At 38.2% G+C, this 72,089-nt stretch overlaps 1 protein-coding gene across 1 annotated transcript; it reads right to left on the bottom strand.

Annotated features, from left to right (window-relative positions):
• Positions 1-7,177: 7,177 nt before the first annotated feature.
• Positions 7,178-53,898, bottom strand: Dsg2 (desmoglein 2). Its single transcript, XM_076836831.2, has 15 exons — positions 53,828-53,898; positions 38,823-38,858; positions 35,073-35,207; positions 31,719-31,880; positions 31,442-31,586; positions 30,341-30,507; positions 28,404-28,541; positions 28,103-28,288; positions 23,433-23,698; positions 20,558-20,700; positions 20,034-20,261; positions 15,228-15,455; positions 13,415-13,536; positions 11,489-11,827; positions 7,178-9,901 (listed from the first exon to the last, which is right to left on the bottom strand). The coding sequence occupies exons 1-15, from the start codon at positions 53,870-53,872 to the stop codon at positions 8,879-8,881; spliced, it is 3,363 nt and encodes a 1,120-aa protein (XP_076692946.2). The 5' UTR covers positions 53,873-53,898; the 3' UTR covers positions 7,178-8,878.
• Positions 53,899-72,089: the final 18,191 nt, after the last annotated feature.

Consider the following 72,089-nt stretch of genomic DNA (forward strand, 5'->3'; position numbering starts at 1 on the left):
ATGATTTGCAGTGTGATGCTGTGACGCATAGAGTATCCCCTCAAAACCTATAAAATCTCACTGAACAAAGGACCAGGACTCACTCCCTGGGACCGCTTCGTCAGGAACGGTTGTGAGTCCAGGCTCCAGCTTGCAATAAAGACTCTTGTGTGATTGCATCGGATTCGGCTCCTGGAGGTCTAGTGGGGTCCCATGAATCTGGCATAACACCTGCAGGAGATCAAAATATCCCACCACAAGTGTATTCCTTTAGCATATTTCAAGTTGGTTTTTCTAAGAAAAAGGAATGTCTTTGAAAATCTCTCCTTCGTAAACAGAGAATGCAGGGAAGCTTTTTAATCAAATCCCTACCCCTCATTCTGCCTGGAAAAGATCTTTCCATAAAAAAGACATTGAGGGTCTGATACCTGACCCAGACAGAGAAGACCACAGGGCTTCATGTAGATGGCGAGTCTTCATCTACATCACAAGATGACCCTTGCTTGCCCTGCACCACCTCCCACATTCTACAGCCTGCCCATCTACCTCCCCTGGCCACAAGCCTAAGCCCATCCTTTCCTTAATTTTCATATGAAGTTCAACCGTCGTGTCCCTTCTTGAGCCTTATGCTTGTGTATGGTTTTTGTGCTTATGCACAGTAATAAATTTGTATGTTTTCCCTGTTAATCTGTGTTCACTTCATAGATTAAAATTATTGACTTCTCAGGAAGAAGAGAGTAAATTAAAAAACCTCTCTAAATCCCCAAAGAATCTTTTCACAATTGTAGAAATGTTCTATATTTGTGCCACCAATTGCTAGCCTCTGGCCACACAGAGCCTAGCCATGGAGTATAAGGCTAAGTTCAAATCAAAAATTGAAAAAAAACTGCATTATCTCTGGAATCTCCCTTTATCTCTGTGTATTTTTTTTTTTTTTGTCTTAAAAGCTACTTTGCTTCACATTAAAATAACCACACAGCTTTCTTCTCTTTAGTGTTTCCATTGTTTATCTTTTTGATCCTTTTCGGCCTCACCTGCTATCTCTTGGTAAGCAGAGTGCCTTTTTTTGTAAACAGTACATGGGTAGGTCTTGCCTTCTTATTCACTTTGACAAATTGCTTTTGCAAAAAGCACAGGTCTTCCCTTCCCCTCCCAGCTCTCTTGAAGTATTTACTTTAGAAAACTTGCAACGGTTAGATCCTCTTTTGTCTTTTGGAGATATCCATCTTTAAAAATCAAAAACACCTTCCAGCTTTGTAACTGGGACTGCCTTTGTGAAAGACCTGGACCACCTCAGGAAAATAGCACCCTTATCTCCCCTTCTCCAAGGGTGCCTGGCTCCAAGTTGCTACTAGCTACCTGTCATAGAGACCAAAGAAGTTTTATTATTTCTTTGAATAAAGCAATTAGCAAACATAATGGCCACCTCAATTACTGAATTTAAGATGAACTATGTATAACAAATGGTGCTGTCAAATCCTCTTACTTGAGGACAAATTGCCTTTTATCTTGTGTGTGCTCTGCTTGGCTATTCTCAGGGTAAGGCTTCTCCCCTGTCTTTACAATTTCTTCATGTACTGCTGCTGATGAGCAGCACATCTGCCTTAATGCTTACCTAATAATGCAACTTTTTTTCTTATTTTTCTCTTCTACCTTTATGAAAGATTTTCTAGGTTGGCAGGACATTTTGTTTTTATATTTTCCTCGACAAAAGCAGACAATTAAACAATAAACCCAAGGAGGAATGAAAAGGTCAGTAGCCGAGGTCAGTGACACAAAAGAAGGCAAAAGAAGGCCTAACCCTAATCCTAACCTTAACCCTAACCCTAACCCTAAGTTGCAAAGCAGATGAGACCAAGAGAAAACAAATACCAAGATGGAAGGTTTAAACTTACCCTTATGAGTAATTGGTGTAAACCCTTCTGCTAAAAGTCAGAGATACCAAAATGATTAAGAAGGCAAGATCTACCTAGGGCTGTTTACAAGTATTGCACTTGGAGCATAAAGATAGAGCAAGAGGAACACAGAAGGATCAAAAAGATAAAGCATGAAAACACTAAGCAGAGAAAGATGGTGGAGTTATTTTAATTTTAGACAAAGTAGCTTTCCATACACCAAGGTAACCAGAGATAAAAGTGACAAAAAGGGTCAGTTCATCAGGAATGCACAATAATTCTAAATGTGTTTGTACCTAAGAGCAACACACTCTTCATGTTTCAAAGCACAGAACTATCAAGCTAGAGTTAAAGGGGAAATGAGCAAAACCCACAATAGATGGGAGAATTTAACTCTTCTTTCAGCAATTAACAAAGGAGAAAAAAATATCAGTAATCACATAGAAGATTCGAACTACATTAAAATAGTAAAACGAACAGGTTTTGATGTGTTAAAGGAGTAAGATTTGCCAGGTGTGGTGGCGCATGCCTGTAATCCCAGCAGTTTGAGAGGCTGAGGCAGGAGGATTGCAAGTTCAAAGCCAGCTTCAGCAATTTAGGGAGGCCTTAGGCAACTTAGCAAGACCCTATCTTAAAACAAAAAATAAAAAGGGTTGTAGATATGACTCAGTGGTTAAGCATCCCCTGGGTTTAATACCTGGTACCCCACCCGCCCCAAAAAGAAGGAAAATTTAATTACTTGGAAATGGTTACCTGCAGCACCTCATTTCCAGATGTTAGGCCATCTCATTGAATACATTTTGATGTAGTGGGGATTGGGATGTGATCTGCAGAGATCATCAAAAAGTTCCCCTCCTGATCCCTGAGGGTGGGGACACAGATCACAGAAATATAACAGGACAGTCTTCATGATTCAAGATGTCTTGATATACTCATGAACTCTTCATTAATGTATTCCTTATAGAATTGGCTGTGTAGGAGCCCAGAATGTGCTAACCCCAAATATACCTTTTTACCATAATGATAATTTGGGGTTGATTATTTTGAGAAAGAGAAGCTCTGAAGATAGAATATACATTTCCATTTTGTAGAGAAGATATACCTGTATAAAGGCAACGTTCCATGATAAGGGTGTCTCCTGTGCACCAGGAAGAAAAGGGTGACTCTAAATTCCAAGAGCTCTTGTCAACGAAGAGATGCTGACTTAAATGTATATATCCACATTTACCCTTTTTACTATATTTTTCTAACAGCCGTCTCATAATTTGGCTCCCTCATCCATAAACTCCAACAACTCTCTCTCTCTCTCTCTCTCTCTCTCTCTCTCTCTCTCTCTCTCTCAGCCCAAGAGGTTATATTGTTAAATTAAATTTGGCAGGGATGAGGGTGGGAAACGTGTGCTTCCCTTTCTTGAGCTTCTCCATAAAGAACTGCAACCCTGTTTAGTAGGTAAAGGGAAAACCCAAGTTCGAAGTGTACATCTGTAACAAATGGCTGAGTCTTAGCCAATCACAGCAGCCACGTTTCAATGGATTGCAGGTCACCACCTGATTAGACCCTTGCTTAAAGAAGGCAAATGCTCAGCTGTAACTAATCAAGCTGCTCCCTAGCTCAATTCCATTTCCTGTCTGTAAATAATACCTGTTATATCCACAATTTAGCAATTGTGAATTGTGCTGCTATAAACATTGATGTGGCTGTGTTCCTGTAGTATGCTATTTTAAAGTCCTTTAGGTACAGACTGAGGAGTGGTTCCATTCCCAATTTTCCAAGAAATCTCCATACTACTTTCCATATTGGCTGCACCAATTTGCAGTCCCACCAGCAGTGTATGAGTATACCTTTTTCCCCACATGTCCTTCAATAGATGAATGGTTTAAAAAAAAATGTGGCATATATACACAATGGACTATTACTCAGCAATAAAAGAGAATAAAATCATGACATTTGCAAGTAAATGGATGGAGTTAGAGAAGATAATGCTAAGTGAAGTTAGCCAATCCCCCTCAAAAAACTAAATGCTGAATATTTTCTTTGATATAAGGAAGCTGATTCATAGTGGGATAGGGAGAGGGAGCATAGGATAAATAGACGAACTCTAGATAGAGCAGAGGGGTAGGAGGGGAAGGGAGGGGGCATGGGGTAATTAATGATGGTTGAATGTGATGATCATTATTATCCAAAGTATATGAATGAAGACATGAATTGGTGTGAGTATACTATGTATACATCCAGAGATATAAAAAAATAAGCTCTATGTATGTAATAAGAATTGTAATGCATTCCACTGTTATATATAAAAAAATAATTAAAAAAAATAATTCCTATTGTAGACTGGCTTCTCTGGATTTCTGAATTGTTCTTTGCTCAATCAAATTGTTTATTTATAATTTTGCTCTGAAAAACATCAACCCAAGTTTTAATAACTCTGAGTTGCTCATCTGTTTCTCCTGAGTTATTATACATGTTATCAGACTTTATTTTTCTCTTTAATCTGTGTTTTGTTAGAGTCCTAGCTGAGAACCTAGAAGGTTAGAAGAGTACACACATTTATATATTAAATATATTTATTTATATATTTCTAAGTAATTAAATTTTCTTTCTTTTTGGGAGATAGGGTACCAGTATTAAATATTTAACCCAGAGGTGCTTAACCACTGAGCCACATCCACAACCATGTACACACACACACAAATTCTTACAGCAGTCACTGATATTTTCCCTTATAAACTATGTAAGCAACCAAGTCAGCCTTTCAAGCATTGTAGATGCATTTTATCTCTGGTTAGATATGTGAGCCTTCTCTGGACAGACACAATGGTTCATTTGGAGTTACTTTCTGGGCAGATTGACCTTTAATTCTTTAGGAACAAGGCTGTCAGACTTGGTCAAATAAAAATACAATTGTGGTACCTGGTGAAACTTGAGTTTCCAGTAAACAACATGTGGTCCCGACTTAGGATGTTTTCACTTTATCATGGTCTGAAAGTTATATGCATTTGTTAGAAACTGTACTGTGATGTTCAATGGGCTGGTGGTATTAAAGGCATTTTTGACTTATGATATTTTCAAGTAATGATGGGACAGAACTCTATCATAGGTCAAGGAGCATCTGTACTTTTTCTTTTCAATTTGTAATGATTTATTGTCTTACAACATATCAGTCTTTCATTGATAGAAATGAAAAATCTAAACAGGGTCCTGATAAGTAATTTGAAAAGTACTAAAATTGACAATGCAAAAACAAATACTACTAATGAAAACAAATACAAACGGGGAAAAAACAGAGGCAATTTAACTGCCAGAAATATAGGATAAACTGAAAAGAGTGAAGAAGATTGGTAAGAGAGCACATGAGGGCCACGCCTGTAATCCCAGTGGCTCAGAAGGCTGAGGCAGGAGGATTGAACGTTTGAAGCCAGTCTCAGCAATTTAGCATGACCCTGTCTCAAAAAAAAAAAAAAAAAAAAAAAGAGTGCCCCTGGGTTCAATCCCCAGTATCCTACCCCCGCCCCCCCCAAAAAAAGTCAGTTAACATGCAAGAATGTTTTAATATTCATCAGGGAAATAGATTAAAACTATAGGTAGGACACAAGCCTGTAGATGAGTAATGTTACAGCTTCACAATACTGAGTGTCGCAAGGCCACCATCCAGAGAGGACATGGGACACAGCCCCCTAGAGAGCTCGTGGGCAGCATCAATGGAAAGGAAGCACCCAGGAATACCCATTCCACTCCTTGACTGGGAACCCAGACAGCTCCCACACTCCCTCAAATGACAGGTGGGGACAACAATTAGTTAGGATGAGGACCCATGGGACTTGTGGGATGTGGCAGGCGCAGAATCCACATATATTCAGTGATCTCCTGGACCTGATTTGTCATTGTCCTCAAAATCACCTTCCTCCAGGCAGGCAGATGTCCAGGGCTGGGGGCAGGGCAGTGGGGAGGTGTTCTGCCCCTCAGAGGTCAAGGCACTGGGGCCCTGAGGCTGGGTTGAGGCTGTTTACAGTGGTCCCTTCACCTTCTGAATGTAACCCTAAGTGCTCTAATGTTTATTTTTTTTAAAAAAGGGTTTTTTTTTTTTTTTTCTCTCTTCTCCCCTCTCCCCCTCCCTAACAAGATCTGGGAGACAGTGTTATCTTTTCTTCCCTAGTTAATTGCCCTTTTCTTCCCCACTACAGGAAGGAGATGCCTCCTGAGGATCTAGGAAGTGAATATCTCCCAGATTAACAAGGGAATCCTAACAAGTCCTCAGGGCGCCCTAGTACCCCCCACCAGAGCACACCCGGAATATAACCCTTCAAGGGTTCACAGCCTTTGGGACAGGAGTCTCCTGTGTTTCTCCTTTGCTAGCAAAGCAATAAACCCTCTTTTTTTTTTTTTTTTTTCTCAATACCATGTCCTCATTATTAAATTGGCATTGGGGACAGGGACCACGCTTTCGGTTACAAGGCTGCAGGGGACGTCCTCCTGGGTGCTGCATGGAGGGTACCCACAGGCCTAGACCTGACTGGAGAAGCCGGGTTTGTCCTCTGGGAAGAAATCCTGAGGACTGGCATTTAAGCTGCCCATTGCCTCTGGTCTGTGCCCAGAGCAGGTACTGGCACAGTCATTCATGCTCCAGGAGTTTGTGGATGTAGAAGGAGTGGCTGATCTGGGTCAGGCTGACTCCATTTGGCTGGTATGAGCCCCAGCTGGGACACTGCTCGCGGTTAGGGTAGGAGGCCTGGCGCTTCACAAACCACATCCAGTAAACCATTAGGTTCTTCCATCCTAGCTCCTGCTCTGTTCAGGTGCATCTGAACTTTTTTTTTTTTAACCACTGGACAAACATACAGCAAAAAATTACTCACTATGAATCTGAACTTAAAACTAAATTGCGCCTCCTTGTGTTCTACTCTTTTACCCAGCGGCTGAGGAGGCTGAGGCAGAAGGATCACGAGTTTGAAGCCAGCCTCAGCAAATTATCGAGGCCCTAAGCAATTTAACTAGACTCTGACTCTAAATAAAATACAAAATAGGGCTGGGGATGTGGCTCAGTGGAAGGAAGAAAGAAAGAAATGATGCTCTTCTAAAGAGGCTTATTGCATTGGTTGCAAGTGGATCTAATTAAATAATAAAGACTAAGAAACACCTGTCTTTAGGGTGTGCTCTCCTCTAAAACCCCTATTTTATAAGCATAAAGAAGATGTGGAGAAAAGTCCCTTTAAAGTAATCTTTTTATTTAAATATTTTATGATAATACACATACAAATATAATCTACCAAGGAACAAATGCAAAAACTAATGCAAAGTACCTTTTTTAGGAACAAAGAAAACCGTTTAGAACATGTGATTATGTTATATATACTACACACACGACAGGTTTGCTTTCCACACCTGCCCCAGGAGGCCTAAGATCAAGTTTTGTTTGTTCTAGGGACATAGGTCATATCTATATTTTCACATGGCAAGGATACTCCTGCTGTATGTTTGGCAAAATACAACTAAGACTACAATAAAAACAAAACAAAACAGAAAAATTACCAACTGGAGAGAAAACAATTCTAGATCATGGAAGAAGAGTGGACTTCATCTTAGCAACAGCTTATGATCTCTAAAATATATGCCCTTACTATATACATTTAGTGGAACACATTGTATATTCCTTTCATAATACAATTCAAGTAAAGAATATTTTTAAAAATGTCTATAAAACATTTCAATTCTGGGGTTGGGGGCATAACTTGACAGTATAGTGTTTGCCTAACATGTGAGGCTTTCAATTTGACCCCCAGTACTGTCAAAAGAAAGTTTCATTTTCCTAGCAAAATATCTTAAATGTCCAGAAATTAGTCTAGAAAAGTTAAGAAAACTACTTTGTTACTGGAAATAGATATACAAATTATTACTGACATATAAATGTATTTTGAAACATTTCTAGGAGCAATACAATACAATTTAGGAGCCAAACAACCCAAATCAGGCCAGTTTTTATTATTATTTTCAAATGTAATATTTACTACTCATGTACTAAGTCATGATCAGTCAATAACTTTGGGACATAAATTGAACCATAATTTGAAATTATAATTATAGGATCCTAGGGTCTTTTGATGTCTTGGGCAACTGAATATAAAAGAGAATGGTTTGTAAAATTCAATTTAGTTCCACAAATATTTATTTGGCATCCATGCTAGGCACTGAGGATATAAGGCCATGAACCAGGCACCATTCCTACCATAGTAGCTGGTGAGTTTAGCTGCACTATATTGTGACTAGTAAGAAGATAATATATCCTGAGGTGTTTTTTTTTTTTCAAAGCATTTAATTACTATAGTAAGAAAAATTGTCTTATATTTATAAATTTTGTCCTAGATTTTAAGCTGAATCTGAAGCATTCAAAAATGTCATGACTGCTGAGAGACAAGAAGACACAATGCCATTTTTAAGACCATGATACACATGTGCAGGGTGTCATGTACACAAACTATGTGTGTTCTTCCCATGTCAGTATTCTAGAATTTCAACAGTTGTACACAATTTAAAGGGTTCCAGTCTTAAAGAAAACCAACAATAAAATTGGTAGCCCAGACTGTTGATGTATCTTTGGAAAAATGAGCTGCTAATAATCTGTAAGGTGCAGTTATGTATAGACCACAGAATGGGCAACGTTCCATCTTATGATGGTAGACAGAGACCCAGACAGTTTCTTGGGTTGCTCTGCTGGACGGCTGATGAACCGGATACTTCATGTTAATTTGGTAAATTCTCAGAAGCCACACTTCCTCTGTTTTGTTTTACAAATATTGTTTGTATAGCTCACTAAAAGGCACTTCAGAAACAGCATCATCACTATGTCCTCAGTAAATCACAGGGCAACTCTGAAATATAACCCATGGAAGCAGAGAACAACTTGAAGCTCAATGCATACATGTCTCTGCATGTCTGAAAGGGACAAGGAAACCATAGAGCCAATTCCTGATGGCTAAGCTCTGGGTCAGTCTGTGGCTGGTGGCAGCTTAAGAGTACGAATGTTGTACAGTGCTACGCTTGGTGACCCTGGTGGAAGAGGTGGTGATGGTAGAATTAGAATGACCAGATTCCTCTAAACCAAAATTCGACAGAGGGTCAGAGACCCCCGCACCAGAAACCACCATATTTCTGGCCTTCACAGAGGTTTCCATGGGAATTTGGTGACTGGATTGCAGAGTAGAAGCAGGTGTTAGCACTCTTTCAGTCACTGTCACGTTCTGTCCTACTGCCACATTGGGCACAACCAGAGTGGACTGCACCCCTGAGCTGGGGGTAAGGACTCTCTCTCTCTCCCTCACCATAACATACTGTGCATCTTGCAGATGCTGGGTACCCTCTAGAGGATTAGGGACACCTCCGTTGGGCTGAATTACTCTTTCAGTTACCATGACACTACCTTCATTAGCATAATGCTGATCCACCAAGGTGGAAGCTGGAGCATATACCCTCTCGGTCACAATGAGGTTCTGGGGCTGTCTAGGACCCAGGATCACAGTGTTTGGTGGTATAGAGGAGCCCGTGGCATAGGATGTTTCTGTCATTATGATATTACCAGAAGGCAAGGGCTCGGCAAGAGGTGGTGCTACCTTTTGACCCTGTCTGGAAGATACAGATCTTTCGGTGACTATTTCCTGAGTTACTTTTTCTGCATTTGCTTCATGCAGAGATTTTGGAACTTGGAAGCTGCTGCCAGAGGAGTAGGAAGTCTCTGAGTTCACCACAGTTTGGTCATAGAGTGACCGTGGAGCTGTATTCATACTTGTGTCTTTAACAGGTTTTTGCCTCTGCTCTATTTCCATATCCATATCTATCTTTTGACCCAAGCAAACTTCAGCAAGTGTCTTGAATTTAAGTCCCAAGTCATCTAAGAAGCGGTCATCTAGCTCTCCTTCAATAAAACTGCAGCAGCCGATGGAGCCATGTAGAGATTCCGTTTCTTCCTGAGAATAAACCAGAAGGCAGTCCTTGGCCATGTGAACGTCATCTTCCTCAGTGTAGGAAGCCACTTTCTAAAATGGATATAATAATAGAGACAAGTCATCAGCGATGACTATTATTTCTGCTCATAAATGCAAAATCTTAAGTCTGATTATAAAGGAAATATCAGAGAAACACAAACATCAGAGTACACAGTTTCAACTTTATACTAACTGCTCCTTTTTTTTTAAAAAAAAATTTCCTTTGTTTACCCATGGGTTATTTGGAAATATGTGACTTACAAATATCTGGGTATATTTTATACATTACTTTGTTATTATCTTTGGTTTGTGAGTGCCAAATTACTCTGCCTGATTGCAATTCTATTAAATCTATTAAAACTTATTCTATATCACATAACAGAACTTATTTTATATAAAAAAATTATTTTAAATCTATGTCAAAAGGGATGTGTATTCTACTTTTGTATCATTGAGTGTTCTACTGATGCCAAGTAGCTCCAGCCAAAATTTGGCAGAGGGCCAGAGACCCCTGCTCCAGAAGCCATGCTATTTCTGGAGCCAGTTGATGATGTTGTTAGGTTTTCTATATCCCAGGGTCTCATGCATACTAGGCCAATGCTTTTTCACAAAGCTACATCCTCAGCCCTTCCTTGCTGATTTTGTGGACTTGTTCTTTCAATCCCTGATGGGTTAAGTTGAACTCTCCAGTTATAATTATGGACTTGTGTGTTTCTCTTTTGGTTTCACTGCATTTCGAATTTTTGTTATTAGGTACTGACCTATTTTAGAGGCATTAGGCCTCCAGATGAACCGATCCATTTTCCATTATGGAATAAATATCCCCAATAGTTCCTAGTAATAAAATATGTTCTGAAATACACTTTGTTTCAAACACTTTTATCTTCTAATTCCTAATTCTAGGCATGAGCTTCTCTTGGTTTTTGGTGGTTCTGGGGATTGAACCCAGGGCTTTGCACATGCTAGGAAAGATGTACCAACTGAGCTACATCTCCAGCCCCATGAGCTTCTTTAATGCATTAGATCATCTTTGCTATAACTTTCCTCATCATTTTTTAATGAATTCTCCTAACAGTACAGCAGGTAAAATCTCAGCAGACTTAACAGCTTGTGTTTTTTAGGTAAGGTATTCTCTGGTCCTCCCTCCTGGATTCAGGCCTAGGGTTGTGCTTTCTGACCCACTAACATTTGGTATGACTGTGTGATTTGCTCTGACCAATGAAATGCAAGTGTAAAGAAAGCTGAAGGCTTTATGTTGTCATAACCTGCTTCTGCCATTACTCTTTTCCCTTCACAACGGCTTCTCAGATACAATCTGCTATTTTGCATGCAAATTGAAATGAAGCCAACATGGAGCAGAGCAGAGCTGAGCTGACCGGCCAAGATATGAACATAAGTGAGAAAAAAGTCTTTGGGAGAACTTAGAAAATGTGGGGTCATTTGTTATCACAGCATAGTTGAGCTAATACTGACTAATTCAATGAGTATCATTCCTCTTTTTCTCATTGCCTATGAACATGACCTAAAAACAACCAAACAGAAAAACCCCCAAATCCCATTTAGATTCTTGGCAATGAGTACCCTAAAACCATATTCCTTTCTTAATTATTTTTCCTATACATAAAAACCCATCCTTACCTCAGTGAAATAATTTCTTAAGAACTCCTCATTCACTGCCACAGCACCTGCTCGAGCTCCAGCCATGTTTCCGGAAGCCCCTGTGGCTCTTGTGGTCCTCATGGTTTCAGCACCACCCACCATGCCTCCTGTTGTCCCCATAATCTGGGTTGCCCCACTAGAAAGGAGGCTTCTATGTTCTTCCCATCTTCCATCCATCGCCGACAAATTATGCTGCGCTTTGGTAAAGGAAGCAGAGCTACTTCCTTTCATGGTGGCTTCCTTGGCCATTGTACCTCCTATTCCATTTCTTACTGCTGGATTCTCCGCATGATCCACTGCCAGCAGGGTTGGCACCACCTGTGAGCAAATACCGATGAGGACTGAGTCAGAAGGATGCAGAGTCCATATGGTAGACAGAAGTGTCTGGGCTAAGTGGGCATAAGGAGGGATAAACTATTTCCTCAGAAGCTAATCAGGAAAAATATTTTGGGCTAAATAACTTCTACTTGAGTCTTTTTTTTTTTTTTTTTTTGAGATAAGCATTATCATCCTCATTTTATTCTATTTTTTTAAATCTGAGTCTTATAGATATCTCCATTCTACCTTCTTATATTTCAAAAGTGATTACAATCAAAGGAGGAACAAAACCCAAACTTTCCTGTATGGTCTCATCTCACTCATCGACTGGCACCGATGACATTTCAATTTTCCTCTAGGGTTTGATGACTTCTGCTGTAGTTATAGAACACTTAATTTTATTTTTAGTTGGATGGATAAGGACTGTTTCCAAGCTTTGCTGCTACTAGGCATAGCCACCTGAGATCTGGTTGATGTGAGTCAAGCAGAAATGGTGTAGGCAACTTCTGGGAAAAGCACTTACAGAGCGATTCTTCACTCTTCTCCCACATGCTAGTTAGGATGTGAGGACAGTAGCTAGTGTCTGGAACACAGGAAAGTGTGGGAATGGAACTCATCCATGGAGGGATGAGTTCCAACAAAGAAGGCACCTAGGGCTACATGCTGTGGGATTATCAAGTTGATCCTGACCTGCCCACAACTATGTCTAAGGAACCATTATTTGAATTCACTAAACAATGACATTGATGTTGAATCATATCCTTTTGGAAATGGAGCTCATGGCAGATGCATAGAGACCCAGGGTGAAGATGCAATAGAGAGATCAAAGAGATGGCTACTAAATAATTAGGAAAGGGGACTTCACAGCATTTTACAACTGTCACAGGGGTTGGAGGTTTATCTCTGTGTCAGCTGTATGGAGGGGGATGGAAGCAGAGCAGTTCTTGGTTGAGAAAGACTAACCATTTAATATTGGGACCCCTGCTCCACATTCTCTGGGTCACTGCCTGAAACATGGTCTACATTCTTATTAGCAGAGGATACATGACAGTGCAGTAAACCACCTCAACTTTGCCCTGGCAACCAACCCCAAGTATGTTGTCCTTTGAACTCTTTGTTTGATAAAGCCAAGTGTGTAAAATCTTTAGTGAAAACCAAACCACTCTTGTACTCTCACACCACAACGGCCAACACAAACTTCTGTGACCTCAAAAGATGTGGAGATTTCTCTCTCCTAGCAAACAAGCAAGCAATTCTGCAGCAGGCACCAGATGGGTGGCCTCTACGTCAATATAATTCTGACACAATCTACCTGGAGATAGTGTCAGATTTCACAGGTTGAGGGCAGTTCCCAAGACGACCCAGACTTCACTGCCGCTTTCATATGTCTAGATGCTATCACTTAGGAGATGCCAAGATTTTTAGGAGTTGTATGCCAGGGAATGGGGATGAACACCAAACATATATTTTACAACATCCCAACCACATTACTCTCATGACCAAAAATGTTAGAAACATTCCCCATCACCCAAGGCCCCTTTAAAATCAGAAAAGATGACAAGGAGTATCAGTATCTGATGAACTGACCTTGTCTTCAGGTGGCGCCCCTTCATTATTCCAAGGGTGCAGCATCTCTATAGTCCCAGGTATGGGCGTAAAGCCTTTGGCGCCCTCTCCACAATGGCACATCAGCAGCAGAAGTGGCACAACTGTGCAGAAGCAAAATAGAGTAGAGATCTTAAATTGCAGATGTGATTTCTAAGCTTAAATGGTACAATTTTGGAATTTGCATCTCACTTCTAAAAGTTCAGTCTTCACTTATTCATAGCCCTATTTTTCTCTCCTTCACCCTGATTCAATCTCCCCAATCTTGTTTTGGGTAAGTAACATTAAAGCTTGAGGCAGAAGGAGAGGGTCACATACTCCAAGCCTGTTCATTACAAAGAGACTTGCCGTGGTTACTAGGGGAAATATTGAGACTGGATGAGACAGTACCCAAAGTTGCAAAACCAATTTAAAGATGAAAAAAATTTAAACCATTGTCCAAAATTTTTTTTTAAGTAAATTTACTGTCCAAAATAGCATGTATTAAAAAACAGCTTAGGAGTGAAAAAATTTTAGTAGAAAAATATTAAAACACTAAAACTGCTATAATACTTAACAAAGTTTTTTTGCACAGACTTGATTGTCTGAGGTCTCAGTTAACCTCCAAATTACCTCCAAAGTACTGTTTTCTAAAATGATTCTACATTAAAATGTGTATATATATGTATACACACACATTTTATCTAGCATTCACTATAATACTTTTTTTTTTTTGGTGTGGTGCTAGGGATTGAACCCAGGGCTTTGTGAATGCTAGGCTATATCCCCAGTGCCCTTATGTTTTATTCTGCCTCTATGAGGAAACAAAGACCAGCTGGGATTGGCTCTCTGGTCAACGCAGTACAGAATTAACCACATCTGCAAGCAGTGTGGGTTAATTGGTCAATGGGTTTCATTTGATTTTACTGTCATTCCCATTTGGCAGTTTGACGAACTGAATACTTCCTAGATTCCTTCTCATCTAAAATAACTGACAGCATGGTAACTATAGACTATAGCTACTATGTTTAATATAGAGATGAAAATCAACCAGCAGTGATTCAACAGTTTCAGTACATTTGATAAATATTGAGTATCTGTCATGTGTCAAGTGCCACATTAGGCTCCAGAGAATCTGAGATGAGAGACAGTGCAAGGAATCCCTACATACAGCATGCAGTCCCAGCTCCAGGACCTACTCACGCACTTGGTAAACTGAGACAAGTCACTTATCCTTATGTGTCTGTATTTGTAATTACCCACAACATGGAGATAATGGAATAAAGGTACACTGTAAACTGTTGAGCTGTGCATTCAACTGGACATCTACTAATGGCTTTCTCAGGCTCCTCCTCTCCTTCTGAGATAGCCTTGGAACTGGTGGTCTGCCTGAGTTCAGAGGTCAAATGGAGTGGGACTCCATGACCTTAATTGGCAGTCCTTTATTCTTTCATGAAAGGAAACTCAAGGGCTTTGGAGGGTAGACAGAGCGGGCAGGTGTGGTTGAGAACAGCCTATCATTGTTGGGTTGTAGTTAAATGCTTGCAAGTCTGGCTACCATTGGTACTGGTGAAGAAGCAAGCTAAGCAGAGGGGATCACGGGAGGCAGAGCTCTGGCAAGTTAAGTCTGAAAAGAGTCCTGCAATAAGTTTTGGTGAATTTATCAATCACCAGTGGTCGTTTCCCTATTTACCCTCAGAAGTGTTCTAGGGTGGTTGAGGAACACCTGTAGAGACATCAATGACTACTACAGTAACAAACCACTAGTGGGCACTCAAATTACTAACAGAGCTAGGGAATGGCTTTTAAGGCTTACGTAGCAAGAGTAGAAGGGCCAAAATCATGAGCGCCACTGCTGCGGGTCCCAGGCCCACGTAGGAGTCATGCTGGGCTTCCACGCAGCCGCTGCCATGCAGACATTCACAAACGGTGAGCTTAAGGATCTGCTTCTCAGGACAACTCAAGCCTTGACTGTCTGAAATCAGGAACTGAATCTCACTCCTCCCCAGCTTCTGTTCGCTTTGTTGCAGCAGCACACTGGTACCTTCAAGGGTAAGAATAGGGAGAAACAGAAGCAGGTGATTACCAAGGAAAGGGAGAAATTAAATCATCGAAAGAATGTTCTTTATTTAGCTCCACTTAGAAACCTTATTTTTCCTTAACTTCTCATGGAATTCATTCTGTGAGCTCCTTAAAATCTGTTTAAGGACCTCCAAAACAGTTTAATAGCAAAGATTTGGACACTTTATTTTTGTGATGATTAATTTTAATAAATGTATGTGGCGTATCAAATATGAGGAATACAGTGATGAACAAGGGAGGAGTTCAACATTTTCACTGACTGACTTTATTTTACTATTTCTTAGGAATAACTTAATGGCAATTTTCCAAATATAGACAATAATAGAAAAGCGTAACTCTCATGGCACCCATTCCCAACTTTAACGATTTTCAACAATGTTTTATGATTCCTTCCTTTTTGCTCTAAATACTGTGTATTTGAAATTTTGAACATTTTAAACCTTCAGAAAAATTGCAAGAATATTCCTATCAATATTGATAATACTGTTATGGCTTGACTATGAAGTATTCTCTGAAAGTTCGTGCATGAAACAAAGCAGGGATGGTCAGAAGCAAAAATGATAAGATTATGAGAGCTGAAACCTAATCAGTTGATTAATCCATTTGATGGATTAATAATCCAAATGGACTAACTGGGTAGTAACTACAGGCAGGAAGGGTGTGGCTGGAGGAAGTAGGTCACTGGGGACAGGCTCTTGGGGATTTTATTTTGTCCTTGGGTCCTCAATCTTTTTCTCTGCTTTCCAGCTACCATGAGCTGAGCACTTCCCTTCACTATACCCTTCTGCCATGATGTTCTCCCTCATCTCAGGCCCAGAGCATTGGAGTTGGAGACCTCTAAAACTGTGAGCCAAAATAAACCTTTCTCCTCTAAGTTGTTCTCATCAGATATTTTGGTTACAGTGACGAAAAGCTGACCAATACATATACCCTTCACTAACTGTTTACATTTTGCATCAATACTTTCTCTCTATATATACATCCATACTTTTTGCAAAAAATTCTATCAGAACTATTTCAAGGTAAGTTATAAATAGCATGACATTCTTCAGCACAAACTTTTTAAGGCCAAGGAATATTAGTGCTCTTAAAAATTATTATTGATACAATAATACTAAGTAATATATATAACTCATTTGCAAACTTTTTCAGTTGTTATAAAAATATCCTTTTATAATATCCTACAGATCTCTGTCCATTTTTCTCTCTCTTTTGATCCTGGGTCCAATCAAGGCTCACACATTGAATTTAGTTATTACTGTAGTCCCTGCTTATTTGGAATTTTCCCACTCTCTCTTTGGCTTTTCAAGACTTTGAAATATTTAATAGGCCACTTATTTCAGAGAATGTTCCAGTTTGAATTTGTCTGGTTGTTTCCTCACGACTGGATTCAGGTTGTGTTTTTAGAGGACTATAACACTGGAAGTGTTGTGGAATACCTCTTATTTTTTTAAGTATATGCCTTGGTGATGATTTAAAAATTTTTTTTTCACACAAATAAAAATAATGACCAGTTTTCACATGAATTAAAGCCATGATTAATTAAATAGCGTAAAACTTTTCTGACATGTAAATGTTTATTAGAATAATTTACTTATAAGGTCTGATAGAGAACACAAAGATACAAATCAAGTGTTTTGGTTTTATCTTTGTTTTTGAAGTAAGAAATATTTTAAGCTCCAAGTTTTAGGGAATTTGATCTGTATGGTTAGAAATATGCTTTTAAAATCATCACAAAAACTCTGGGGAAATGAGGAAAGGATGCAGTCATTGGTTTAAGAAATATGGACTCAGGGAGACAGGGCCTGGAAAAATACAACTAAATTCATGATGGGCTCTGATGGGCTATGTGGGAAGGGAGGATGGGATTTCCACTCTATTAGTTATCATCGACAAATGAAAGTTGTGACGCAAATACAAAAAAGTGTTAATGTTTTCTTTGGGGTGGTGTCTTGCTATGTTGCTGAGGCTGGCCTCAAACTCACTATTCTCCTACCTCAGTCTCCCAATTAGCAGGGATTATAGGATATACCACTATATCTGGCTCATTAATATATTTTCTTCTCTACTTATTTATTTTCTTTTTCCACATTTTTTATTGGTGCATTATAGTTGTACGTACCAATGGGAATTGTTGTTACATATTTGTACTTGTACACAATATAACAATATAATTTGGCCAATTCATATCCCAGCACCCTACCCCTGACTCCCTGGTCCCTTTCCTCTACGGATCTCCCTTTGATATTCATGAGATCTTACTCCTCCACTTTTCTTTTCCCCTTTCCTTTCTAGCTTCCACATATGAGACCCTTGACCTTCCGAGCATGGCTTCTTTTGCCATACATTTTTCTGCAAATGACATGATTTCATTATTCTCTACGGCTGAATCAATCATTAATTTCTTTTAATTCTAAGTAGTAAGTATGAGACTATATCATTTAAAATCCTCTAGAATTTTCCATATTTAAAAATTTTCCCAAATAAAAATAAAAATAGAAAGAAGCTATGTATCATGCTAACTGGTCGATCACCTTATTATTTGATCAGGGAGAAGAAAGCCTGAGTTAAAGAATTATCTCTAAACTGCATCATTATATAATGAATAATCTCAGTGACTTCCTGTAACAACACTGTTAACACACTTCCTTGAGAGTCTTATGTTCCTATGACTATTAAAAAAAAAAAAAACATTCAAGGACTCATCAAGCTTAAATATGTTTATTTTTAGACAGAAAAGCCACTTAGAGATTTGGAGAGGCAGCACAGCACCCAGGCAGAACCAGACTGCCTGGGTTGAATCCGAGCTCCAAGTCTTAACGTAGCTGTGGCCTCAAGAAAGTCAGGAAAACTCACTGTGCCTTTGTTTCCCCACCTGTAAAATGTTGACCATTGTAATACCAAATTTCTAAGGTTGTTAACAGCAAAACGTGCTGAAGACTATGCCCAGCATATACTAAAGTCCATGTGGTTCTCAGATAAAATAAAGGAGTCTTGGGATTCCAAGTTCAATGGAAAACTCATTTACATATCTTGGTCAAGGAAAGACAAGCTGCGGTCAGGCATTCAGTGTAGGGGTGTCCCAGGCCTCTCAGGGTACAGAACTGGTTACTTAATTCAAGTTTTGATGTCTGTGATGAAACTACCAGAAGAAGCCCCTGGACGCCGGCCACTGCAAGGCCCTCACTGGCTGGGAAGTTGTCACAGAGAACCTCAACTAACCACAAAGGTGACTCATCCTCAGTGGAAAGGCAACCTGAGCTAACCAAGGGCATGGCTGCTTCAGGTGAGCTCATCAATCGAACTTTTTGGAATTAAACAGAGGAAAGTTGAAGCAAGTTAAGGACACTGTTTTAATACTTTTTTAATTGTCAGGAATTTATTTATATTGTCTTATATATTTATGTTATAAAAAATTAACCCTCTTAGGATGACAGATTTTATAACTCTAGAATGTATAATTGGCATTACTGACTTAGACTTGTGGTTTTAGGCTGAAATGTCACTCGTTTGGTATGAAAATACTGAAGAGAATTCTAGGTGCAATATATTTATAAATTCAATTTATTGGAACTTAGGGTACAAAATCACAGGGAGGATTTACTTGTTAATTTGGATCACTGAAATGTATAAAAAAGGAAATCAAATATATTTAGTTTATATAAACAGTTTGAAATGTTGACTTGTAAACTGGTCAAAAAAATTAATCAAAACCTCTTAAAATGACTTATAAACGGGTCAAAAAATTAATCAAAACCTCTTAAAATGATTATAAACACTTGCTAGACTTAAAATACCGTAACAAACCTATAGATTAAGAAAAACTTGCAGATTGTATTTGAAACTTTTCTGAAATGAACACTGATTGTTTAAAACAAAACAGTTTTCTGGATAGAGTTTTTGGCATGCAAGACCACCCTAAAGGATATCAAAGCTCACGTTAACTCGAGGGCTGTGTCCAAGATGTGGACCCATGGGTGTGTCCATTGGTGTGGGGCAGAGGAACATAAGACAGACCCTTTGTCATGTGATCTCCACCACACACCAGCATTTTAACTATGAATAAGTTACTGAACTCTAGTTAAGCTAAGGTTTTCTCACCTCTAATCAGGGAATAATGTTATGGATTAAGGGTTAAATATGGTAATGTACCTGGCACAGAGTAAGTGCTCAAAAAATGTAATTCCCCACTTCAATATATGTTATTTTAGATGGAATTGTCATTAGCATACTTCAAGAGTTATAGAAGGCACTTACTATGATTGTTGTGTCTAGAAGAGCTTATCAGAGAAGAGCTCTTGAGACTTCAAGAGCTATTCAGAGAACACCCCACTAACTCTAGCCATTTTATATAAATTTTCATCTTTCCATAGGCATATAAAAGATACTATGTCTGTAGGTTCAGAACCTCATTTTACAAATGCCCTTAAAAATTTTTATTGGAAATATATATTGTGAGAATAAATACAACCTATAAGGATTTTAAATATCTACCATGCTTAATATTTTGATTTTAAGATAGTCCAACAATTCTGCTTACTTTCTTGTCGTATTATTTTCCATTTTTCTGCCATTCCAGGTGGTTCATCAATGATAGAGAAGCTGAATGGCTCACTGTTCAGGTATCCATCAAGGTCCTCTGCAGTAACGTTCACGTACGGCACATTCTCACAGATGTTTTGCACTGGGTCCACCAGTGTGGGGCAGTTGTCATTGATGTCTTCAACTGTGATAAGGACGGTGCCAGTGATAGTTTTTCTAGGATAATCTGAACAATAAGAGAAAGAAAAATTATTTCTATTCTGATCATATTGTTGACCACAATTTGAATTCTTTTGCCACCTTGGTATAAAGAGTGTACCAACCACTTACGACACTTCCTATCCCAGGTATGTCTCATATTCAAGGCCAAATACTATCTTTAGTCACTGAATAGATAAGAATATGAATCTTCATCCTTTAGAGAGATTAGATTTTTATATATATTCAAAATAAAAGTTTCTGATGCTGGAAGATAAAATCTAAATTCACATAATCAAGAAAAATGTCTATTTAATTACTTACCGTCTGATACAGCCATAATCTTTACAGTGTATGTACCATTTTGAACATATCTAGATTCAAAATCAGGAATTTTTACAAGTTTGATTTCTGATGTGACAGGATCCACAGAAACCCAGTTGTCTTTATCTTCCAATTTGGCATATCTGTTATAAAATAAACATCAAATTATTTTTAAAATTCTGGACAAATTGGGAATCTCTACAACTCTTTAAAAATTAATTTTCATCTCACATATGTTCTTGTTACAGAAATTTGTTTGGATGTCTTTAATTTCTTGAAACCTGCTTAAACATGTGATATTTCCTTGACCTTTCCTTATTCCTATGGTGTACCTGAGACACACAAATAAGGAGATCACCCTTAATCTACTAATCCACGAGGTTGTCAGTTACTCTGTAGTCTGTCCTGTAGCTGTTGATCTAATCTCTCCTAAATTTGTGTTAAGCCTTTGGGGAATAACTTAGTAACAGAAAAAGACAGATGGACAAAAGTAGACTTACATTACACTGTTCATTGGGATGTTGTTAATAATTTTCAGGTAGGAATGGTTAAAAGTGGAAACAATGCTGACAAAATGATTTCTGGGTTTCCTTGCTCAAAGCAAAGAGAATGACTGTGAAAAGAGCCAGCTATGAGGAGGCAGGGAAAATGTTCCTACTATATTTTCAGAAATGTACATAATGAATACCATTTAGTTTAACATATAAAAATACAAATATAAACTAAACATGAGTCTCTTGGCTCAAGCAATCAAATTGATGATTTATTTTCTATTAAGTGGTTGTTTAGGCACACAAGAATGGGTGGTTCATTTATGGCAATATTTATGTACTGCATTCAAAATTTTTTATGTATTATATTTTAAAAAATCCAATCATACATTTGAACTATGCTTTTATGCCTCTTAGTATTTCTATTGGTAGATGATAGTTCATTTGGATTTTCACAAGTACCTCTGAATTTCCTGTGAGAAACTTTAAAGATGGGGTCTACTTGCCATCCACAGTTTCCCTCATTCATACTTAAAAGCAGAATCTTAGTAATAAGTATCACACTTCATGCTGGATTGCCTTCTGTGATCTAACTTTGGAAATGTCCTAACTGCTCTCTGTTGTGAAAATGAGATGCCATTCAGGTAGGATGGCAGCTCACATGCTGTATCAAATATCCATAAACAACTGCTACAGATGAATAATTATCAGAATAGTATGATAAAGTTAATGATTTTTTCGCTGTCCTCATTAGGATTTCAAAATAAGGGCTGGGGATGAGGATGCAGCTCAGTGGTGAAGGGCTTGCCCAGCATGCACCAGGCTCTAGGTTCAACCCTCAGTAGTGCAAAAAAGAAGAAGGAAAAAGATCTCAAAATAGCAATTACTAATTATTTAGGTGAATACTGGAAGATAATTTAACTTAGCTGTGCCTCCCATTCCTCCTGTAAAATAATAGGTTTGAACTGAACTTTTAAGATTTTTTCTCATTCTAAAGTTCTGTAATTGCAGGTTAAAGAAGCACGACTCATCATTCTTCCAGGGAGAGCAATAGTTTTTTTTTTTTTTTTTTGATATATTTATAGCCTTTATTAAATATAGCAGCCCAAATTTAAAAAAAAAAAAAAATGGTGGGAAACAATTTTCAATAGACAGTCACAATACTATTGGCAGAGAGTCAGAACAATACACTTCTCAGTAGATGGCAGCAAAAATTTTCACACAGAATGTCAGGGAGAATCCTCATTTCTGTAGATTCAGTTAGGGACTGCCTTGTTCAATGCAGAGCAGGGGAAATTAAAACTAGACCACCTAAGTCAGCAGAGGCAGGCTGGCTCCTGTGGGGTGGGTAGGCAAAGATGGTCACCAAGACCCTGTATGTAAAAAACAGTGAATGCTATTTCTTAATATTATTTTTAAAAAATAATCACTTGGCTGAATTCCATAGGAGACATGTTCAAAAGAAAGAGATCATTGAAGAACTTTCTCCATATTTCTAATTTGGCTACAGTTGGCCATGCTCCTAAATACAACGTTGTATGAAGCACTGGCACACAGGGTCATAGGCAGAAGCAGACAAGTCACCAAGCAGTTCTGGCACTTAGGAAGTTGCAAAAGCTGTGTGTCCTGGGCAGCAGGTGGGAATTCTTTAAATCCATCATGAATCCCTGTAATTTCATAAATAATAGCCCCATAGAGAGTTTTCTTTTCTATGGCATGGCTCTCAGAGCTAAGAAGTAAATTTACTTTGAAAAATTTAAAGTATGCAAATCCAAGATGTCACTATAGAGTAGACACAGCCAGGTCCCTTTTAGTACAGGCATGGCACTATGGCTCAGTAAATGTATTCTGAGCAAAAGCCATCATAATCAAGACAATCACAAAAAGTCTGCCAATCTCTGAAGCAAAACAGCATAGGTCAGGGCAAGATTAATTATTAAGATTTATGTATAAATAAAACTCGATTTTCCTCGTTAAAACATATGAAGGAAAATTTTTTTTGAACTAAATTTGTGTAGAATAAATTTTGTGGTAAATTTTATCTGCTACTTTCTCACCTCTCAAGACTCTTCAGAAATAAGAGAGGGTTTAGAAAGCATTTTTTTTTTCTGAACTTTTCCTTTATTGCTTTTTAGGCCTCTATAGCCAGAGCTGCTTCTGTGGTGAGCATTCTAGCCTCATCCTCATACACAGGTGGGCAAAGGAAGGGGATTCTGGTGAAAATTCCTCCTCATGTCAACTTTGGGAAATTTAATCTATAGCCCTTCGGAGAGTTACAACTCTGGGGTGTAAAGGAATGAAGTACTTAGATTTCATTAAGATATGTCAAAATAGGCACTTAAAGTAACTTAAAATTTGGATTTAAGCTCACAACTATATCTTACTTTACTTGAGCTGGTTGTCCAGTGTCTTCATCAAAAACTTGAAATTTTCCAATCGATAAGCCTTGGCTTGACTTATCCATTCCTTCACTAGCACGGAAAGAAATTGTGCTGCTTCTAAAATGAATGCCTTCTTTCACGTTTTTCACTTTTACTTTGATGGGGATGGATGTGGGCTTATATTTATTCCTAATGGACTTGTGAAAAGCTGCTTTATTGGTGACAATGATACTGAAGTCAAGATTCTTCATTTGTTCATAATCAACTTCCTAGAAAGGCAAGATCAAAGTTTCTTTTAACAGAGAAAACAACCAGAACATACAGGGTGAGTGCGCGTACACACATTTTAAATGTTAGATAAGATCATTTGACATATAGCAAGTACTACTGCATTGAGTATTCCAACTCACATCCATACCAAGTAATTACAAATTCCCTGTCAATCTGGATATTCATAATTGTTAAAAAAAAGTTTAAGAAGCATTCCCAGTTCATTTTATTAAAGGTCAAGTTTATTTTTAAAAGTATACATTTTTATTTTTAACAATCTAAAGTGACTTTTTTTCTGTAATGGAAACATTAATGGACATTCAGTAAAAATTAATATTGCCTAAGAGGTACACCATATTAGTCCAAGGACTACGCATTATATGGTAGTATTACTAGTTCTGTCTCCCAGGTTGACTGACACACATACCAACATCCTAAAAACCCCAGAATTCCTGAAGTGAAGAAAAAAAAAACAAGGCTTTTCAAATTTGTTTAAACAAAGAACCTACTCCCTTCCTTTGTAGCACAGTATCTATTAATATCTGCTTTGCTGTTAATTCTGTAAAAGATTAGCCTTCTTTCAGATAGTTCTTTGTGAATTATGGCATTTATAATGTCCATTTGATATAATTTCTGTATCACACTCTATCTATATATTTTATGGTCCAATTTTTCCATTTTCATTTTATAAACATTTCTATAATATTATTTAGATATACTTATTTACCATTCTATTACTAGACATTTCGGTCATCTGCAATTTTCAAATATAGTTAATACTTTCTTGAACATTCTTATACAACTTATTTTTCTGGGTGACCTATATAAAAATCACTGAAAGAATTACCTAGTCAAAGTTTATTTAGGCCCTATTCTTTCATTGCTTTTTATTTCTAGTGTTCCCAGATATTTAGATGCATGTACCATTTTTTGTTTATTTCTTCAAATACATGTTTACAGGATTCTAGAAAAGCTGTTCACTTCTTTTTTTGGGAGATTTATTATGAATTTTGCTTTATTCTATGTAGGGTTTTATATGAACAATTTATTTTGTCCCTTTTAAAATATGGATCACTATGGTAGGGACAAAGACACAACAACAAATGACTAGAGAAAATACATTCTTTGTGACTTTCAAATCTTTTTGAGAGTTCTTTTAAGGTGCTCTTGCACCTGATATGCTGGATTTGATGGCACAATATATGCTAGAGGAGACATAGAATCTTCTAGACAGTTATCATTAGTATTCAAGAGCCAAGATTAGTGTAAAAAAGTGAGCTAGGCACTGGGGACATAAAAACACTAGCACACTGTTACACAGTGTTTGTCATAAATAGCTGTAATGCTCCAAAGAGAATGAAAGAAATTTTCAACATCATGAGCAATATATGAGGCCAAATGCCTCTATTTTTTTACAGTTCTATCAACATATTTTATCATTTCCAATTTTGCTATTTTCCAATAACATTATGGGTTTTAATTTGTTGGTAAAGCTGTGTACATTTTCTCATGTAATGATTTATTATCTCTCTTATATTGTTCATCTCCTCTACCTTTTTATTTTCAGTTTTATTCGGGTATAGTTTACAGACAATAAAACTCAACCCTAAGTTTACAACATGATGTTTTTTAGTATTTGTCATCATCATTATGATCCAATTTTAAACATTTCCATCATTACAAAAAGTTCCTTTATGCCTCCCTTATATCCCTGGCCCTATGCAATCCCTAATCTGCTTTCTCTCTCTTATTTTGCCTTTTTTTAGAAATCTCTCATAAATGACATAATAGGATATGATGTCATCATAGAATAGTATTTTGTACCTGGTTTCTGAATAACATAAGTTTTTGAGATTCATCCATGTTGTAGCATGTATCAGTACTTTAGTCCTTTTATTCAATAGTATTCCATTATATGGATATACCACATTTTATTTATCTGCTCATCAGTTGATGGCCATTTGGACTGCTCCCAGATTATTATGTGGTTAGGAACATTTTGCACAAAAGCCTTTGTATAGACACGTTTTTATTTATCTTGGGTGAATGAATGCCTAGGAATAAGATTGCTGGGTCACAGGGTAATTACTGTATGTTTAACTTAAAAAAAAAATTACCAAACTGTCATTTTATATTTCCACCAGCAATATATAAAGGTTCTACTTTCTCTATATTCTTCAATACTTGGTGTTGTCAGTCTTTTTGATAGCTGTGGTCTGAATATTTGCATGCCCATAGAATTCATACACTGAAATCCTATCCCCCATAGTGATGATATTGAGAGATGGGGATTTTGTGAGGTCTTAGGAACCCTTGTGAATGAGATTAACTCCCTTATAAAAGAGGCCTCTGGGATCTTGCAGGCCTCTTCTGCCACATGAGGATACAGCAGAAAGGTGCCATGTATAAGCTAGAAATAGGGCCTTTGCCGGGCACTGTTTATAGGCTACGAAGTTGATGATACTTTGTTATAGCCATCCAAAGACAGTTGATTTTAGCCATTTTAGTAAATGTATGATAACTATCTCTTATAGATTTTTTTAAAAAATATTTTTTTGTTTTAGTTGTAGTTGGACACAATACCTTTACTTTTTAATTTATTTTTATGTGGTGCTGAGGATCGAACCCAACGCCTTGCACGTGCTAGGTGAGCACTCTACCACTGAGCCACAACCCCAGCCCTATCTCTTTTTAACTCTCATTTTTCATAATGGTTAATGATATTGGGTACCTTTTCAAATGCGCATTTCTGTGCATCTTCTTTTTTTAAAACTTTTCTTTTTAGTTGTTAATAGACCTTTATTTTATTCATTTATTTATATGCAGTGCTGAGAATCAAACCCAGTGCCTCACACATGCTAGGTAAGCATTCTACCCCTAAGCCACAATCTCAGTCTTCTGTGTATCTTCTTAATCTCATTTCTTTTTGATGAAATCTGATTACTGCCTTTATAATTTATAAGCAACTATTTAAAATAAAAATCTTTATTTATTTTTATGTGGTGCTGAGGATCGAACCCAGTGCCTCACATGTGTGAGGCAAGTGCTCTACCACTGAGCCATAACCCCAGCCCCCCCGGAAGCAACTGCTTAATATAGCTGAGATAACAAATTTGTAATTCTCTCCAACCATTGCTTTCATTGTAATGCTGATTTTACTACTTTTCATCCACAGTCCCCTTGGAAGAGTGGGTTGAGAATATTTCCAGCACCCCCATCATTCACCAGCATATGATTGCTTCTGTGTATGTTGTTGACTTGATCTCAAACATCAGGCATAGTTGAACCTATAATTGATAACTAAAAATTATGCTATTTTCACATAAGCAGGTGAATTTTTATCTCTTATGATTATTTCTTCCATAATCATAAAATGTGTCTTCCTTTTAAAAATGAGGAAATGTAGTCAATTGTCTTCTGCTTTTAAAGAGGTAGTTTAAATGCATACACTAGTCTACTGATGAGTGGGGCTCATAATTATTACTATGAAACCTCAATTATTTTCTACTCTGATATTGATTTTCCCACTGTTAGATTTTACATAGATTGTCATATATTGATTTTTATAAAAATTTAGAAACTTCTGGAATCAATTTTTGTCTGCATATAACTTAATGAAATAATATTTTTAAAGCTGCAGTTTTGCATTTCATTTTAAAATCTGGCAAGACAATTCTATCATAAACCACTTACAAGTACATTAATATCGTTTCTTATTTTGTTACATCCATCTTGTAGTTTTTGTTTAAAAAGTGGGAGCTAAAAGAACTAAATGTGTAAGACCCTACATACCCTTAATGATATGGATTCAATTTTTCTTCATTGATTCAATGCACAAGAGATTTGTTCCAAAATGTAGCCCCCGCTGTATTAATATTAGAATACAAGTACATTTTTGTTTAAAAGGCAAGATGCTGAGTCCCACCCAGTTAGGCTTTGTGATAATGACACCCAGGAATCATCACTGTTGGCATGTAGCTTTACGAGGTGTTTCTTCGTCACACTTAAGTGTCAAGCTATCATAGCTTTTATTTTTGGATCTTATTAGTGAGGGTTGGCTCTACTGTTAGATAAATAGACTGAGAGGTGGTAAGTGAAGGGATACTCAGCAGAGGCACAAGGTCATGGTGTGGGAATGCTGTCGGGCATGACAGGAAGTGGTCTAGGCAGTGATGACGCTGGTCTCATGCTGTCTGGCTAGGATCAGAGTCCCCTGATCTGAATCTGAACTGTAGTGCAAACAATTGCTGATCACACAACTTGGGCAAGCAGGTATGGCCACTATCTTAAACAAATGTGATGCTGGCTGTGCATGTAAAGTATTTATGCTTGGAGCTCAAAATATGCTAGATTCTCTCCAGCAGCAACTTGTTCCACCCTAGTTTTGAACACTCATGACTTACCTTAATAAGGGTCACAATGCCTTCATTGGTCTGGGCATCAGTTTCTATGTGGAAATAACCCCCTTCATTTCCTGATGCAAATGTAAAATTTGCTAACCAATTATCAGAACCTATTTCATCTGCATCGGTCACTTTTATGCGCATGACTTCTACATTGACTTGATTTTCTTCAATTGTTCCTTCGTACTGCAAAATAAAAACATGTGATTTTTATTCTGATATAATACAAACAAGTTGATATATATTTTAGTTAGGGCCAAAATATGAATAAACAGATACATTTATTATAAAAATAAGTTACCATTTCATTTTCCGTTACAGGGATATTGTCATTGACATCCAAAATACGAATCTGAACTTGAGCTTGTTTGACTGGTTTGTCTGTTATTTGTCCATTACCATCTCTTGCTTCTACTGTCAAAGAGTAGCTGCTGTGTTCCTGCAGAGAAATAAAAGATATGCAACTGGGGTGCAAATGAATTGTTCCCAATCTTCCCTTCTGGTTTTAGTTCACATCACCATTAGGAAACGAACCATAGTATACTTTACTCATGAATAAGTTTCATGATCTGTTGTTTCTATGTTATTTATTTGTAGTCAAGAGCTTTTGAGAAAGGGCAGAAGAGGACTAGCAGAGTTATTGTCAAATTCTTAAATATTGCCACTGGTGGTATTCTCAGAAGACTCTGTTCTTAAACCAGTCTATACTAAAGGGACACTGTTCAAAATACAGTTCATTCTGCAATGGAAGACATGGTGGGATTGTATGAAATGTTTTGTTTCCTACCCTATACATCATTCTTAGCTAAAAGGTAACCCAGAAGAACCTAGTCCCAAGAAAAACCAGTGAGGACAAAACTTGGTGAGCTTTATCCTGACTTCCTCAGGAATAGGATCCTTAGGGACTGTGTCCTAGAGAATGACTGTCATTCAAAAAGGAACCTTCTCTTCCGTGTGTGGTCCCCTTACTGTAGCTACATTCTGTGTGGCTAGATTTAAGAAGTTTGGCAGCCGCTGCCAGTGCACAGAGGTCCTATCTGGGGCAGAACCACTCAGTGAATGAAGGACAGTTGGGGCTCTGGATGAGCCACCTGGCCTCTAATTCTGGCTTTGTCATTTACTAGCTGTGCTGGACACACACTTAATCCCTGTGATTCTCAGTTTTCTTATGGGGATAATAACTGGATCTGCCTCAGAGGTTTCCATATGGATTAAATGAGTTAATCCATATAAAGGGCTTAGGATATTACCTGGCCATGGTTACTACCCAATAAATTATGGCTCTTAATCTTGGCTAAACTTTCCACACCTCAGAAACGGTAGCTTATTACAAATCACACCACTAATTCAGAGTAATACTTTTCCTCTCTAGTTTTATGAGAACAGGTGTAGAGCAGAATGTTAGGAGTGATCAGATTCTTAAATTTTACAAAGATCCAGATGGCAAGTTGGCAACAATCCTTCCCATCTGAGCAAAGTCAATTTTCCAAGTACCATACCATACACTTGGATGATGATCTATATTTGAAGACAAAACAGTATTCACCAACATTTTATTCTTATATATTATAATCTTTGTGCACGTACCATCTGAAAAATCTTCTATTTTCCCCTTTAATTTAAAATTTTGAGTTATAAATTTAAAGAATGAAAAATTGTTGAGAGGACAGTCTAGGTAAACTACTCAAATTTCTCTTTAATTTGGGATTTAAAATAATTTTCTCCTTTATAAGGATTTTTATTCCCTAGCCAGGACTCCTGTCTCCAGCCCCTTGCCCTCACCACCTTGATCCCTAGAGTTCATTAGAGAACCCGCCAACTGGGAATGCTGTGTCAGGACTCTAGGAAATGGATTTCTAACTGGAGAGGTACGAGAATGGTGTTGTCTTTATGAAATTATCATTTCAACATAAACTCAAACATTAAAAAATTAAGCTGGTATTTTATATACATATATTTTAATGTGAAGTCCTCCACATCTGATGCTTTTAAAAAATATATCTCAATAGGCATACAGCACATCTCAATTTGGACTAGTCACATTTCAAATGCTCAAGAGTCTCATATAGCTAATGTCTACCAGAATGGGCAGTGTATCCCTAAAAAAGGATGATTCTTAGTTATCCTATGACTGAGGAATATTGAACGAACTAAGAAAATTCAAAGAAACACAGAGAGGAACAACTGGAAAGGATAATAAGGAGTTTAAAAGATGAACAACATGAAAGTTTAATTTACCTCTCTGTCCAACGTAATACTGGTTGTGTAAATCTCTCCCGTATCCTTATTTAGGTAGAACACTGGAGGATATGCAGGCTCCTGAGATACGATTCTGTAGGAAACCTTAGAATTCATGGTATTGGGCTCATCTGCGTCTATTGCGGTGATTTTCATCACAAGTGTATCTAGCATTAGAAATCAAGATGACCAGGGTAAGTCCACTTACATGTGATATTATATTATTTTTAATTTCAGTTTGTTTCTAATAGGATTTCAGGTATTTGTCAAAACCACAGTTTAAACGAGGCACTAAGCAACTTAGTGAGAGCCTGTCTCTGGCTCTAAAAATGGATGTGGCTGAGTGGTTAAGTGCCTTTGAGTTCAATCCCTGCTCAAAAAAAAAAAAAAAAGAAAGCACAGTTTACCACAATCAAAAATTTACTTGAATGAGGAAATAAGCATGAGTAGAATAGAGGAGAAGGAAAACAAGATGAGAGCAAGGCTAAGATTGGGTAATTTCCTGCATAATGCTCTTAGAGGGCCTCATATGTGCTTACTAGCTAATACAGAAAAAGATGCATGAGCAGCCACTTGATCCTGTTGTTTATCAGGATACAAACATCTCAGGAGAAGTATAATTATTCTTTTTATTTTGATCAAAGAGAAATCTCTCCTTGGAGTTTTCTATAGAGTACTTCATTGAAATATGTTGTCAAGAAAACTTACAGTAAAAATAATATGTCAGAAGTCAGCAGCTCCATCCAGAGGCCCAAAGCCAGACAGACTCCTGTTTTTATACGCAGAGTTTCACTGGAACAGAGCCACCCCCATTTATTTACATAGTGTCTCTGGCTGCTTTCCTTCCAAAGGGCAGACTTGAGTAGTTGCTATGGAGACCTTACCTGTCACATCAGTCTACCATCTTTTCCCAGGGTAAAAAAGATAAGTTTAAAGTCCTTTGAATTTATCATAAGAAAAGCCTTTCTGAACTGAGAGCCACAGGTTCATTTTTATTTGTCCTGTGGGTAAGAACACTCAACTTCTGTTACAGTACGGGATTTAGTGTTTATTTACACAATGGAAATTAAATGGCATTCATGAAAAATAATAGACTCTTACGTGCTGCACTCAACTCTTCAACAGACCCCACGAAGACTTCCTGTGTGAACACTGGCTCGTTGTCATTGATATCAAGAACCTTAATGCGTAGTTCTAAAGGTTTCTCAAGATTGTTTCCTTTTTCATCCAAAGCATACCCCATTAGCTGAAATCGTGACATAAATAATAAAATTAGTTTTAAGCTAACGTAATTGGGTTGCTATAGCATCAAAAATTAAATCATAAGTATTACCAAAAAAAAAAAAAAAAATACTACCAATAAAATTGTTCTACTTACCAGAAAATATGGTGTTTCTTCTCGATCAAGAATGCTAGTAACATTCAGTTCTCCAGTGCTTGGATTAAAGACAAATATACCAAATGGTGGCTCCGTGATCCCTTTTCCAGTGTATTTGTAAGTAATTTTTAGTCCTCTTTCTTCTGCAATATCAGAATGGATCTAACATAAAAATAAGAGATGAGTGTCTCAAGTTAAATTCTTTGTAGTTTACATTGTAAATTGGTGCACAATTTCTGTTTGAAGTTGTCAAGACACTGAAAGGAGGGACATGGCCAGAACAGGCACTGGCTTCAGGGAACCTGGGTTCTGATTCTATTTCGGCTGCAGCTGAGTTATGTGACACTGAGTTAGCTACTTAACCTCCCTGTGCCTCAGTTTTCTTATCCTTTAACTGGAAAACATCTGAGTGTTTCCTTTTTTAGGGTGATTGTGAAATTAAGACATAGCTGTGTGCACCTAGCAGGGGGAGGAGATAGATTTTAAATTTGGCACATATGGTAAAAATCGCAGAGTCAAAATCACCCTCATTAATCTATTTGATTATCTGAAAATCATTCCCAAGACGGATTAAAACCATCAAGTGCCTCCCTACTTAGAATGCCTCAGCACATCATGTTTCTAATCTGCTAGATATTCTGTAGTTACCATCTTGAGATCCTCTACAAGGCAATTTCATTTGTATCTTTAAATGCTTCTCTGTGGTCCCCTAATGGTTCCTCATTTTCTCCCTTCACATATCACTAAAGTCATCACCACCATCTACCTGCCTGGCCAGTTCACTATTATGAAACTTTCAGAATCAGTTAGTCTTTCTTCCCTTAGGCTTCCCAACAATACACTGGGATTGTTGGGGTTTCAGCTGGGAGAAACCAAAAGATAGCGGATGGGTCCTCCAACCTCCTGCTACACCAGCTCAGCTCCTGGAGTGCGATGGTAAATCTAGAGCAGTCACATGATCATTTTTCACTGAGCTTCTGCCTGTCCTTTTGCCAAATGCATGCCCATACACAATATACAGATACACTTATGTATGTGCATTGAAATTTACATTATAGTATTTATAAGGATATTCTATGTCTTTGCAGACTGCTTGTATGTATTATATAATCCTACTTAGGTTAAAAATAAAACAAAAGTCGTGTGGACAGAACTGTTGCTTTGTATATACATACGTATGCAAATAAGAGTTTATTGCATATATATGTACGTGTTATGGTTTATGTATGAGGTTTTCCCCAAAAGCTCATATGTGAGACAATGTAAGAAAATTTAGAGATGAAATGATTGGGTTGTGAAACTTTTTAACCAAATCAGTGCATTAATTCCCTGATAGATATTAACTGGCTGGTAACTATAGGCAGGTAGAATGTGGCCGGAGGAGGCAGGTCATTGGGGGCATGCCTTTGGGGTATATATTTTGTCCTTGTTGAGTGGGGCTCTCTTTTGCTTTCAGGTATGATATTCTGAGCTGCTTTCCTGTACCACACTCTTCTGCCACGATGTTCTTCCTTATTTTAGGAAAATCTACTGAAAGATTGTATGAATTACTGAGATCTCAAAAAAGCAAGCCAAAATAGAACAAAAAACGAAGTTGTTTGTATATGTACTGTTATGTGGAGCCATACTTGAAACACTCCAGATTTTAAGCAAAACTTGGTGGGTTATGCCTGTAATCCAGTGACTAAGGAGGCTGAGGGCAGGAGGATAGCAAGTTTGAGGCCAGCCTTAGTAAATTAGTGAGATCCTATCTCAAAATAAAATATTTTAAAAGGACTGGGAAATAGTTCAGTGGTACAGTGCCCCTGGGTTCAATCCCCAGTACCAAAAAAAAAAAAAAAAAAAAGGTGGGGGGGCTTTTATATTTTAAAAAAATGTTGCTAGAAGACAGGAAACTTTATCTTCTATTTCATAGTCATAGTTTCTCTTGAAAAAGCTCTTCACATATGATCTTTATGAGATTGGAAAGATGAAGGTAAAACCTGGATTTTAACATATGCATTCACGTGAATGCGTACTGAGCACCCATTGCACACAGGCGTTGGTCAGGGCACAGGCAGGACTCGGGAGCTCTAAGGACTAAGCCAAGCCTTCGTGGAGCTTACACTATACTGAAGGAGACAAATGATTAAGCAAGCAATATTTGATTCAGCAGTGAAATATGCTATAAGCCAACCTGATACAGGTTAAGAGGACAGAGAAAAAGTGGGGCAGGGCAGAAGGAGGTGACACTGTACAGAGAAGGCCTGATACATGCTAATCTTGCAAATTATCTGTGGGGATCAGATTCCAGGCAGAGTGAACAGCCTTGCAGAGTGGGGGACTGGAATGAGCTTGTGGATACTTTAAGAGGATGCAGCAGAGTAGGGAATGGGAAGTGATTGGAACTGGGGACAGAGAGGTGGCCTAGGCGAAGCAGTCAATCATATGGGGGCAAGAGGGTTATTTTTTCCGTTGCCCTGGGAAGTCACTTAAAGGTCTCATCAAGGAGGTGAACATGTTTTGTCTTTTCAAAGGTTTGCTCTGGCCAAATTCTGGAGCATGGGCTGTGTGGGAGGGCTTGGCAAGAGTCAGAACAGCAGGACAAGTGGGAACACTTTTTGTTACGAGGGATGGAGATAACAAGGCCTCAGACTATGGGAATGGAGTTGAAGAGAAGTGCGCAGAGTTTGGATATACTTTTTGGGTAGAAGTGATAGTACTTGCTACATATCAGCCTTTAAAAACGGCATGGAATTATGGTGACATTTACACAAATGGGTAGAATTTTAGGAGAGCAGCTTTAGGGGAAAAACAACAACAAGGGTTTAAGTTTGTATAGCTAACTATGAGGTACATTTGTAGGAGGATTATCACATAATTTATTTTAAAAATTGGACCATTTGAGAGTAAAAAGGGAACTACTACTTATTAAGCTAGGATGACAGGCAGGAATCGAGATGTACAGTCACCCTCCCTCTCAGACCTCAGTTCTTTCCACTACTATCATAAACTACTTTTTACCATAATACCCTCTTTGGAGTACTGTAATGCTGTGTTAAGTTACAATTAAATTACTGCCAGATGTCTCAACTCCTAGTTGAATCAAAACTTAAAGTGAAGATATTTTTTTGCCAATGATGTTGCATCTTTCAGAAAGAGAAAGAAGATCTCAAAGTTGGTACTTGCTGCTAAAAGTCAGCTCTGCTAATTTTCTCTCTTTTTTTAAGCTCGGCTAATTTTCAAATATATTCTGAATATTAAGAAATTTAGTAATTACATAATCGTCCTTAAATTTTAAAGTGGACATAAAAATCCTCTTCCACCACAGTTTTAATCACAGGTGTGTGTTTCATGTTCCTCTTTAGAAGATACCTTGGCAATTGGATTCTTTTTGGACAGATCCTCTCCTTCCCTCAGAGCCACAGGGGCAGTGATCCAGGCCCGCTTTTGCCGTACTAGGTGAGAATGTTTAGGAAGCAGCTGATTTTCATTTCTGGTGTTTAAGGCCTACAATAATAAAATATTGTCAAAAAATTATTACATATAATCGAGCATTTGTATGAAATTCTATAGTTTACTAAAGTTTAAAAATAGTGCAAATTTTAAGGTATATTTTGCATTTCTTACCAAGCTTCATTATTCAAATGATCTCTTATAGGTGGTCAAGAGATTATCTCCAAACCCATAAAGCAGAGAGTTTTGTTTTTCACATTAAGAAAAAAAAAAAAAAAGAAGAAGAAGAACAAAAAGATTTCCTAGAGTGACCAATTCAAAAGGCCTGAAGAATAAATTAGTGGCCTTACCTTACAAATTGACAAGTTAGAATAACAGACCATGTCCAAAATTTCTTTTTCTTATTAGCTAAAAATGAAGTTTCACTTTTCCTTGATGGCTTATGACTTAAAAATAAATTGCTACAATGCTTTAAGACAAAATGTTTGTAAACTATTGATATATATGTGGAAAAAAAACTGGTACAACTGCCAGTTAATGAATTTGTTATCAGGAATGGATGAAGAAATAAATCTCCTGTCTTTTATTTTCATAACTTTAGGTAGAAAACTATTATGTATGTATTTTATGAAGGAAAACTTTAATACAGATGATCTTCTATCTTAAGATCAGAAATGATTATTACACTAGGATTATTTTACCATTTACTAAGTTGGTTGCTGTACCTAAACATGTATTTTTTTTTTGTTTCACACACTGATTAACATTGATTTTTATTTGCTTTTATTTGAAAACCTTTTTCTTAATTTAAACAAATGTAAATTATATAAGAAGAATTACAAATTATGTTAAAACTTATGATACATCTATGTTCATTAGAGATATTGGTCTGTCAAAAATTCTCAACAAAGTTCTGGCAAATTGAATACAAAAACATATCAAAAGGATAGTGCACCACGATCAAGTGGGGTTCATGACAGGGATGCAAGGTTGGATCAACATATGGAAATCAATAAATGTAATCTATCACATCAATAGACTTAATGATAAGAATCATATGATCATCTCAATAGATGCAGAAAAAGGATTCAACAAAATACAGCACCCCTTCATGTCCAAAACACTAGAAAACTAGGGATAACAGGTACTTATCTCAACATTCTAAACACTATCTATGCTAAGCCCCAGGCCAGCAAGCATCATTCTAAATGGAGAAAAATTGAAAGCATTCCCTCTAAAAACTGGAACAAGACAGGGATGACCTCTTTCACTACTTCTATTTAACATAGCTCTTGAAACTCTAGCCAGAGGAATTAGAAAGACAAAAAGAAATTAAAGGGATACAGATAGGAAAAGAAGAACTCAAATTAGCACTATTTGCCAACAATATGATTCTATACCTAGAAGACCCAAAATATTCCACCAGAAAACTTCCAGAACTAGTGAATGAATTTGGCAAGGTAGCAGGATATAAAATCAAAACCCAAAAATCAAAGGCATTTCTGTATATCAGTGACAACTCCTTAGAAAGGGAAACAAGAAAACTACCCCATTTATAATAGCCTCAAAAAAAAAATTGGGGAATCAACGAAAGAGGTGAAAGACCTCTACAATGAAAACTATAGAATGCTAAAGAAAGAAATTAAAAAAGACCTGAGAAGATGGAAAGATCTACCTTGCTCTTGGATAGGCAGAATTAATATTGTTGAAATGACCATACTACCAAAAGCACTACACAGATTTAATGCAATTCCAATCAAAATCCCTCAAAGAAATAGAAAAAGCAGGCATGAAATTCATCTGGAAAAATAAGAGACCCAGAATAGCTAAAGCAATCCTTAGCAGGAAGAGCAAAGCAGGTGGCATCACTATACTGGACCTTAAACTATAGTACAGAGCAATAGTAACAAAAAACCAGCATGGTATTAGCACCAAAATAGACTTGTAGACCAATGGTACAGAATAGAGGACACAGAGACAAACCCACATAATTACAGTTATCTTATATTAGACAAAGGCGCCCAAAACATACTTTGGAGAAAGGATAGCCTCTTCAACAAATGGTGCTGGGAAAACGGGAAATCCATATGCCACAAAATGAAGTTAAATCCTTATCTCTTACCATGCACAAAACTCAACTCAAAGTGGATCAAGGGCCTAGGAATTAAATCAGACATCCTGAACCTAATACAAGATAAATTAGGCCCAAATCTCCATCATGATGAAGCCCTGACTTCCTTAATAAGACTCCTATAACACAAGAATTAAAATCAAGAACCAAGAAATGGGATGGATTCTAACTCAAAAGCTTCTTCTCAGCAAAAGAAACAATCAGTGAAGTGAATAGAGAGAGCCTACAAAATGAGAGCAAATTTTTACCACATGCACATCAGATAGAGCACTAATCTCTAGGATATATAAAGCACTCAGAAATCTTAACAACAACCAACAACAAAATAACAACAAATAATCCAATTAATAAATGGGCCAAGGAACTGAACAGACACTTCTCAGAATATGATATACAATCAGTCAACAAATATATGAAAAAATGCTCAACATCTCTAGCAATTAGAGAAATACAAATCAAAAAAATGAGACTTCATCTCATTCCAGTCAGAATGGTAGCTATTCAGAACACAAACTACAATAAGTGTTGGTGAGGAAGAGGGGAGAAACTCACACTCATACTGCTGGTGGGATTGCAAATTGGTGCAGCCAATATGGAAAGCAGTATGGAGATTCCTTGGAAAACTGGGAATAGAACTACCATTTGACCCAGCTATCCCATTCTTTAGTCTATACCCAAAGGACTTAAAAACAGCATACTACAGGGACACAGCCACATCAATGTTTATAGCAGCACAATTCACAATAGCTAAATTGTGGATCCAACCTAGATACCCTTCAGTAGATGAATGGATGAAGAAAATGTGGTATATATAACAATGAAATATTACTCAGCATTAAAAGAGAGTAAAATCATGGCATTTACAGGTAAATGGATCGAGTTGGAGAACACAATGCTAAGTGAAGTTAGCCAATCCCCAAAAAACCAAATGCCAAATGTCTTCTTGGATATAAGGATGCTGATTCATAATGGAGATGCAGGGTCGGGGAGGCATGGGAGGAATAGAAGAACTTTAGACGGGGCAAAGGGAAGGTAGGAGAAGGGAGCGGGGCACAGGGGAAGGAAAGATGGTGGAATGAGATGGACATCATTACCCTAAGAACATGTACGAAGACACGAATGGTGTGACTCTACTTTGTGTTCAACCGGAGACATGAAAAATTGTGCTCTATTTGTGTAATATGAATTGAAATTGCATTCTGATATCATACATAACTAATAAGAATAAATAAAAATTTTTTAAAAACTTATGATGCAAAACATATCAAATTTCCTTTTATATTTTCACAGAATATCCATTGTTAACAGCATAAAGTATATCTTTTCTGAGAACACAGTTGTGCATGTATGCACACGTGGATAAAGGCCCTTCCCTATAAAACGATCTATATTCCCCAGCACTGATTGGCACTTATTTGTTTGAGAACAGCCATGTGTAAGGCAGCATGGGTTTTAATCTAGTACAACACAGCCAAACTGTCTGCTATGAAGTAAAGCCCCTGAGTCCCAGAGATAGAAATAACCCCTGGGTTCCTTACCTCAAAGTGAAGTCCATTTCCAAAGTTAAAGCAGATCTGTAAAATAAAATACAGACATGAAAACAGAACCACCATTGCCATCCTTAGTCAAAATGAAATGACATTGAATCTTCCTTTGCCCTTCCCCAATGACGAGGGCCAGAGGGAGGAATCTGCCTTCTCCTTGAGCCACACTGCCTAAATCTTAAAAAAAAAAAATGCCTGGAATCTTAAAAAACAAACAAAATAATTGGCCTTGCGAAATTTTAGCCATACCTTGGTTCTTTTCTTCTCACCCTAGTTTTTATGTTCTCTGGGGTCCACTTACTTTTCCTCGAGCCCTTCAGGATGAGGTGAGCCTCCCAAGTATCCCCTGGAGCACATACACACCCCCAGCAGGGTTGACTTCTTCAACACCCCACCAACTCCTTTCTTTAATTCTTCGCAAGTAATATTACAATTTGGATTTCATCATCACAGCATTGTACTATTCAAAATACAGTTGTTTCTTTCCAATCTGCCCCATAAACTCCTATCCTGCTTTCTGAATTTTGCTGTCATTTCTTTTTAATCTGTTAATTGCCTGCAGGTTGTCATTGTCTCCTGGCTTCATCGAAATGAGCACTAATATAGTACGTATCCACATGTGGCTATTTATATTTAAACTGCAATTATTCAAAATTGCAGTTCAGTGGCTCAATAGCCACACAAGCTAATGGCTACCATTTGGACAGGGCAGATGGAGAACATTTCTATCACGAAGACCAGCAGACTGCAATTCTAAAGATGTGGAGGATAGCCAGGGAGTCTTCATTTTCTTGAGTCTTTGACATTCTTGCCTCACATTGTTTCTGGCTCTCTCCTATTCTCATACTGTCCGGGCAACACTGCAGAGAGAAGGCTGTGGTGGCCCAAAGGAATCCTCACATGAATTAGAGTAGCTATAAAGGTGGTGGCTCCTTCTAGGGTATTTACAGTTTGCCCAGGAGAGGACAAGCTGATATTTGTTGTGCAGGCAACCATCTGTTAGCATCCTTCCATCCACAACAGTGTGTCCAGAATACAAATTATGTAGCATCCTTGGCTTTGTCTCCCTCTTATTGTATCCTGTCATAGCATTCCAAACCTCACAGCCCCACCTCCGATCGTTCAGACCACACTTCTGTACCCACTTGCTTTTACACAATGGTCTCACGTTTAATTTGATGGACACTGTATCTTTAATCAGCTTCTCCTTCCCTCTTTCCCCAAGGAGAAGTGTCCTGGCTCCTTTCCAAGGTTAACCAGCATTTGTGTGCTTTGCTTTCAACTCTTGCCCTACCACATTTATCATGAAACTCGTCTTTCCACTGACCTTTCGTCTTCATTTCCCACTGGCTAACCAAGCACATTTAGGGCTTTCTTATTCTAAAGCAGATCCCTCTCTTATTTCTGCTAATGTGTAGCCTACTGACCCACACCCCTCCCTGACCATCATTCCAAATTGAAATAACTGTCTCTATTGCATTCACTTATGTGTCAATTCATTGGAATGTGCCCTTGATTTGGGTTTTCTCAGTCTTGTTTGTCTTTTCCCATCCGCATGTCAGTCAGTTCCTTCTCAGATGGGGGCCATCTACACATATTGGTAATTCTCTGGTAAAAAGTATTTGTCTTCTTTTCCCTCCTATTTATTCAATCATTTACATCTGTTTGGATTCATATATTTATTTTATTCTGCGGGTTACAAGTCAACACTATTTTATTTATTCTGTTCTTTAAACAGTTCTAGCTTTGGCCACTGAAATATCTCACAGGTTGGATTCCATGTCCCTGACAAGTCCCCATTTTTGGGGTTTGAGTGCTTCTTTACTTTCTAGAACTAGATGCTCCAGGTTCCTCTTGTGTTTTCTTCATTCCTGCCTAAGAATCAGCTATTTTTTCCCCCCCAGGGAGTCCTGCCTTCTGAAATTGGAGAATGACATTTAAAAGCCCAAGACCTGGACACAGGTGTAGCATATGCATTACAACATGGTTTCCAGCCTCCTCAGCCACTTTTCTAGGGAAGATCAGTAAAGGTAAGAGATTTTCTTACCTTTGTTATTACTATCACACATTCTGCTTTAATTATTTTTGAGAAGCGGTATTATCTAATGAAAAATGCGTGGCTTTGAAACAGTCACAGCTAGGTTCTAATCTTATTTTTTTTTTTTTGCCAGATGAGTTGCTGAGAATACCATGAGAATACAGGATACATATGGTGGCAGATGTTTTTGGTGGTCTAGCTAACTGCCATTTGTCCTTATCCTCAGTGTTGCAGAACCCCATTTTGTTCAGGTGTCAGGTAGACCCTGCCTGGTTCATGAGTAATGACTGGTGCATGACAGAACATGGTCGCTCTGACAGTGGTTGGTTTAGGCAGAAATGTGAGAGAATTGGGTCAATGAGGGATCTGCAAAAGGCTCTCCTTGAAGATAGGAAGAGAAGCATTCCCACAGTTTCCCTTTTTAAGCACCCAGGAGATGGCTGAGCAAGGATGTGGCATGTGGAATGGTTATTGCCATCCTGTGACCACGAGGAGAAAGCTAACAAAATGATAGATCAGCCAAATTGAAATAGTGATATTACTGAGTTAGAGAGTTGGTCAGACCTGGAGAGCCACCCTATTGTGATATTAAATTATTTTTATGTGATATTAAATTTCTTAAGTGATATTAAATTCTTTTTGTTTAGTCTACTTTGGATTAGGTTTTGTTATTTGCATTTGAAAGCAACTAACCAACACATCTATTTTGCAGAGTTGTTGTGCAAATTAAAGAAATATCACATCAAGTTTAACTTCTGCAGTGACCGAGACTCAGTAAATAGAATTTATGATGGCATTTCCTCAGTTCTAAGTCTTATATGTTTACATTTTTGAAATTTGGCCTTATTCATATCCTCAATTTTCTGAGCCTCTAAAATATGCTAAGTAAAAGAATGTTCTTACTCCATTAGATTCTTACATTCTTATACACAGACAAAAGTGGTTGTATAAGAGCCAAAAAGAAAATCAAAACAGGGTCAGGATGGTAGAGTGATTTAGAAGTGTGGGCAGATTCTCAGAAGGCATTGCTTCTGCCTAGTGCAACCTAAATACAATGAGGGAGCATCAGGGCAAGTCCTGCCAAAGGATTACCAGGCCCAGTGGTGGGAATGGCTTTGGTCACGGCTGGTGTTGATGGAGGGGAGTGTCTCTGTGAAGGTGATGTTAGAGGGACAAGTCAGATCCTGGTCATGAAGAAGACTTTGGATTTTTTTCATAGAAAGCTTCTCAGCTTAGAATGACAGAACTCAAGTTTATGTTTGGAAAAGCTCTTTCCAGATGTTGTATGGAGAATGGACCATAAGGAGACAAGAACAAATGCATGGAGACCACGCCATAGTCCCTGCGGTAGTTGAGGCAACAGACAACCCTAGTTTGAACCCTGGGAGTTGCAGTAAAGATTGGTAGGAAGTAGAGACTTTCCATGTATACTTTGGAGGCAGATGCAACAGAACCTGTGGATGGATTGCCTGAGGGAAAGGGAGTCAAGATGACCCTTAGAATTTTGACTTCATATGGAGTAAGTGAAGTTTCCAGAGATGAGAAAAAAATAGGGAGGCATCAGTAGGGATGGACAGAGGGATAGCATTAAGGGAGGAATGTTACAGGAGGCAAGAGTTGTTTTTACATTCTGTGTAAATAGCCTATCAGTAATGAGAATGGACCTTAGAACGAGGTTTCAGCTGGAGGTAAAAATGGGGGAGAGGTCAGTGAGTTTTCGTTAAGGAAATGGGATGCAAGAAGATCTCTGTCAAGTGGGTGTATATCTCAGAAGCCAGTGTAAAGCAGACAAGGCTAATTTATGCCATTGGAAATCAAGACACTGGGCACCCATGGGGGTGGGCAGAGTCTGAAGGGAGTACCAGAAGGCCAATGGGTGCTGGCAATCTGTTTCAATGTGGTTACTGGTGACAGGACATTTTCAGTTCGTTGAGGATACAGCACATGTTTTTCTATGTGCACTTTTCTGTATGTACGTTTCACTAAAAAAGTTAAAAATGGATGTGCACCTGAAATTTGAGAGTGTCTTGGAGTCTAGGTAAATGGTTCTGCTATTTGCATTTTAGTGACACCTACTGCAGTAGCCTATTTTCACACACTTAATAAGGCATGAGGAACTCAGAACTCAAACATTTGCTTCATACTTGTACGAAAAAATCCATGTGAGTTACACTAATGTTTTGTCAGTTGTAAAACTTATGTTTTTTGACTGAGGAAATAATGACTTACTACTTCTTTCTATAGTAAACCATTTGGATCCTGAATCTCACAGGATACGTTTTGTTTGTTTGTTTGTTTGTTTTAAATTTCAACAAGTAGTTCAAAATCGAGGGTGATTTTGCCCTGCTGGCCCCTCTTCTTCCCCCCACCACTGTGGACACAAGGTTATGTCTGGAGACATTGTGCATTGTCAAAACAGTGGGTGGAGGGGAGACAAGTGCTACCAGTGGGTTGAAACCAGAGATGCTGCTCAATGACCTGAAATGCACAGGACAGCCCTGCCCCCCCAACAATGCTCCAAATGGCGCTGCAAAGTGCTAAGGTTAAGAAAGCTTGACCAAGCTTCTCTGATTGGAAACTACCACAATAACCTGGGTCTGACAGTTAGACATTGTGATGATGTTTATTTCCCAACTGGTCATATATTGCAGGGAATGTGAACAGACACGCGGATGCTCTCTACTTTTTATGTTCTCCACCCAGCTTCTAGCACTTCCTTTTCAACATCTCCTCTCTGTAAGTTGTTGTTTTGCTGATGGGGGATGGAGCCCAGTGCAAGCTAGGCAAAGTCTCCAGCCACACAGCCCTGGGCCAGCCCTCTCTAAGACTGAGTGTTCATCCCACTCCAATGTTGTAAAAGGGCTGCCTGCATTGAAAAGGAGACTGGACAAGATGGACTGTTATTTTTTCTCCCAACCATGAACTCTGTGACTTTTTTCTCTCAAGGAACTTGGTGACAGAAAAATGTCATATGGGATATACCTGAAGAGGAAAAGGAAGCCTTTAGTGCCTATACCTAAAAACATGTTTTTAGATGAAAAGTCTTCAAAGATTCCCCATTTTATAAGGCTTCTCCTTTCTCCCTTTCTCTTTAAAGTTTTTACCACCGGATCCTGTGCATCTTGTAGAAACTGGTCTTTCTGGCAGCTGGTCAGAAAAAACTTTTTTTTTTTTTTTTTGGCAGAGGCATGAAGGAAGGTGAAATATCACTGCAAAACACAATCAATCAATGTGCTCTTTGTTCTCCAGGTCAGCACTTTAGAAATGATGTCCTGTTCTGAAGTCACTTTGATGAGTTTCACAAGCAGAATCTAAGAGGACTCCTGACTCATTAGATGACAGCTGCTCCTGGCTCAGATTCTCTTTCTGAAGTCCTTGGTATAAAGCAGACGATCTTAAAGCGTCCTTCTGTGGTCCCATGATTCCAAGATAAGGTGACCCCTTAAACTTTAACATCTCTGACGAATACATATCCTATTTATTACAGATGAGATTTAGAGGAATACAAAGTAGGTTAAAGTTCTCATTGGATTTTAAGGCATTATTATGGCTTATTTCCATTCAACCAGATGACTTCAGGCAGAATGTTTTAAAATTCTTTGTTTCTCTCTTTTGCTGTAGAGAAGGTCAAATAAGACACCACCCTGGGAGTCCTTGGCTCACCCCCAACCCATGCATTCTTTGTTTCTTCCACAGCAGTAGTATGGGTTAGACCCAGGGCCTCACCCTTGCTAGGCAATCTACCACTGAGCTACATCCTCAGTCCTACCTCCATTCTTAGAATGATTTCAACTTTGGCTGAAACAATATAAAGAAAATAAAATGAGATAAAGGCAATGGATTCTACTTGTTTATGTCCTCTGGTCATAGAGCCTGATTTGTCTGTTTGTACTGATAGACTAGAGATCTAGCCCTTCATAGCTCTGTAGCCACAACGTTTTTGGCACGTTTTGGAAGGATCTCTGTAGTCATAACAACTTACACATCCCAAAGAATTCAAGTGGTCCAGTGCAGTCAGGGTAGAGAAATGATTACTCTGATGAATCTGATGGACCAGCTTTATATTCAAACTTCAGCTACTGAACTTTTCTCCTCTTATTTTTTTTAAGGGGGTGGGTGGGTGGGAAAAATAGTCTCTATAAAATTTCTTATTTTATGAATAAACAGCATAACTTGTTTTGAAAATCCCAGCTTAAATGCATAACTGATAAGTGACACAGACATTTATATATTCCTATAGCAGTCTCAACAGACGATTTAAGTCTTATCATTATATTTTTTCAGAGTTGTGAATTTAACGTATCTCAACGAGCAAGAAAAGCAGAACTTTGAGCTCTACTTTTTAATTCATGAACTCTGAATCTGAACTTTGGATAGCAAATATTTTATATTTAACTAGCAAAGTATATAATTTATCATCATCTTTCCCCTGCTCTTCAGATGTTCACCTCGAGGTAACAAATGTGATTTTAGGTGAGTCATACTGAGGTTAACTCCAAAGAGAAGACATTTTCTTTGTTGTCATTTTATTGACTCAGAATTTTAAACATGGTTTTAGCAAGACTGTGCTACACCTGGCTTGTCAGATCATGCTGTGTATTTTTATTTCCAGTAAAGTTTTGTGTAGTCACGGACAGCTCCTACTATTTCCCTTGGTGTAGACAGATCAACTAAAGGCCCAGAAAAGTCAACATTAATACTCAGTGTCCATTCCCTTGGCTTCTACATCATCTTTAAAAAAAAAAAAAAGACAGAAGTTGCTAACAAATAGTCAAAAGTAAATCTTTTGATATTTAATATTTTCTACTGATTTTCTTCTAATCGAAAGGTTAGGAGTGATTCTCACACTTGAGTGGCATTGGGTCACCTTGATACCACCCAGACTGCTAGGTCCCACCCCAGGGTTTCTGGCTCAGCAGGTTTGGGGTGGAGTCCAGAAATGTGTATTTCTAACAAGTTTCCTGGTAATACTGAAGTTATTGGTCTCTCCAGGAAATCCTGTGTGTAAAATCAGACTAGCAAGGGTAATGGGGGAAGAAGAGATCCTGGGTAATACAGAGACTGGAAAATGAGCCCTTCAACACTGAGATGTGTGAAAAGACATATTCTAAACCAGGAAATTCAGGAACTGGAAGCGACTACCATCACAAGAAGAGCTTCTATTTAAGAAATATTAATCAACTGCTATAGGATTGCTTTAAACAGTCTTTTCCCTTTTTATCTTTTCTTCTAGTTCACGTTTTACGGATCCTGAGAATTTATCATTTTTGAAATATCTTTTCCTTTTTTTGGTATGCTTTTTCTTTAACAGCCACAAACACTTTTTAGAATCAGGCAAAATATAAGTAAGTCTGAAAAATACATTTCACATAAATTGATACACAGATACCATGGGCTGTTTTTATTTTTATTTTTTTTTTGCTGCAATGTGTTTATGAAAATTATACTAAAAAGTAAAATGAAGAAAAACAGAATTTTTTTCCCCCACTAAGTTTATAAAACCCCCAAACTTCAGATTGCCCTTTATCACCATTAGATGGCGCTGGTCTGTCAGAAGGCAAACTTCAGGAAACACCAGAAATTAACAAACAAGACTCCAAGGACTAAAGTGGAAAATAGGCATTTTCAATTGGCTTAAACAGAGCAGACTATCAAAATAGAAGAGTGGAAAATCAAGGACTTCAGAGCATCTGGGTAATTCCCAAACAGTTTTCCAGGACTCTATCTATCTATGGAGTTAAGTAAATATGGATTTACATTTCTTCTGTTTTTCTTTCATAGAATGATTCGAACTTGCAATGAAATTAATATTCTAGTACCAAAAGGTCCGAATTTATTGACAATTAACTATAAAACTGCTATGATGGGACGTCAGGTGACAGCTCTGTATTGACAGACAGGCATTTGGTGTCAAGTATAACTATTCAACTTCACTCACTGTTAACATTCACTAAATCCAGTGCCTGGCACACAGGGGATGCTCAAAACAATGTCAAGTTTTCTTTCTTACACTCTTCTTCCCTCACTCTAAGTTCCTTAATTGTGGCAGAGGGTTGGCAGTTCATATAGACATAGATTATTGGATATACAGTAGAAGCACAATTAGTCATTGCTGAATGTATGAAAGTCAAAAATTTACCAATTGACTTCTCTGAGCATTAAGTATTTCTTCCAAACAAGTGAAATTCAGATTATTATCCCAGTTTTTCAAACATAGAAAGGTACTTTAGCTCATGTTTTTAAAGACTATCTCTGTGTCTAGGGCATTTAGTTAGTTTACAGATAAATGATACAAAGATCCTGCTCTAAAAAAGTTTACAGTTTAGTAGGAAAGTCCCCCCTTAACCAAGAGGGATACCCAAGACTCCCAGTGGATGCCTGAAACCTTGGACAGTATGGAACTGTATATGTACTAAGCTTTTTTCCTAAGTATATATACTGACAATAAAGTTTTAATTTACAAATTAGGCACATTAAGAGAGTAACAACAATTAATGATAAAACAAAATAATCACAACAATATGCTATAATAAAAGTTATTTAACACTTAGAAATTGTTTATATCTGGAATTTTTCATTTAATATTTTTGGATCACAGCCGACTGCAGGAAACTGAACTTCAGAAAGCAAATGGGTAAGAGGGCACACCTCTACACAGAGGTGGAAAACCTTAACTGTGTAGACAACAGCTACAAAAATAGTTCTGGAGAGCTCAGACAAGGTGGAAATTACTTTCTGCTGGAAGGGAGAAGGTGGCAATGAACTTGGCTTTGAATCTGCCTGTGCAGATGAAGGAAGGAAAACACAGATCAGAGACAGCATGCACTGGAACATGGAGATGCAAAGACAAAGAACAAGAGAGCAGTTAGGCACCTAGACGATATGACAGTGGCAAGCAGTACAGAGGGACAAGTTGTGCTAAGGATTGTCATTCATCTTATGGGGTGGGGGGTGGGGGTGCCAACTTCTGAATAGGGAATTTGTCACAAGCACCTCTGAAAGATTTTTTGACATTAACTATGGTGCAGCATGAAAGGCAGGAGATGGTTCAAAGACTAAAATCAGCTCTCACAGGGTGGGGAGGGGGGATAAAAACCACCACCACCACCAACAATACAGGACTGGGGATGTGGCTCAGTGATCAAGGTTTCTTCTCCAGAACCAAAACCCAAAAAAACCCTAACACAAAAACCCAGGGGGGATGTAATGAGGACCAGCACCAGGTTAGTGGCAATGAGTTAGATGGGTGGAGGCAGAGTCTTCATGGGGGAAAACTTGGCAATGTCCTGCACATGGATGACAGAGGAATGAGCCAGAGGGAGCTAAAGTTTTAAGTATGAGTGGTTAGAAGGATGCGATTTTCAGAGGATAGACTGCAGAAACAATAAGCTTAGGTGCCGGGGAAATCCTTTGGGTAGGGAAGAGACACTAGACACCAGTTGGCTGGCAGAGAGGCTCAGTGATACACAGCAGGCTACTGAGGAGCTTGTCGGACATTCATCCACGTGAATGCACATGACCTGCAGGCTGTACCCTCTCATCCCGAGGTTGCCACCAATGTCTTCCAGGCCTCCCACCTTCCAGTGATATATCTCCTCTGTCCCTCTACTGCACATCTCTCCACTGTGCTTGCTCAGAAAAACAGGGTGAGAACTTCTGTTGGGTTCCTAGGGATGAAAGAAACCCCCAAAATTGAGGAAGCAAAGGAAGGAGACATTGGCAGGGATGGTGAGTTCAAAGCCAAGAAGAGATGATTAGCAGTGTTTGGGCTAGGTCCCTTGTCTAATGTCTTAATGAGGACTTTTGGGGTTTTTGAAGAATAGATCATTAAGATGAAACAATGGGTACAAAAAATGATATAATTGTTTTTAAAAATATTTATTTAAAAATATTTATTTAAAAATAAATGTCTTTATTTTATATTTATGTGGTGCTGAGGATCGAACCCAGCATGCTAGGCGAGCGAGTGCTCTACCTCTGAGCCACAATCCCAGCCCCTAATTGTTTTTTTTTTTTTTTTTTTTTTTAAGTTTGCATTGCAGGGGACTTGAAAGAGTAGTGGGAGGGAAGTGTTTTAGAAGTGAGGAAATCTGAATTGTCTCATCTCTCATCTACATTAACGAACATTTACCCTTTCAGTCCCCAGTCAGGTAGCAACTGCTTGACTGATGAGAATAATTCACATACTGTTTGTCCCAGAATAGGTGCTCAATACTTTTTCTGGAGCGAATGAACACATAAAGGCTTAATCAACCACAGAAGTATATCCATTTTAAAAAGGGAACCTAGTGTTCCTGCATAGTGGTGCATGCCTGTAATCCCAGTGACTTGGGAGGTTGAGGCAAGAGGATGGTGAGTTCAAAGCCAGCCTCAGCAACTTAGCGAGGCCTTAAGTAACTCAGAGAGACCCTGTCTCTAAATATAAAAAAAGGGCTGGAGATGTAGCTCAGTGGCTAAGTGCCCCTGGATTCAATCCCTGGTCCCCCCCCCCCACTTAAAAAAAAAGGGAACCTAGAGAAAGTAAGATGAATCCCAAATTAGAACTCTTACTATTTATATTTGCTTATCACTGTTTTCAATGTGGGTGTTACTAGCATTTTAGAGAGAAAAAGTATTCACAACTGGCCAATGCTTCTTGAAGGTTCTGCAGATTGTAGGAGGTTTAGTACCCCTAAACTTTGGGAACAAAGGACTAAAGCATCCTCAGGCACTGACAACCAAATGTTTTCTTAATCCTTTTGCTGTTTCACAGCCCTCCACTCCTGACAGATTGTATCTCCCTCCACTCTGCTGGGTGATTTCTGGCTTCTCTGCTTGTCTGATGACAGCAGACCAAGGCCTGAATGCCTCCTTACCTCACTGGTTTTCACTAGGCTAAACTGTACTCATTTAGTCAAATTCTCTTTCTTTTCTTCCTTCCTTGGTTGTGTTGGGGACCAAAGCCAGGGCCTTCTGTCTGCTAAGCATGCACTCCAGCTCTCAGCCACACCTCCAGCTTACCCTTTTTTTCTTTTTCCACTTTATCTCAATCAAAAACAAAACAAAAAACACCTTTTCATTTTCTGAACAATTTGGAACACCTCCCTACAAACACTCACTTGGCAAATAGACTTTTTTGGCTTCTTCTGTGGGCTTGAAGGCCAAAGTCTCATATGAATTCATCTGCTTCTTACTGTATGTTAAAGCAGTGACAGGCTTTCCTAGCTCCTCCAGAGGACCATACACTCTTGTCTGTAGGCCTTTGCCTTTGTTCTTCCCTCAACATACCACATCTTCTCTTTTTCTTCGTATCATTTCACTAATCATAATTATCCTCAGATCTTGGATGGGATGCCCAGCATTGGGTTGGACGGTCCTTCTGTAGTCTCCATGGTACTGTGTGTTTCTTTATCAGGACTCTTCTTGTCATTCATTACCCATTGGGAAGCTAGCCATTTCCTTATTGTATCCTTTGCGAGACTATAAATCTCATGAGGGCAGGGCGTGTCTGGCCTTTTCATAACACCCCTCTTGTGTCTAGCACATTGCCTAGAACCAAGAAGGGATTCTCTTAATACTAGCCATCTACAGTGATTTCTTTTCTTGTGGGCATTCCTCACCTTACTCCCACACTGTGATATAAATCCTAGAGCTCCAAATTTCTCCACCCTCTTCACCAAGTTTTGCATAAAATAGGTGCTCAATGTTCATAATTTGAAATCAAGTTTGGTGTCGTATGATGTATACATCTGATACTTTTTTTTTTTTTATGTGGTGCTAAGACAAACCAAACTGACAAGATAATCTTTCATCATCTATGGACTAAATATTTGAGAAGTGCTCTCAAAGCTGTTGAAATTTGAAAGAAAGAAAAAGCTCTGATCAAAAAATACTCAAGTAGATCTAAACCTCATTTATGATTTCAATGAAGGCTTCTAATTTTTATTATAAATTGTCCATTTTTTAAAATACCAATCCTTGTATATGCTATATTCACAAACCAACTATTTTGCAAGATTTAGACAAGTAATTAGATCAACTGAGAATTTTATCAATACGTATTTCTGGATCTCAGCCTTAGAGATTTAATTTAGCTTGTCAGAGATTTCTAATAATCAGGGAAAATTTGGACCAATAAATGCTCATTTGGACCACAAAATACTTTTCCTTAAATTTGTTATTTAAAAAAACTTCTGTTAAGAATTGCCATTTTCCTGATTGAGGAGGCTGAGGCAAGAGGACCACAAGTTCAATGTCAGCCTTGGCAATTATCAAGGCCCTGTGCAACTTAGAGAGACCCTGTCTCAAAATAAAAAATAAGAGGGGTTGGAGATGTACTCAGTGGTTAAGCATCTCTGGGTTTAATCCACAGTACCAAACCAAACCAAACCAAAAAACCCAAAACAACAAACAAAGAAAAAACCAAGTAGCATCCTGGTCAGAGTGGTTTCTAGACTATAAAAGCAGCAGTGTGGCTTCCGGTTCCTGATCACAGGAGAGGCAAGCTCCTAAGTGGCTGAGTTCTGCTTTGTGGTGTTGAAGTTATTGCTGACAGCTCAAACTGGAAAAATTTCCTAGAATTACCTAGTCAAATTAATATCCTGAGATAAATCTCTTCTTTAGCTTGTTAAATTCTGTTATCTATAACTGAACTCTGACCCAACAGACTATAATTTATATTCCTTCCTATAAAGAAAGTATTGTTTTCTTTTTTTGTCCCAAACGCTTAACCACTGAGTACGTCTCCAACCCTTCTTATTTTTTATTTTGAGACAGGGTCTCTCTAAGTTGCATAGGGCCTTGATGATTGCATATATATATATATATAAAATTTAGGGGATGGGGTTGTGGCTCAGTGGTAAAGCACTTTACTAGCATGTCTGAAGCACTGGGTTTGATCCTTAGCACCACATAAAATAAATAAATAAAGGTATTCTGTCCATCTACTCTCTCTCTCTCTCTCTCTCTCTCTCTCTCTATATATATATATATATATATATATATATATAGTTATATATATAGTTATATCACAAATAGTACTTTCTATAATGAACAGGATTCTGCTCTTGTCCAGTTGGCTACAGTCACTCTTGAAGGAGGAGTCTATTATTGCCCAATGAGGTAAAAATATAAAATTGCTAAAATGAAAAATTTGCCTAAACTATTTACCCTTTTCTCTGAGTGTACAAATTGGCTTTCTTGATATACCATTTGAAGTCTGAAAGTAATTTCTTTTCTTAGATGGAGAGAATTTAATATTTAACTTTTGAAGTGTGTTAGGTGCTTTGTTAGTATTCTCCTTAGCTAGAAAACATCTAAATGAGAGGATTACGTTTGCTGGAAATCAAAAACAAAGCACAATATTATAACAGAAAAATTTCATTTAAAAAAATGAACTTGAATTGAAAATTACCTCAGCAACATGCACAAGATGAAATGAAATAGAGCATGAAAATGAACTTGTGTGCCAAAAGTCTGGAGTTCCTAATTATCATGCTGTCTCAAGTGAAAGTTCATTGAAATATCTCGATTAGAGTTAGTCATGCTTTTTTTTTTTTTTTTCTCTTTTGCCTTAAAAGTCCATTTACCTAGATATATAAAGATACACACCCATATATTTTTCTCCCTCTCCCTCCACAACTCCAGGATGGAAACTTACCTTTTGAGATTTAGAACTTTTAATTGAGTGAATGTACTTGCATTTTTAGTTTTAATCATTATATAAGAAAACTTTGTATGATTTTGTATCTAATCTCTCTAAAATATATGTAATATATTTATATTTTATATCTGTATATAATCTCTGGAAGATGAAGCCACACCTTTATTAGTACTGTACCTGTCGCTTTATCAAAACCCACTTAACAAACCCCTGTAAGCCAGGCACTTTCCTTAATTAAGATTGCAATCCTTTAATAAACAGAAAACTGAGTTTCACATCTCATTTAATCTTAGAAACCAAATGGAAGAAATCTAGCTCTGGATCTGAACACTGTCTCTCTTGAAAACCTTTTCTTTAAAAGGTCAACCTCTCCCAGTGACTGAGGCAGCCACTGAGGCTGAGGCAGGAAAATAGCGAGTTCAAAGCCAATCTTAGCAACTTTTTGGATGTCTTGAGCAACTTAGACCTAGTCTCAGAAAGTAAAAAGGGCGGGGGATGTAGCTCAGTGGTTAAACGCCCCTGAGTTTAACCCTCCCCACCCCCAACCCCATACCCAAAACAAAACCAAACAAAGTAACATCTGAAAACCCCATTTGATGTTGATGGTTCTACACTTTGATTTTCTTCTATCTTTTAAATGAAAAAAAGAAAAAAGCCCCCAAATATTACGTTTATTTTCTTTAGCATTAGGAAATCGTTTTAAAACACTGACTCTGAACACAAAGTCAAAATCAAAGCTAAAATTTTCTTTATGTGAGTGATTTTCTTAACAGCAATGCAGACTTAACAAAAAAATTTCAGCACTGTAAAAGACATTTTAAAAAGTGACTAGTTTTAGCTCTTGTTCTGCACTCTAACAATGTAGGCGTTTTCCTGGTTTTTCCAGTTCACTGACGTGTATCACGGGTTAGAGAGCCCAAGAACCGAGAACTTTAAGGAACTTGGAAGAAGGCGCGGAGGTGACTCCCTACTGCCTCCAGGATTCTCGTCGCAAAAAGCCTCCTAACAAAGCCCCCATCCCCGGGCAAGGTGTTCCCCGCCCCAGCGCCCACTGCACCCACAGATCAGTTAGGAAAGGACACCAAGGCCCGAGCACAGGGAATTTGGACAGGTTGCTGCCACCGGAGCGCTTTCCCGCAGCTCAGGTGGGCTCCGGCCGAAGCCTACACCTAGCCAACCCGTCCCCACCTTTGGGGACGAGCAGCAGCGCGGGGCAGGCGGGTCCTTCCCAGGCGGAAGCCGGCAGATCGGGGCGCGAAGTGGCGCCCGCCAGTGCACTTCCCGACTGCCGGGCTCGGCGTCTCGGGTCACCGCACTTACCAGGAGAAGCAGCAGCACGCACGGGCGCCCCGGGCTCCGCGCCATCGCAACCTCGCTCCGCCGCGCCTTGCCCTCTGGCCGCTCGCCGCTCCACACCGCCCTCTCCCCGGCGCCCAGCGACTGCAGCTCCGACTCCTCCCAGGTCCCGGTGTTTCCTCCACGCCCCGAGGCCTCCTCTGCCTCTCCTGCCTCCGGGGCCTCCCTATCCTGCCCCAAGGCGCGGTTCCACGCGTACTCGTCCTGAGAAAATGGAGCCGGGGGACCCGCGCTGAGCGATCGCGAGGAGGTGGGGTGAGCGCCGAGGAGGGAGGCGCAGGGCAGACTCCCGCCCTGGTCTCACACGCACCTGGGACCGTGACGTCCCCGGGCAGGGGACTTTGGGTGGCAGGCCCCGCCCCACCGTTCCCTTTCCTGATCCCCTCCTCTTCGGGGATGGCCGGGAGTGAGAGCTTTCCGGTCATTTGCGGGCCCCTACTGGCTTAGTGGAACGGAGACCTGTTGGGGTGTCATGATCGCAACCAGCCGCAGCGAGGCCTGGTCCCCACTACTACGGAAAGGTCCGGCGCTTGGTGAAAGTGCTTTGGGCTCAGATCGCAGAGGGCGCGAAGAGACTGGTGACGCGGGGGACCTGCGTCCTTAAGGCAGCCACAGCCGCGGTGTGTGGGGCCCGCTCTCCGGGGCAGAATTCCAGGTGGCATTTTCCTTCTCCTTTCCTGTGACCCCTTCATTGCTTCCGAAAGGTTTGCGACTTATCAGCTTTGGGGAGAAACAGTTATTAGAAGAACCAAAGGAGTTTAAAGCATTGGGCTCTTGGACTCTTTGATGGAGACTAGGAGAAAACTCGAGGCCCTTAAGGAGAAATGTTCGCTCTTCGATTTGATTTACAAATTTGCCTTCACAGATTGCAACTTTTATAGTCAGAAGTCCCTCTCCAAGACTTATCGGCTTGTGGCCTAGGCAAGCCTCACTGTGCCTCAGTTTCCAGATCTGTCAAACATGGTTAACAGCATTCAACACACAGGACTGTTGTACGAATTAAATCAGAAGGATCTCTATGAAACTTTCTGCAGTGTCTAGCACTTAAGGATGCTATAAATTCTAGCTGTTAAATTGATAACTCTATTATTGCAAGGATAAAATGTTAAACTGAACTCTTCTTGAAAAGCAGCGACTGAGTGTGGGCACCCAAAGACTGGAATCAGCCTCAGATCAGGAAACTTCAAAGTTAAAGGTTAACTATTGATAATTGGAGACTAGAAAGATCTGTTTGGCATTATATTTAGCTAAAATAGTAGAGTTCCTTCTGTAGTCACAAGTGCCTCCTTTTGCTCCCCTTTTTCTTCTATCCTTAGCTGTCCATTCCAATCTTGCCAGTTTTCAAAGTTCAGTAGGATTACAATCTATTTAGTAGTCCTTTCTTTCCCAGTCCCCAAGGATCACTGCCTTCCAGCTGAGAAACACATTCTTCTACTTTTGTTTAGAGTTTAACTGCAGCCTGACTCCTCATTCTGTTCTTTAAGTGGTGGTTGGTGAATTAGTTCCTTAACTAACTCAGCACCTAGGAAGGGTTTCTGCTTAGCTCCCCACTCTACTTCCTATGCCTACAATAGTGCTCAGCACCAGGGCAGAATCTCAACAACCCTGTTACATAGATGAATCTAGAGGGAAGACTCTTTTAGCTTCCACTCCTTTCTCTTGAGCTATAAGATGTGGGTGGTAGCAAACACTGGTGATAATTCCTGCTTCCCATCATGATAGAAAAACTCCTAATTAAAGAAGACAGACTATCAAAATATGATCACAAATCATCTTAGGAAGCGATAGATCAGTCCTGTTTATTATTAGTGCTTTTGGAGTTGAAACCTGTGGATATGTATTTATGCCTCATTTTCAAGACTTTGGTTTCATTTTAGTAATGAAGATAATTGAAGCTTTCAGAATGAGAAATAGTACAAATTTTGTTTCTGTTAGATTATTCAGTTTCAAGATAGTATTCTTTCTGTAACACATTTATCCCAAGGCATTGAGAGTAGATAGCAATCCAATGCCATAGTATGTCATTCTTGAATAAAGTTGGACTTAAAAAATTCTAAAGCTTACGACTTAAAAGTTGAGGGGATTTGTTGAGAATCAGAGAATGCATAGCTAGCTTTCTAGGTCTTGACTTCTTTATGCTGAGATGAGAGTAAATCTATTTCATATATCTCTGTGCATAAAATAAACAGACAAATAAATAAATAAATAGTGGCCATTACTAATGAAGCACTAATGATTGCTTTAAAAGAAACTGAAGTGTTAATAGGATGTGAAATTTTAACTCACAGATCCCTGCTCCCCAAATTAGTTGAACTTTATGGAAAATACATTTTTCTTAAGATTTTTACAATACATTAGTTCAAACGTATTTTGTGCAAATAATTATTTAATACCTAGATATATTCAAAATATCTACCTGAGTTAATGTTTTCCAAAATGCTTTAATTCCTATATGCAGGTCAGAATAATCTTCAAGTGACTGGCGCATTCGAATCTCCCCTTAATATTATCTAAAACAAACAAAAAAAATTAAAAGTTTCAGAAAGTCTAATAAAAGTTACCATTTCTTTTCCATGCTCTCTGCTTCCTTATTCCCCAAATATCCTAGAATCAGAAATCTTTTTTATAAATTGATATTTCTTGGGTAAAAGTCTACTATATCACTGACCACTTTTTTCCAGTGAAAATCCCAGTGACAATATTATTAGAATTAATGTTTGAGAGGTGAGAGTTAAATCTGGCTACTATTAAAATGCTATCTAAACAGATCATAGCAATATATAGCTGTTATAAAAGCAAGGTTATTGTGGTCAGGAGTCAGAATACTGGTTAATAAAGGGTACACAGAGTTGGGGATATAGCTCAGTGTAAGAGTGCTTACCAAGTATACACAAGGTCCTTGGTTCAAATCCTAGAACCTCAAAAACAAATAAATAGATAAAGGGCACAAAGACATAGAACAAACCATGAAATATTTCCAAGTAATGTGAGAAGGACAATAAAAGGAATAATCTGGTTTGGGTTTAGTTTCACTCACTTATTCAACATTTAGTTTGCCCCAGCTCAACAGACATTTTTATTTACATTGAATTGGGAATGCAAAGATAATGTAATTATCCCTGCATCCAAAGAAACAAAAATAGGTACTATATAAAGATATATATGTATACATATATATATCTTTATATATATATATATATATATATATATATATATATACATACACACACACACACACACACACACAGTGGTAAAACTATGTACAGAATAGAATGTGAACAGTGGAGAGTCTCTAACTCACAATTGCAATCCCCAGATTAGAGATGGTTGCTTGGGGCTGGTGTGGTGAACTGATTCTTGAAATATGAGTTATTGTGGACTACACATTGAACCTGCCAGGGCAGAGTAACTCAAAGCATAGATGCTGTTGGTGAAGAGTCATGGGCTTTGACATTCTTATCACAATACCACAAATAGGGAATTCTGAAGCAAAAGCTTTCCTTTTGGTGAAAATATATTGAATTTGATATATTAGAAGAGTATTCAATTAGAAAAATCTAGCAAACAGTTTGAAATGAGAAGAGAATTGCAAATAGATTTGGGAGGCACAAATAATAACGTAATTTTGTTCCCATCTATCTGGCCATTCTGAATCCACTTGTTATCCTCTGTCTGCTCATAAAATGCTTGTCTTTTGAGTTGTCCTTTTATTCTTTTCTTCTTACTTGATACTAGGCATAATTCTGCTGCCATTTCCATTGTGCAAACCCATCACAGTTTTCTCTAAGATACAAACATGGGACATCATCATTGGAATTTCATGGAAATCTTAAACGGTCGTAATAATTTTGTAGGGCTCTCCACTTCAGCTGGATGATTTCCCCATTCTTTTACCACCCTCCAATGCAAGCTTGCTCCTTCCTCCTATACCTAACTCAATCAATGGCAGCCTTGTCAACTTGGTCACCTATGCCAGGACCCTGGCTGTCATCCTCAACTCTCATTTTCCCATACTTTCCATATCAAGTCACTTACTTTTTCAGTTCTCTAGAACTTTGTTCAAAATGATTCATAACAACTGTTGTATAGTGGTGGTTTATGGTTATTTCAGTTAGATCTACTACTCCACCCATTTCTCTTTCTCAAAATTGTTAATTCCATGAGAGCAGAGGCCACACATGGTATTCATGGTAGGCTCAGCCTGTAGTATCCAGAATATACTAAGTGATCAATAAAGATTTGTTGAACCAAGCCCACATGTCCGAAGGAATTATTTATAAGTGCAAAAGGAGTATTATTAGGGAAGGTGTTTGGAATATTCACCTTGGATGAATTAATAGTGGATGTAGTCAGAAAAACATATGCATATGTTGGTTTGTGTATGTGTGTTTTCCCTAACAACACTGCAGTGGAACAAGGTTAGTAGATTATGGGTGTGAGTCAGGGTGATAGAGTGGACTGGCTGATAGTGGAGAGGTGTGAGTGTCCAGGATATACATGGAATTAAGTGTGGCCAGGAGAGTAATAGACTGGGAAAAGCTGGAGGAGTTCATGGGCCAATTGAAGACAAAGAGCTCATTACCCTGTTCGTGGAAAAACGGGAAAGATTTATCTTTCCCCCTAATCCTGGAGAAGGAGTCAAGAGCTTAGGCCATGGAAGCCCAGATGTGAAAGCCACCATAAGACATTAGGAATTAGGATCCTGAAATTCTAGTGGACTCTCCAGTTGGAGGGACCAAGAAGCCACCTCAGCCTCAGGTGCTGAGAGAGGAGAATTGGCAGACTGAAGGAGGAGGTAAGGTCTAAAAATGTGATGGGGAAAAGTTTTGTTGTCTTCTTGAGTTAGAATTTACTGAGTAATAAAGCTAGCAGACTCCAAGCCCTCTGGCCTAGCACAGAGAAGCCAGCACATCATCATGAACAGTTACCACACTCTTAGGGCAGAAATATCACCCCAGAGAGCAGAGCTGCAGATATCAACACTCCAGAGAAAGAGATAGCCCTAGTTCAGTGAGTCATAGCGTCTCCCAGGGCGATTCCCCACATGCTCCTCCTTTTGAGTCAGTATATGAGGACCCTTGCTTCTGATGCAAAGTCCCTGAGTCTAACTATTTTAAGGAAATTGTTCACGTTCACGAAGTAGAGAAGAATGAAGGAAGATGCAAAGTTGCAAAACAGGATTTGGTGCAATGGAGAAAACAAAATAGTCTATCCTTGGGCCTAAGTAGAATGCTGAGCACATCTTAAGAGATTTTTTTTTTTTTTTAAGTGAGTCACGCTGGTTTTTGAATGTGAATATAAAAATGCTGGATTGAGGCATATACAAACCAGTCACCTGCCTGGGAAACCCCAGCTACGCCTAGATGTTCCTGGAGATTGCCACTCCCTCCCACTGAGTAATGTCTGAAACCTTTAGCCTAAGGCTCCCTGGGCTGTTCAGTGCCTGTTCCTGGGAGGGTGGCCTGTTAATCCACTACCTGCTATTTAGATCCTAGTCCTACATCACAAATACATGGTGCATGCTCCACCTTGGGGTCTTTGTACTTAGTGTCTCTTTTCCCTCGAGGGTTCTACCCCAAAATTCTACAAAATGTATGCTGGATTTTACCCCCTTACAATGTTACCCTCTCAGTGAAGCCCTTTCCTGATGGATGACTTTTAAATTTTAGTACCTGGATGCCCAGAGGTCCTCCTATCCCCTCCCAGTTTTATGTTTCTTCTTGGTGCATTGCATTGAAAAAGATGGTGTGTTCTCTTACTATTTTGTTACCATTCCCTAGATTGCAAACTTCCTGAGGGCTAAGATTTTCCTCTGTGAACGGCTATGTATCCAGCACTTTTAAAATGGCTTGATTCATCCAGTAAACATTGGTTGATTGTATGAATAACTTTGCAGTGTTATTTGGGAGAGGGAGAGGGAGAGGGAGAGGGAGAGGGAGAGGGGGAGGAAGACAGAGAGGAGGAGTGGGAGGGAGAGGAGGGTGGGAGGGACTATGTAAGATGAAGACTTAGGGGAGAAGAACAAGAGAGCACTAAATTCCTGGAAGGATATGGATAACTTTCACCAATTTGGGGAGGGGGATCAGTGTAAGACTTTGTTCACTGTGGGCAAAACTCCCCCACTTCAAAATTTGTCAAGGGAAGGTGTTACTAAGACTTGCCTGAGCTGGGTGAAATAGGAGGAGCTCAGAGGTTAGGGAAGAACATTTCTGTGCTCTTTTCTAAGACTTTTCTTCTTAGCAGAGGGAACAAAGTGAGAAAACAAACAATATGGAAACCCCCCTTTCCCTCTGGAGATGAACAAGCAGGCATTCATTATAGGAATGTGAGACTTGGGAATGCTGATTTTTTTTTTTTTTTCCTACTTGTGATAAATCTATGGCTTTGGTTTTGCTGTAGATTTTGTTTATGGGAATTCTTGGAAAGATAAGGGCACCGGTAATGGCTGAGGAAAGAGAGGAGGGAATTCTTGGTTGCTAACAGAGGCCCTGGACTGGAATCCATCAGCAGCATGACAGGACTTGCAGAGTTTTTAATAGACAGGCATGAGGGTGTTTACCCAGAGTGTCAGACAAAACCACTGCGCTAACCCAGTGTGACTAATGAGCTCAGGTAGATATACAGAAAGAAATCCTCAGAAGCAGAAAAAACAATCAAAAGCAAGCAAACAAAAAACTCTCACTGTTTCCTTGGTTGTTTCATTCATTTGTACACAAATGCCACTCTTATGTGTAACCAAAAAAGCAAAATAGAAGCAGAACATTGGCTTTGCAGAGAAAAACCTAAAAGTAAAACGGGGGGTGGGGGGGTTGCAAGATCATTTTGAAATGTTCTGGGACGATGGATTAGAAATGCTTTAGTAGACAATAGTAACAAAAACAGCATGGTACTGGTACCAAAACAGGCGGGTGGACCAATGGTATAGAATAGAGGACACAGAAACAAATCCACAAAATTACAACTATCTTATATTCGATAAAGGGGCTAAAAGCATGCAATGGAGGAAGGATAGCATCTTCAACAAATGGTGCTGGGAAAACTGGAAATCCATATGCAATAAAATGAAACTGAATCCCCTCCTCTCGCCATGCACAAAAGTTAACTCAAAATGGATCAAGGACCTTGATATCAAATCAGAGACTATGCGTCTGATAGATGAAAAGGTTGGCTCCGATCTACATATTGTGGGGTCGGGCTCCAAATTCCTTAATAGGACACCCATAGCACAAGAGTTAAAAACAAGAATCAACAAATGGGACTTACTTAAACTAAAAAGTTTTTTCTCAGCAAGAGAAACAATAAGAGAGGTAAATAGGGAGCCTACATCATGGGAACAAATTTTTACTCCTCACACTTCAGATAGAGCCCTAATATCCAGAGTATACAAAGAACTCAAAAAATTAAACAATAAGAAAACAAATAACCCAATCAACAAATGGGCCAAAGACCTGAACAGACACTTCTCAGAGGAGGACATACAATCAATCAACAAGTACATGAAAAAATGCTCACCATCTCTAGCAGTCAGAGAAATGCAAATCAAAACCACCCTAAGATATCATCTCACTCCAGTAAGATTGGCAGCCATTATGAAGTCGAACAATAACAAGTGCTGGCGAGGATGTGGGGAAAAGGGTACTCTTATACATTGCTGGTGGGACTGCAAAATGGTGAGGCCAATATGGAAAGCAGTATGGAGATTCCTGGGAAAGCTGGGAATGGAACCACCATTTGACCCAGCTATTGCCCTTCTCGGACTATTCCCTGAAGACCTCAAAAGAGCGTACTACAGGGATACTGCCACATCGATGTTCATAGCAGCACAATTCACAATAGCTAGACTGTGGAACCAACCCCGATGCCCCTCAATAGATGAATGGATAAAAAAAATGTGGCATTTATACACAATGGAGTACTACGCAGCACTAAGAAATGACAAAATCATGGAATTTGCAGGGAAATGGATGGCACTAGAGCAGATTATGCTAAGTGAAGCTAGCCAATCCCTAAAAAACAAATGCCAAATGTCTTCTTTGATATAATGAGAGCAACCAAGAACAGAGCAGGGAGGAAGAGCAGGAGGAAAAGATTAACATTAAGCAGAGTCATGAAGTGGGAGGGAAAGGGAGAGAAAAGGGAAATTGCTTGGAAATGAAAGGAGACCCTCATTGTTATGCAAAATTACATATAAGAGTTTGTGAGGGGAATGGAAAAAAATAAGAAGAGAAATGAATTACAGTAGATGGGGTAGAGAGAGAAGATGGGAGGGGAGGGGAGGGGGGATAGTAGAGGATAGGAAAGGTAGCAGAATACAACAGTTACTATTATGGTATTATGTAAAAATGTGGATGTGTAACCGATGTGATTCTGAAATCTTTGTAATGTTTTGAATAAAAAAATAAAATAAAATAAAATAAAATAAAATAAAAAAAGAAATGCTTTAGTAGAGAGGTACAGAGTCTCAAAACTAAATGATTTCCATTCTAAAGGAAAAACAAGGATTCAAAAAAAATTAAATTATTTGTTTGAATTTATCTTAAAAATTAGTTTTTTTGGTGGTGTTTTAAAAACTTCAGTACCATACCTGTTAATGCAGTAATTTGTTTATAATGAAGTTCTGAAATTTGTAAATGGCTTAGTTTGTGAAAATGAGTGGAGTAAGTTAGAGATGGCTCACTAATGGTGCTGCTGGCTGGGGTGTAGCTCCATGGTAGTGTGCTGGTCTAGGATGTGCATGGTCTTGGGTTTGTACTTTAGCACTGCATAAGGAAAAAATGATGTTACTCATTCACATTCTGATACCACCTTGGGTGGATAAAAGAGGTGGATTCCATTAGGGAACGAGAAAGGAACTTCAGTGTGAGCTTGTGAATGTCCTCACATATGCAGTCCTGGAAAAGTTTCAGGAGCCACTACTCTGGAGGCTATGCTTATATGAGCTGCACTAACTACAATATTGTTATTCTTGAACTTAAGGTAGATATTATGAATAGCGAATTATTTCTATGTAGTAACTTCACTTTTGCAGCAAAAGTAATTGAAAACCTTATAACAGGATAACTAATAATTTAATCAGTGCAGTCATATCAACACATACCTGCCGAATTGGAAAGTTGAAGTGGCCTTTCAGATACTGTAAGAGAAGAGAACAAAACCTGTCTCTAGTGTCCAGCATTTCAGGAAGGTGTTGGTTTCTAAACCTATTTTGTTTGGATTGCAAGTTTTTTTTTTTTTTGGGGGGGGTGGTGGGTTCTAGTTCTCAAAGTTTTGTCAGATAGAAGAATGTTCAAACATCAAGCAAAACAGAAGCAAAAGTTTGCTACAAAGGAAACAAAGGGAAAAAAATCCTGTGGATAATTTAGATATAGTGATCAGTGACTCTTACCAGCTTGTCTGAAGACATTTGTGGTTAAAGATTTTCTATATAAATCAAAACATTTATAATACACCTTACTGTATACCTTGAAAGCTGGCCCGTCAGTCAGCTAGACAACTCTGTTGAATTTATGACACCATTTCTAACCCCTCCATTCAAAACTGGTGCAACCTTCTTGAAACTTCTACTGAAATAATATCAGAATAACATCAGAACTTTAAAGAGAGTCACACCCCTTTCATGCAGAATGAGCTACAATAAAGGTAAGTCAGTCAACAAAGACTTCTTGTGACTAATTTTCCTATGAAGGAGGAGGAAAAAAAAATCTATCCTTGTCTTTCTTTCTTAGCTTTGGGATTAGAACTTCATCTGAAGTAATCAGTAATCTCATGACAATTTGATGAGTTAAGCTGATCTATATTACAGGGAAGACTTAGAGCTGAACAAAGTTAAATCCACATGAAACTTCATGTGAAGAATCGCTCCGTGGTTGACAAGAGTGCCAGGTGACTCTTCATTATTTGGTATTGTGAGAGAGTTAGTCTAGATCTCAGAATTTCCAAGAAGTGGAATCTTGAGAACAGTTTATGGATATGAAAAGGGTATAGTTTCTTGTTCTTCATATCTTGGATTTTCACTTTAGAAGTGTGAATAAGCAATTTAAAATCAACCCCCACCCTTCCACAAAAAAAGACCCCAAATGTGAGACCTGAGTCCTTGGTGTGTTTATGCACACATAGGTGGTCCAATACTAAAAAGTGTCTGTTCCTCAAATTCCCTACCTACTAACTTATTGCTTATGATAATGGAATCTCACTTTGTTTCCTCAGGTAATATATTTGAAGAATTAGAGAAATATACTGCAGCAAGGAGGAACAAAGTGCTTTCTGTGATTTATAGATTTAAAGTGCTTACTGTGAAATACTTTCTCAGATGACTTAAAAATTTATCTACTAGTTATGGTCAGATTTTTAAAGGAAGCTGGAGGTAGTGAATATGAAGCCATTAGGCATATCATGTGGTAAAAACAAAGCGAAAGCAGGCAAAAATAAAGAAAAAATTCATTTCTGTGCATTTTAGCTTTTGCACTAGCTTTTGCAAATAAAACTCTTTTTTTCCACCTGAACAGCAGCCTGGCACCATAAATCATGCAGAAACTGAAATGAAGCCTGGTCATGTTTTCGTGTAGTTAATCACTCTCCTACTAACATTACCTAAAATATATATCCAGCTCCGTGGTAGAGCACTTGCCTAGCATGTATGAGGCACTGGGTTTGATCCTCAGCACCATATAAGAACAAATAAATAAAAAATAAATAAAATAAAAGGCATTGTGAAAAAAATCTTTAAAAAAATGTATATATATATCCAAGCCAGACGCGGTGGTACACACTTGTAATTTCAGTGACTAAGGAGGCTGAGGCAAGAGGGTCAATTCGAAGCCAGCCTCATCAAAAGTGAGGTGCTAAGCAACTCAGTGAGACCCTATCTCTAAATAAAATACAAAATAAGGCTGGGGATGTGGCTCAGTGGTTAAGTGCCTCTGAGTTCAATCCCTGGTACACCCCCCAACAACAAAAAAATAATAAAATAAAATATATATCCCACAGGAGATTGGGTCAATTGGCATCATTCTTTACAAGCTCATTTTCAAGTAATTTTTTTTCCCCCAAATCCACTTGGCTTCCCTGTGTACTTGGTGGAAATGACATAATGAGAACTTTGCAGTAAAGGAGCTTCTGTTCTTCTCATTGCCATAATGTCAGCAGAATGCAATAAAATAAACAACTTACACTACCATCTTGTCACACTTAAATGACATACACCAAACAAGACAATTTCAAGTCATCCCTTTTGAAGTCTAAATCCACTTTTCCAAGGAAGCTTAGCTGAAAAGTTGCAATCATCTGGTGAATTCTGATCAGGTTGGATATCCTAAAATTAGATATGAGTTAATTCATCTCTATCTGACTGTGCATTCATAGGAACTTCCAGTGCACAGTAGGCTAGATGAGACAAGCCTTCTGGCTAAGGGACAAGATAAATAGAAAAGAAATATTATGGTGGCAGTTTGGAGTAGCCGAAAGAGAATTAACCCAGCTACTTCTTACATGTGCCATTGATCAACCTCAGTTGAGGTTTCCTAGCCTCTGTTTGATCATCTGTAATGAAATGAAGGTGGTTTGATAGTTCTTATGTCCGCACTCTCAACTATGAGTTTATTTTGAAGATTTAAAGTATAGAAATAAAACAAGTAAAACAACTATTTCTGAGCACTTACTTTGTCCAAATTATACTCCTGTAGCTTTACAGAAACCTCATAAGATAGACTGTTATTATCTCCATAATAATAGACCAGAAGGGGTTTGGAGAGATGGAATAACTTGCCCAAAACCATAACTAGTAAAGTGGCGAAGTTGGGATTAGAATTTAAGAATTGTTAATCTATAACTTAGGACACACAAAAGACAAAACAGAACAAAAACCTTTTCAAGTTTACCTTTTGCTAATCATTAAAATGTGGAGTTATTTCTGATTGAATAGTGGATGGAATGAAATTTAAAATTTTGTCTTAGCTCTTCCAGTAGTAGTTTTGATTTTCTGCAAACTTTAGTAGGTTTTTTTTTTTTCTGACAACTCATCATTTTTTATATCCAGAAACATCTCCTGACTTGTTCTTTTAATGGAGAGATCTTTTTTTTTTTTTTTCCAACCAGAGTTGGCAAAGGTAGCAGTCACATGCACTAGCTTGTAAGAGCCCCTGAGAAACTATGAAGAATAGAAGTTCTACTGTCCTCTTTGCAGCATAAGCCTTCATGGTTGGTTTTAGTCTTTAAAAGGCATATAGCAGCACAAAAGAGGACATTCCCAGGATCCAAGAGGGTATAGATAGAAAGAGGGGCATGTCAGAAAATCAAACATGCATCAAGGAATGGTGGCTCATGCCTGTAAACCCAGTGGCTTGGGAGACTAAGTGAAGAGAATCACAAGTTCTAGCCTAGTCTCAGTATAGCAAGGCCTGAGCAACTTACTGAGACCCTGTCTCAAAACAAAACATTAAAAGGGCTGGGGACTCTGTGGTAAAATGTTCCTGGGTTCAATCTCCAGTACCCCCCAAAGTGTGTGTGTGTGTGTGTATTTATATATAATTTTTTTAAAAAAGAAAATCAATCGTATTATAGGGATACAGGTACATCCATGTTCATAGCAGCACAATTCACGATAGCTAGCCTGTGGAACCAACCTAGATGCCCTTCAATAGATGAATGGATTAAAAAAATGTGGTATTTATACACAATGGAGTATTACTCAGCACTAAAAAATGACAAAATCATGGCATTTGCAGGGAAATGGATGGCATTAGAGCAGATTATGCTAAGTGAAGCTAGCCAATCCCTAAAAAACAAATGCCAAATGTCTTCTTTGATATAAGGAGAACAACTAAGAACAGAGCAGGGAGGAAGAGCGTGAGAAGAAGATTACCATTAAACAGGAATGAGAGGTGGAAGGGAAAGGGAGAGAGAAGGGAAATTGCATGGAAATGGAAGGAGACCCTCATTGTTATACAAAATTACATATAAGAGGAAGTGAGGGGAAAGGGGAAAAAAGGGAGAGAAATGAATTACAGTAGATGGGGTAGAGAGAGAAGTTTGGAGGGGAGAAGAGGCGGGATAGTAGAGGATAGGAAGGGCAGCAGAATACAACAGACACTAGTATGGCAATATGTAAAAACGTGGATGTGTAACCGATGTGATTCTACAATCTGTATATGGGGTAAAAATGGGAGTTCATAATCCACTTGAATCAAATGTATGAAATATGATATGTCAAGAGCTTTGTAATGTTTTGAACAACTAATAATAAAAAGATGAAAAAAAGAAAATTATATATCAATTCACAGTCATTGAATAGCTTCTTAGTAAAAACATAGCAATTTATAATAGCTGAGAGGAAGAGGGAAGATATAGAAAAGCAAATACTGGTAGAATTTACAATTGTCTTATATTAGACAAAGGTGCCAAAAATATACACTGGAGAAAAGATAGCATCTTCAACAAATGGTGCTGGGAAAACTGGAAATCCATGTGCAACAAAATGAAATTGAACCCCCATCTCTCACCATGCACAAAACTTAACTCAAAATGGATCAAGGACCCAGGAATTAAATCAGAGACTCTGCATCTAATAGAAGAAAAAGGCCCTAATCTTCATCATGTGGGATTAGGCCCCAACTTCCTTAATAAGACTCCTATAGCACAAGAATTAAAAACAAGAATCAATAAATGGGATGGAGTCAAACTAAAAAGTTTTTTTTCTCACAAAAGAAACAATCTATGAGGTGAATAGGGAGCCTACATCCTGGGAGCAAATTTTTACCCCTCACACATCAGATAGAGCACTAATCTCTAAGATGTATAAAGAACTCAAGAAGCTAAGCACCAAAAAGACAAATAACTCAATCAATAAATGGGCCAAGGACCTGAACAGACACTTCTCAGAAGAGGATACACAATCAATCAACAAATATATGAAAAAATGCTCATCATCTCTAGCAATCAGAGAAATGCAAATCAAAACTAGACTGGGAATTGATTACATGTTTCAATGAATCAACAGTTGGGGATGTCTGCCTTGCTTGAGAGTGAAGTCTGCTCAGACCTGCCCTTTTCATTAAGCCCTACCTCAAGAAGTTGGAAACTCTAGGTATTGTTATTTTTAATTCACAAAACTAGAGAACAGACTCATTACTTTCAAAAACTTTATATCCTCAATGTAAACTAAACATTAGCAAATGTTTCTGATAGTGGAAAGACACTGCTTCAGCCACACCAAGCTGTGAGCTCACCTGAGGCAGGTAGGAGTGTGTGTGTATGTGTGTGTGTATACACGCATGTGCGCGCCTGTGCTTTGCCTTGGAAGTTGAACCATATAAATCTTATATCAATACTAGGCACTGTGGCCATGGGGAGATGTGACTGAAGTTAGTCACACATTTTGTATTTAAATATTTATTTATGGTTCAGTAACCATACCTTCTTACAGGAATGGAGACCATGTCATCATGCCATTTAAAAATTTAGAAAATTAGTCCATTCTTTTTTTTTTTTAAACTCCATTCTTTACTGCCTTATTTAAGAAAATTTCTATGCAACACGCTTTGATTCTGAAAGAACACAAATACTTCTGCCTTTTGTGGAAATGATTCACATAGTATTTGAATATCAGTGTTTTGTTGATTTTGTCATTACTTGGTGCTTTGTGTTTTCACATAAAAGTCATGGTTTGCTAAGTTAACAATGATGAATTCAGCCCACATAAAACATCAGAAATGTTCTGAGGCATAAAGCTTAAAAAACTTTGATCCCTTATATTTCAGTGGAATAATAGTAGAAATGGAGAAGGCTTCAAGGAGTAAGAAAAGCATCATAGTTGTTTAAATGTGTCCTTTTCTGCAACTCCTGGAAATGCTGTGCTGGAAAGACCCATTTAAGGCTCTAATTTTTATATCTAGACACATTTCACATGACCTCTAATAGATAGTGTGTTTTTAGCTATCCAAATACGTTTTAAAAGTTTCCTGGAAAAGATTCTGTGACTTCAGGTAGCTTATTTCAGTTCTTATAGCATCCAGAGGAGCCAGAATTATAATTAAGTTCAGCTTAAATACTTGGTTCTGCAATTTAAACTCTTTGGTATTTGTTAAATGCAGAAGAAAATGGGTCTTCGTCCCCTGAAAAAAATAATGCCATGATTTCTCCAAAATAGCAGCAAACCATATATTAACATCTGTCATCTACATCACCTCATCTTTTTCCTCTAAGTATTTGCCCCTATCACACTGCTTCTTTAATCTTTAGAATTAGTATCTAGATTTTTAATCCTTTTTATAAATTTTGTTGTTTTCTATTGTGTTCTATTTTTTCACGTACTACTTAAGTCTCAGAATGGAAAGTGAGCTGATTATTCTGAGAATAATAATTGTTTCTATCGTTGGATGATGGTAGATACACTTTCATATGTGTGCCATATTATTGTGCAGCCTGGAGGAGGTTGCTTTGCTTCTCTGAGTCTCTGAATCCCAGGTGTACTGTAGGAGTTAAATTGGAGTGTGGAGCTCCTCTGACTGTCTGGTAAGCTCACCAATGATTCCTTTTTTCCCTGTTTTGGTAACTACCTCCAATCGTGTCTTGTTTTTTTAAGACATGATTCTCTTGACTTTTAATAACAGCATTGTTTCTAGATTTTATTGTTTCACATTTGTAAAAAATAAAAAATTAATCTATAAAAAAGAAAGAAGGAAAGACACCAACCTGAGAATGGCAAATGTCTTGGTGTGGAGAATCTCAGCCTACTCTAGACCAGGCAAGGCAGAAAGCGCAGTATTTCTCATGGAAAACACATGGATTCTGGCACCTGGAATTTAAATAATTGTTTGTCTTCTTATCAGTTATCTCCCCTCCATAAAACCATCTCAGACTATGCTATTCAACAAGTGTTAAACCATATGATCTCGGATTCAGAATTCCTCTAATAGACCCCGTAATGAATATGAGAAAATGCTGAACTGCCAAGAACAAGAAGGATCCTAAACTTTTACTTGTTGTTTGCATTGAAGCTTGTCAGTATAATGTGCTTCTTTTATACCATTATGTGATCTTTGAGGATGAGGTCTCCAAATTGTGATAAACCGTTTCTTGCCATTTTTATTCCTTAAACTTGCTATGAATAGAAGCTGATAATATTTTTGAACTTTACCTATGTAACTTTCACTTTTCTGGAATTGATTTGGAACACTGAGTTAAGCCATCTACCATTCTTTACCCAATATTTGCTTTAATTTTGTTTTCTTTTTCCCCTTACACCCAGGGTCCAGGCCTCATTGTCCAGATTTAAGAAGGAGGAATGTCAGCCAGAAGCAAGTTCTGAAAATCTGAAGAGACTTATTTTTGTGGCATTCCTTAGGAGACATAAGGCACAAGTGCCTCAAACTGAGGCAGATGGTTCTCACCAGAGCCGTGGCATAACGTTCCATCCAGGTAGATTGGAAGCATTACCTTCTCTTTACTCCAACCATCTGAGTCTTCTTCGAATGTCACAATTTTCTCCTAGGAGAGTATTCCAAGGAACCAAATAAACATAAATGATCGAAAGTGTCCAGTTAATAAAGTCTGTCTGCCCTGACCTAATCCAGCACCTTATCCTCCCAGAATGATCCTGAGCCCCAAGATACTTCCCTCTGTCTGGGAGGATGCAGAAAAGGTATCAGCTAGAAGAAAAATGTAAAATACCGTTAAAAATTCATATGCAAGCCATTTCTACATCATATTCCTTAGTAACTCTTCATTATGGAGATTCAGCTTTTACCAAATGGCAAAGGAAGTATTCATATATTTATTGCCAGTTTTATTATAACAATGGTACACTTCTTGTGTTTTAATATATACTGTTTAAAATGTATAACACATCAAGTCAAAGAATAGTTTAATTGTTTTTCTGTTTAAAACAACTTTTATTTTTGGTGAAAAAATGCAAATACATTTTATACAGAAAATAAACATTTAGGTCATCACAAAGACCAATAATTTTTTAAAAATTAAAAACATTTAATTTCAATTTTTCTCTTGATAAACTTTACTACGATGATCTGGTTTTCTCTGCACCTTAATAATGCTTTCTGTGTTGGGGTTTAATAGGCAAAGTTATATTGAACATACCTTTGAGCTTTAAATAAGCATTATGATTACTAATTTGACCCTCATGCATAAACAGAGTCACTTAGTGCATACTCTTAATCCCAGAGTCAGCTTCCACTGGGAAGCAAGAAGCTCAAGAAGTGCAACTTCTCAACTCTCAGCAGGATGCTCCACAGGATCCAGCTCTTCTCATTTCAAGACCTGCACAGTAAAAGCCTCAGTGCAGCAGCGGCTTGATGGGGAGGCTCAGGCTGCCTGCACTTCTGCTTCTGGTCTATTCTATCACTGGCCTTCCTGGTGGTCATGGTGCCAAGGAGAGGGATGAAAAATAGGGATAGCAGCATTGAGGGCTTAGCTTTCCTGTGGGTGTTCTCAGACTGTACCCTTCTAGATTAAACCATAAACACTTGGTTAGTTTACAGTGCATCTGGACAAACGTATGCAGGTTTTATTATAACCAAAAACAAAAAACAAACAAACAAAAAACCAGAAAAATTAAAAACTGTATTTTATATACAATTAGAAATAATGAAGTTGAACAATGACCCTGTAAAAATTCTGTTTAAACAATAACATTGGGAAGCAGGTGAGGTAGGGCGTTCTCTGTGGGGTAAAGGGGTAATATCTTGAACGAATAGAAATGACTGGAAGAACACTATTACCATGAGGGTAACATACGTAAAATATATTCTACATTTTCTCTCACCTAACATTGCCACACTCAAGTATTAAATTGTGGTAGCTGTTAAATTTAGAAGCAATGGTTAAAAAAATAGTTTACATATAATCCCACCTCCACTTCCTTTTTTTTTTTTTTTACTAGAAAAGCATGTCACTAATCATTTTCCTGAAATTCTGTTTATAATACATATTCATAAATTTCACCTTGTGTTATTCTAGTTCATAGCTCCTTTAGCTTATAAGAAAAGCTGTGTTTTGTATTTCCACAAAGTCTGTAGACACTGTTTACATAACATCACTATATGTCATATGTAAATTATACCTACCTAGTGACACTTTCTAAAGAAGGACCCATTTTAAAGATTAACACAGGATTTACTACTGAGAAGTATTTAGGAGGGAGTTCAATGTAAAGTATTTTTTTTGATAGATTCTTTCAAGAATACAAAAATACACAAAGTATTATTTACACTAG

The sequence above is a fragment of the Callospermophilus lateralis genome, chromosome 17 (assembly GCF_048772815.1).
Source record: "Callospermophilus lateralis isolate mCalLat2 chromosome 17, mCalLat2.hap1, whole genome shotgun sequence".
Lineage (NCBI taxonomy): Eukaryota > Metazoa > Chordata > Mammalia > Rodentia > Sciuridae > Callospermophilus > Callospermophilus lateralis.

Coding starts and splice junctions, on each gene's coding strand:
- Dsg2 (XM_076836831.2), bottom strand. CDS start 53,872: ATGGCGCGGAGCCCGGGGCGCCCGTGCGTGCTGCTGCTTCTCCTG. Junction 31,881..35,072: donor AAAAGAATCCAATTGCCAAG/GTATCTTCTAAA, acceptor TTTTTATGTTAG/ATCCATTCTGATATTGCAGA. Junction 30,508..31,441: donor TGAAGAGTTGAGTGCAGCAC/GTAAGAGTCTAT, acceptor TTCTAATGCTAG/ATACACTTGTGATGAAAATC.